General features: G+C 36.4%; 2 protein-coding genes and 1 long non-coding RNA gene across 10 annotated transcripts; 2 read left to right on the top strand and 1 right to left on the bottom strand.

Annotated features, from left to right (window-relative positions):
- The first annotated feature begins 17,999 nt into the window (after nucleotides 1–17,999).
- LOC126715694 (S-adenosylmethionine decarboxylase proenzyme-like) lies at nucleotides 18,000–20,334 on the top strand. Its single transcript, XM_050416438.1, has 3 exons — nucleotides 18,000–18,180; nucleotides 18,352–18,505; nucleotides 18,606–20,334. The coding sequence occupies exon 3, from the start codon at nucleotides 18,813–18,815 to the stop codon at nucleotides 19,968–19,970; it is 1,158 nt and encodes a 385-aa protein (XP_050272395.1). The 5' UTR covers nucleotides 18,000–18,180; nucleotides 18,352–18,505; nucleotides 18,606–18,812; the 3' UTR covers nucleotides 19,971–20,334.
- A 16,434-nt stretch (nucleotides 20,335–36,768) lies between these two features.
- LOC126715693 (GDP-L-fucose synthase 1-like) lies at nucleotides 36,769–44,497 on the top strand. Of its 6 annotated transcripts, none has more exons than XR_007651899.1 (5): nucleotides 36,769–36,969; nucleotides 38,368–38,505; nucleotides 38,849–39,807; nucleotides 40,419–40,471; nucleotides 44,191–44,497. XR_007651899.1 is itself a non-coding variant. In XM_050416436.1 (4 exons), exons 2-3 carry the CDS (start codon nucleotides 38,487–38,489, stop codon nucleotides 39,799–39,801), a joined length of 972 nt encoding a protein of 323 aa, XP_050272393.1. In that variant the 5' UTR covers nucleotides 36,769–36,969; nucleotides 38,368–38,486; the 3' UTR covers nucleotides 39,802–39,807; nucleotides 44,191–44,497. The 6 variants fall into 6 exon arrangements, 4 of the variants coding, with proteins under 4 accessions (XP_050272393.1, XP_050272394.1, XP_050272391.1 ...); XR_007651898.1 differs by having other exon boundaries at nucleotides 40,389–40,471; XM_050416436.1 differs by lacking the exon at nucleotides 40,419–40,471.
- Nucleotides 44,498–46,511: 2,014 nt separating this feature from the next.
- Nucleotides 46,512–50,056, bottom strand: LOC126715692 (uncharacterized). 3 transcript variants are annotated; one of them, XR_007651897.1, is made up of 4 exons: nucleotides 49,965–50,056; nucleotides 49,345–49,420; nucleotides 47,313–47,494; nucleotides 46,512–47,097 (listed from the first exon to the last, which is right to left on the bottom strand). It is a non-coding gene; the product is annotated as an uncharacterized LOC126715692 (long non-coding RNA). The 3 variants fall into 3 exon arrangements; XR_007651896.1 differs by having other exon boundaries at nucleotides 49,954–50,041; XR_007651895.1 differs by lacking the exon at nucleotides 49,965–50,056 and adding an exon at nucleotides 49,549–49,924.
- Nucleotides 50,057–72,089: the final 22,033 nt, after the last annotated feature.

The following is a 72,089-nucleotide window of genomic DNA, read 5'->3' as shown; positions in this document are numbered from 1 at the left end:
AAAAATAGAGTAGATATGATGTTGTACATATAAAATAAAAAAATAAATAATACTATAATAAATTTGTGTACATAAACTAATAAATAATTAACACATGCATTATTATTTGAAAAGTGTAAATTATATATCATAATTAACAACATATGCCCACTAATTAATGGCCAAAATTCACTTGAATTCAAGTTAAGCCCGCGCGTCTTCTCACTGAAGCACGCGTCTTTTGTCATTGTACACTACAAAAGGCACAACACTGATATAACTGAAAAGGCACAGGTCCACAGGAGGTTGAGAAGAGAGAGAAAACAGGAGAGTGAAGATTCTTGCACAGTGAGCTATCAACATGGCTAAGGCTAGGGCTAGCGCTAGAGCCAGGGCAAGGGGATCAACCACGTCGACGAAGACAACGTACCACATGAAGTTCACGGCGGAGATGACTGATGTTACGGACCTCGAACCTCTCGGCGGCTGGGAAGATGAGTCAATCGCATTTAACATCAAGGTATCTTTAAGTTTCGAATTACCTCACCATTAAAAGAGAAATCTCTATATTTTTGTTTTTCTCTTTTTCTGTTTCTTTTCATTGTTGTTGCGATTCTTTTTGACTGAAGAAGGTAGATTGTTGTTGCGATTCTTGATCCATATATATATTGTCATTTTTCAAAACAAGAATTGAAGTTGGTTTTGTTTTTCTTTGAGGTAAATTTTCTCTTTCTTTTCATTGTTGTTGCGATTCTTGATCCGTGTGTGTATATATATATATATATATATTGTCTCTCATCTTAGTTTTTCTCTTTCTTTTCATTGTTGTTGCGATCCTTTTTGACTGAAGAAGGTAGATTGTTGTTGCGATTCTTGATCCATATATATATTGTCATTTTTCAAAACAAGAATTGAAGTTGGTTTTGTTTTTCTTTGAGGTAAATTTTCTCTTTCTTTTCATTGTTGTTGCGATTCTTGATCCGTGTGTGTGTATATATATATATATATTGTCTCTCATCTTAGTTTTTCTCTTTCTTTTCATTGTTGTTGCGATCCTTTTTGACTGAAGAAGGTAGATTGTTGTTGCGATTCTTGATCCATATATATATTGTCATTTTTCAAAACAAGAATTGAAGTTGGTTTTGTTTTTCTTTGAGGTAAATTTTCTCTTTCTTTTCATTGTTGTTGCGATTCTTGATCCATGTGTGTGTATGTATATATTGTCATTTTCAGCTGAAGTGTGAGTACTGTGGGGCTATCAGTCCGGAATTCAGGAGGATTTGCAAAGAGGACCTTGTTCAGAATGATGCGCATTTGGTTGAGAGGGTATGCTATGTTAATTAATTTGTGGTTTTAATGTGTGTATATATATAGTGCTCCGGTTTTAATGTGTGTAACTGTGTGTATATATATATATATATGTGGTTTTAATGTGATGTTATTAACTGTTCATAGTGCTCCGACTGTGGAAAACGCACTGGTGTCGTTACTATTCTGAGACAGATAGGGGTGCCATTGAAAAATGGCATCGAAACTGTTGTGATGATTCTTGATATCAAGGAGATGACGCCCGTTCCTAATCAGTTTGATACTGAATTTCACTGGACAGCCAAAAGTCAGGTAAATCTCTCTTAATTCTTTGGACTAGGGAGCTTTGAAAAGTTAAAAAGCCTCTAAGCTGTATTATTAGAATTAAATATTCATGGGTTGCTTAATTGCTATGAAGCACGGACGCGGCACCTGAGGTGCCGCACCGACGTCGGACGCGGCCGGACGCGGCGACGCGCGAGGGACGCCGTTGCCCGCGCGTCCGGCCGCGTCCGACCGAGTCATGCCACGTGGCAGTCTCGATTTTCTAGCCGACTCGCGCCGATGCGGCTCCGATTCGGGCTGAATCGGGCCGACTCGGCCTGTATCGGCAGATATCGGCCCGTATCGGCTGATATCGGCCGAAACGGCCGAAATTAAAAAAAAAAAAAAAAAAAAAAACACACAGAACGCATCGTTTAAAGAAAACACTAAACCCTACTCACTCGTTTCTCACCTCTCTGCCTCACTCTCATTAGTTCTCTTGTTGATTATCTTTTATTTTGTTTTAGTTTCAAATTTGCAAGTTGTATTCTAATTTCCGAACATCATGAATGTTTTAGTTTCAATCTTGTGGGTTGTGTTTAATTTATGAACATCGTGTTTTAGTTATTATCTACTATTGTCTATTGCTCTTAAATTTGGTATATATTTGTATAATGTAAAAAAGTATGCTTAGCAATATATTAAAAATATAAATAAAAATATTTTTAATAATTTTTTAATCGCCGAGTCCCGCCGCACCCGCACCCACCTTTTTCAAAAATTGCCGAGTCCCGTACCCGCACCCGCACCCGCACCCGCACCCGAGTCCCGAAACGCACCCGTGCTACATAGCTTAATTGTCTGTTTTCAGGTTACTGGAGAATCTTAAGCTGATTTCAAGATTGAACCAGGACAGCCCCTACGTGTTATGTGTGATGATGGGATGAATGGATACCATGGTTCTACCAATACCCCGATGGGTACGATTGACCGCATTTCATGTTGTATTGAGAGTGTGTAATGTGTCTATCACTTGCACTATTATCTTTCATTCTGTTCAAGTTTATTTGAGTCAGTGTCATGTAAAAAAAAAAAAAAAAACTGTTGTCTTGTGGATTTTCTATATTTTGTTCCCCTTGAAATGTTCCACAGTCCGCACGTTGAATTCTGCTTTTATGATAGTTACTTACGGTGCTTTGCTAATATCTTTGCATTGCAAATGGTCTACCATCTGTTGTTGCATTTGAGATATAAACGGGGAATGCATTTGAACTTTTTGCACGTTCACATAATTTCCAGAGCACAATAGCTTCTGAAATATATTTTTGACTACTAATTTATTGAACACTTGGATTATATTAAAATATATAGTTGTAACAGTTATATATATATATATATATATATTATTTTCGTAAATTTAGTCTTAAGAATTTATATTAATTAACCACTCTATATCATCTACCACCTGAATTGCGGTTCCTATGTGGGAGACTAATGCACAGAGATTATTGTTGTTCTACAGTCAAATGTGGCCAGCTTAATAGAAATCCAAATTTGGAAGTGCATATGTAATACTAATGACCCAATTGTTGTAAGTAGAGAAAATATAATTATTAGCCTTTGCCAGCAGAGTAGGTAAGAGATCCAAAGAAGACAAAGGCAAAACTCATGTATTCCTTCAATTAACTATTAGGGGGGAAATTCACATCAAAAAAAAAAAAAAAACTATTAGGGGGGAAAAGCACTATTAGATAGAGCAAAAGATAAAAAGGACGAACAATGAATGAGTCTAGTTTTGTAAAGTGGCGGAGGCAGAATTTTAGTCTAGAGGGGGCAAAATTAAAAGATGATATTAAAAGTGAAATTAATCTAAAAAATATTAACCAACAATAATAACAAAATAAATAAACAGTTGTAAGCAAATATGAATATATTTCATATTATTAAAATAAATAAACAAAAATAACCAATTCATAGCTACTAAAAAATTTATAAATTGATGGAGTAAGAATGTGATTAGTGTTACTTAAAAAATATAATGAATAAATGTTAAAAATTATTTTTTGTGATTGGTGACATGCCAATTTATAAAATATAAGTAGTAAAATTTGTAATATCTTTAGCATCATTCAAGAATAAAATGCTATGAAAAGTATCATAAATATTAAAAATGGTGTAAATAATGATTTAAAATAAAAAATAAAAAATAGTGAAATAGGTGCAAGTTGCAGTAGGACAAGACAAAAGCAATGGTTTGGTAACTTTCAACCAAGTAGAAGTCTTTTTTTTCAATTTTTTTTTTCCTCCATGTTAGAATGTAACTTTAGACTACTATTATTAAAAATTTTTAGGAGAAGTCAGGGGGGGCAGGTGCCCCCCCTCGCCCCCCTCTGGCTCCGCCTGTATGGGTGCAAGAGTTGTTTTTATAAAATAAATTAAAATGAGAGGATATGCATGAAATTGTTGCCAATAGTTGCCATAATATGGTAATGATTTCCAATTGCTCTTCATTTCCCACCATAAATTGTTCTGTTTTCCAATTGCTCTTCATTTCACATACATTAAGTCTTCTGCTACTTTGTGATGTAGGCATGTAGCACTCTCTTCTACGAAGCATTTCCACTCTTTAATGGGAGTCGTATGAGTCACTGGTCTTCTTTAGTTCTTTGTGAAACTTGTTATTCCTAAACTAAAATGTGCGAGCATCATCATGTCGTTTTTTTCATGAGTTATTGCAAAAGCATCATCTATTGCTAGGGCGTTGGTGCTTAAGTAATATTTTTAGATGATTTTCTTTTTAATGGAGTAGTAATTTCTATTGGTATGGAGGAGAAACTATTTAGGGATGGCAATTTAGATCCGACCCGCGGATACCCAGTCCGGCCCGATCCTAATGGGCCGGATTTTACCCAGTCCGATAAAGAATAGAGTCGGGTATGGGTTTAAAAAAAAAAAAAACCTGAAGCGGATCTGGGTCGAGTCAGGGTTTTATAAAAAAACCCTAAACCCGACTCGAAACCCGACCTGGATAAGATCCGGTTATATATATATATATATAATTACTAAACTACCCTCACATATATATAGCTAAAAACCCTAAAATTTTCTATTCCTCTCCTCATTTCAGCTCACACATCCGCCTCTCCCTCTTCATCTCTCAACTCTCACACACACGCCTCCCTCAGTCCTCACTGCCTCACTTTCCTCTCCCTCTCTCCTCTGACCACCACAACCACAACCAAACCTCATTCACTCTCTTCTCTTCTCACCACGACAACCCCAACCAAGCCCAGAAAACTCATACACTAGCGATGCAGGTGCAGCATCATCCGATGGACATTTCGTACTCAACATTTCCCTCACCCTCTGATCGAAACCCCCACTGTTCCTCAACGAATTCGAAGCCTCCAAACCCCCAAACAACTTGTTGTTGAAGAATATATGTCGAACCGCTATGCTGTCTCTGTAATTTGACTGAGAAAAGAAGCTGAGAAAATGGGTTGGTTTGTTAGATCTTGTATCCGTTTGGATGGCAAGAAAATAGCCGAGAAAATGTTGTAATTATTTTTATTTAAACATGTATATTCAATGATTTCTGTGTTTATGATTTTGGGATTTTTGTGTTTGTGATTTTGGGTTTGTTAATCGTGATTTTCTGGCTCTGTTTGGTTACCGATTAAGTGTGAGAAAAAAGAGGAATATTTGGTTTTGATAGATTGCATTTTCAGGAGGAAAAAAGAGGAAAGTGTGATTAGATTTTCGTTAGACTCTGTTTAGGCTTCAATTCTCTTCTTCTTTTCTTCTTTTTTTTTTTTTTTTTGGTTGGGCCCAAATCTGGTTGGCCTAAACGGGGCCCGCGGGGCCCGTGGGGCCCGACGGGGATGGGTCCGGGCCCTGGGAAAAAAACCCATTTAGTAAACGGATCGGGTTCGGGCCACGGGTTAAGACCCGCGGGTCGGGTCCGGATATGGAAAAACCCGGCCCGAACCCGACCCGTTGCCATTCCTAAAACTATTTTTTGTTTGAAAGGAGATAGATATAATAAACAGAACTATTAGCCAAGATCGCTTGGTCTGAATACAAGCTGGAAGAAATCCAGGTTTAAGTACAAAATAATGTGGACTGGAGGAGCAGAATAAACTAGAAAGTCTATTTACATTTTTTACAACCATATCTGGCTAAAATATCGGTCCAGCAATTAGCTTTCCGGAAAACATGCTTGACACTGGAAGTTTCAAACTTGCTCGGCAACAGCCTACAGTCACACAACAGACTTGATAGAGTTTTGCTAACACAAGTATTAGAATTGAGAAGATCCACAATAACTTTTGCACTGAGTTCAAATTTCAATGTAGTATTGTAGTTGGATGAGATGGGACAAGGCAAGTAGCCAAAGATGCTTGTTGGGGTAAAGGTAGAAAATTCACTCTGATGCGGTCCCCAACTCGTTGCAATCTCTAGTACTTAGAGCATCTCCAATGGGCTCTCTATACCCGAATTTTTTTTTGGCTCATGAACAGTAGTAATGCATCAAGTCTGATGGGCAACTGTTCATTTTTCAAATGTTTTTTTCTATTATAATAATTAGGTATTGAATAAAAAAATATTAAAAAATGTGTAGTTAAAAAAAGAATAAATAATGAATGAAGAAATAATATTTAAATGAGATAGAGAATGAGATAGAGAATCTGTTGAAAAATGTATTTGAAAAGGTGGGTAGTTAAAAGGTAAAAGTCATTGTTCATTCTCCAAACAGTATAAAAATTTGCGTAATCTACTGGAAATACTTTTAGGCCATACTTTAGTTACTTATAATGTCTTCATAGTGTCACTCATACTCACTCTTGTCAGTTTTCATAAATACCCCCCACACTTACACAGAGAGGAGATGAGGGGACTTTCTATAAAGTACACACAATACAATACATATGCATAAATTCAAACGAGTTTGGAAAAATGAAGAGCTAGTACTTTGGGAAATCCTCTGTCAACTCTTGGGGTTTCTGTGCAGAAAACTCTCGAAGAAAGTTGATACCTATGGTGATACTCAAATGACTCACACAATTCAACTTAAGGTAACCTAAGATGACAAGGCTAATATATGAATAGGCAAGACTTTTGAAATTTAAGAAGTGTACGGGTAGTTTTGGTTTGGAGGGCTAATGGAAAATGGAAAGACAATCTCTTTTTTTTTTTTTTTTCCTAGGGAAGTGGGGGTGGCTGATAAGTGTAGACACCTTATTTTGTACTCATTCGTAAATTTTGGTCCCTGACCCCAATGATGAGCTTGACATATGTCAACCAAGGATGATTAAAAAGTTTACAATAATTTGGAAGTAATCACAACTCAAAAGTGTTCAAATTATTTTGAAAACGATACTAAAAAATGAGATATTGGTTATGCTTGCAATAGTTCATGCTATAAATTTCTTGTCATCAAAAGTGATATATTAGAATCATATACTATTATTGAACCCAAAAATGCCATATTCTTTGAGCATACGTTTCCTTTGAAAAATAAGGAAAATTTGTTGCATGATTCTATTGAAATTTCTAATGACCTTGTTGATGATGTGAAAGAAATAAGAAGGAACAAGTGAGTTAGAAAGGAAAAGGATTACAATAATGATTTCCTGACCTAAGTTATTGAAGATGAAATAACTCTTAAGCTACTGTTGTTTCTTCTTTCTTCTCAACCTTCTTCTCTGCACTTAAATCTTTGATAGAATCTGCAGCCTTGGTTAATTTTAGTAAGTTTAATTTAATTGGGAGTCAACAAATAATTTGTATGACCCCTTCCCCAAAAAAAAAAAAAAAAAGATGATGACATTGCTTTCTCTCTCTCACCTAAAAATGGATAATATGTACATATTATCCATTTCCCATTTTTTGATTCCATTATGTTCCGCTCTGTTCATATATGTATAGTGGATGCTTAGGAGGATGGCACGATGGATAAATTTAAGTGCGGATTAAAAGGAATACAAAATAGAATTCGCAATCTTAACTCAATCATGGATTATATAAACTTGTAATATTGAGAATGGATTTTCTCTGGGACCTCACTTGCTATTTGGGAATAGCATAAAATACAAGAAGGGTTATGTTACCAATTTTTTTTATTCACAAAAATCCAAATTTCTTTTGTATGATTAGGGTAAAATTTAATCTTTTTTCTTATCCGATAAACCAATTATATTTATAATGCTTGACAATGTGAAACCATTTTCTTGTGGTTTCTTTTTGTTTCCTGTTGCTGAAGATCAAGGAGATTCCAGTTGTGGTATTGACAAAAAAAAAGTATCAGAGCTTGTGAGAGCATTCCCATTAGGATGCTAAAAGTGGTATATGCTAAATTTTAGCACCAATACACAAAAAAAAAACCCACTCCATCAAAGATTTCAAATTTCAAAAATTTTGAGACATAGCTACAGTGAGCTTGTATTAATACCAGCTCACAGTAGCAAAAATCTTAAACCAAAAATTATTTTTTTATTCCCAATAGTAATTGCGTGTATTTCTTTTTTATTTTTCCCTTCTTTCTTCTCTCTCCTCTCTCACTTTCCTCTTCTCTCTTTCCCATAGCTTATGTTTCTTTTGGGTTCACGGTTTGAGCTCCTCCCCTCCAAGGTTCGTCAGTCAAGAACTTTAAAGCCCAAACGCCTTCAGAGTATTGTTGCCGATATGGAGGTAGAGCTTGACAACGGGGTGATTTGATTTTGTGGGTTGTGGATTTGTGATTTAGAATTGTGATTGGCATGGGTCTGGGTTGCGGATTTGTGATTTCAGATTGTGATCGGTGTGGGTTTGGGTTGTTGGTTTGTGATTTGGAATTGTGATTGACATGGGTGGTGGGGACAGTGGCAAGGGTGTGAGTCGAATCTGGTGGCAGCCGGATGGTGGGTTGTGGGTTTGGGTCATAGTGGGTCGTGGTGCAGTGGATTGGCATGATGGGTTTGCTTTTGTGGAGGTTTGCCGTGGTGGGTTTGTGTGTGTGTATGTGTTTCGCTTGCCGGTGTGATGGGTTTGCTTCTTTACCTTTCTTCTTTCTTCTCACCGATCTGGGTTTTGCGATTGTCTTCTTTCTTCCCTCCAATCTGGGTTTTGTGATTGTGATGGTGGTTGTTTTGTGATTTGGAAGAGGAAGGCAGCTGGGCCTTTTTTTTTTTTTCCTTGTGGTGGATTTTGGTTGCTATAGTGGAGATTGATGTTGGTAGTGCTGTGGTGAAGGTGGTTGTGACCATTGCAATTGGATTTTGTGGAACTTGTTTTTATATTATTTTAAAGTATTGTATATATTATTTTAAATGAAGTGATAAAAAAATAGAACTTTTGATGTATAGTGTATTGTAAAATGAAGTCTCAAAATCAATAAAGTAGGTTTTTGAGATGATAAATGCTAAATTTTTTGGAAGTTTTGATGGGAATGCTATGAGAAGTTGTTTCAAACAAGATTAACACAAGATCCGCCTTAGTCAAATTTTAATTTGTTTGACCGAATAAAGTAGCAGGTTTGATATTATTATTCCAAAATACACCGGCTTTTACTTCTATTATATATATATATATATATATATATATATAAGGGGCCAAGATTAGGGAGATCTCCCCCTATTATATGGACCTGCCACCCTTATTTTATAATTATTATAGCATATGGGCCAAGATTAATGTAGTAAGCTTTTGCTTCCAAGTGCTTGTACCAAAGTATCACAATCATGCACGAGCAACCCGGCCGGCCAATGTGACATTAGGATTTATGACCCACTTAAAAAACTTTTCAAGTTTCAACGATTCTTCCAGGAGTGAAGCAACCAAAAATTTTATATCAATAAACATTGATCTAGCCACTATTGTGCCCAAATTTTGCAACTTATCCATTACATTTTGTATGGATGGCCTTTAGATATATTATTAGGGAAATGTTAACATGCACCACATCGTGTTTGTTAAGATTTCCCTATATGGGTCTCACTTAAAAATATGAACAAAAAATTATTAAAAATTTGTCAAAAAGGATAAAAAAAAATTACTTAAAAATTGTCAAAAAAAAAGATAAAAAGATGTAAAAAGTAGATAAAAAATTATAAAAAATATTGTTGTTAACAGGCACCCATTAAAACAACCCATATTATTACTAGGTGGTAGTGCTGTGTTAAAGGCATATATAGATAGGGGAGTGGTTCTAAAATGTCTCAAAAAAAAAAAAAAAAAAAAAAAAAAAAAAAAATTGGTACAATAGCAGCAGATCGAGGTGAAAATGACTAGTGATTATATGGTAATAGGCACATGTCATGCATTGAGAAAGGTAAACTGGATCAGGAAAGGATGGTAACCTTAGCTCTTATGGGGGATAGGATTACCAAGCAATAGGTAGGGTTTGCGTTCGACTCACATTGGTTTAATTTGGGTCAATTTACCAAGAGTTTTTTCTGGTAAATGTCAAAAATATATTAATCAATTAATCAGTAAGATAGACACAAATATCTTAATTAATTGGTGATCTCTCACAAAATTAATACAGCATACAATCATTCAAGTCAAATTAACTTTGAAAAAAAAATAACAACAATAAGAAGAATGTCTGAATTAGTCACCCCCCTCCTAATTATTATTCAATCTATTAGTGCCATTATCCCAAGATTATTAAATTTTTGATAACAACCATTCAAGTTATATAAGTTCAAAACATTACAATTAAAATAAGAAAAAATTCATAAATATTTATTTGGAACATTTTCATAATTATTTTAAAAAGATTATTGTCGTCAACCGCAATGCATGGAAAATGTTGTCTTTGCAAACAGATTTCATGTAAATGATCAGGTGGAGCCAACGGGTCAAGAAATCATAATAAAGGGGGAAAAGGCAAACTAATGTAGAGCACGTGCTTATTTCAAAAAAAAAAAAAAAAAAAATGTAGAGAACGTGCTAGTGTACGTGCTAGCTACTCACATGTCTAGGATATTGAGAATTTCATCTGGAAATACCTATGCCCATCTAGACAAAAAGGATGGAAATTAGGGCAAGAGGAATCAAGAAAGGGATTTTGGTGAATTAAGACATTTAGGTTGGTGTAGACAATTGACATTGTGGGTAATCCAGAAGCAAATTGAGAAGGGATTGGGGTTGATTCCTTGATTCATTCATTGTAGGTGGTTTCTAATGTAGAATTTGTATGTGTATTTGTGCAGTAAGTTAACTAATGGTAAGTTATTACTGGTTTTAATTTGAACTTATTACTGAAATTACTTTTTTTTTCACTAGTAACAACGAGTAACAACCTATCAAATTGTTGTTAAAATATTGTGATGGACAATCTTCTCAGTTCTCTTTCGGTGTAATGAAAGGCACACCATGTGTTAGTTGTGTAAGCTTTTAACTGAGGGATTCCCTATCTCTTGGTCGCATATTGCATGACTAGATTCTCTACAAAAGTGGCTAGTACGGTGTCAAAATCTGACCTGTATAAACAAGTATGGCCCAACTCAAAGAATCATTCGGTATTACTAATTGATGGAACAATTTGACCTAATGATTTTAAAGAGGACATGGGCGGATTTTTTTTTTTTTTTTTTTTTTTGTCTAGTGATTGTTAGAATCAAAATATCTAATACAGCTTTGGTCCTACGGCATTAAATAGATTATATATGAAAGGTTGGGCTGCAAAATTTTGAAGGAAACAAATCTCAAAGCTTCTCTTCTTACAACAAGTGATCACAGGAGGGTGTTTCAAATTTTGATTAGAACTGCAATGTCTTTGACTTGTAAATATCTCACCCCTATATTATTGTCCTGAATGTCAATTGAGCCATTGCCCATTGGACATTATAGATGTGAACAGTTAGCCCCTTGAAATTACAACAAATTAAACACTTTATTAGTATTTTTTTTTTTTTGGGTTAAAACCTGAGAAACTTAATCACATCATATGCACTTGATAATGATAATATTTCAAATTTATTGATGATGGGAGAAGAATCATGTGTGCAAATCATATAATTAATCCATTATGATGCAATAGAATATTGTTTGCCCTATCCCAAACTTAATATTCAATGGGCTAATATTGTTCAAATTATAAAAATCGAAAATCCAAATTAATACTCATGTCATAGTCCAAAGTGATATTTGTAAAAACCCTATATATAGAGGGGTACGTAGCTCATATTATTATCATTTTTAAACTTGTTTAAAATGCCCATATTATAGATGCCTATATTATGTTCACGTACGTACACGCGCACTCAAAAACATACAGTCCTATATGTGCATGGGTTTACGCTATAATATTTGTGTGATTTATGATATTACATAAATTAATATTAAGCCAAGGAATTTGTAATCTAATGACATATCCGATATGGTGAGAAGTTTGACTTCGAATCCTAAAACCTCCCATCACTTGGAAGAAATTAAATAGATCAGTTAATAATTTATGAACAATATATTATATTTTGTCATTAATCTAAAGAGAAATGTTACATTTACAACATTTTCACAACATTTTTATAGCAAATCATAAGTGGTAGGTTGTTATGGGTGGGTAAAAAAGTAAATTAAATTGCGAATTCAGATTATAACTTATAACAACTTACCATCTATGAGTTATTATGAAAATATTATAGATGTGATACTTTTTAAAATCACGTAGCCACGTTTAATATCATAATTATCCTTGACTGCCATGTCTTCTATTTCAGTATCATACAATTGCATGTTGATTACTAATTTGTTATAAGCGCCAACCCTGCCAATTAAGGCCAATGTACTTAGATTAAGTGCATAAAGCTTTTTATTAAAAAAAAAATTTCTACCGACCTCAGGATCATTGCATCCAGCTAACTTTTAAATTTTTTATATATAGAGGACAGCTTTAGGTCAAAGAAGATTATTGAAAGAGAGTAAGGCAAAAAGATGGAGAGAGTTATTTTAAAATTTGAGCGTCCTATGTAGGGTTTTATTGCCCCTCTCACTAGCGGACAAAAGTAATAGAACAATATGAAAAAACAGATCTCGATCAATACGTGAATGGAGTCGAAATAACTCGAGTAAAGGGTTGAAATAATAAATAATATACAAAAATCAAAGAGGGATAGGGGTGAGAATTGAGAGGTTCATTGTCTCATTGTACTTTAATTTAGGAAAGGCAAACCATGTTTCCATGGTCAAGTTTAATCATAAAAGTGCACTCATAACATAGGACTGTCCAATATGAATTCTATATTTGGACTCGCATACTAATTCACACCAAACCTAACTTGTCGATAAGTTCCATCTCTTCTTAAAAAAAAAACCTCACTCATGGAACCGAAAGGTGGTCGGCTGATTACCATTGGATAGATCAATTATATGTTCGATCATTATAATTAAATAAACAAATAACTATAACTTTACAAATGTATTTTTCTCGTAGGCTTGTCATGGCTAGGGACTTGGGTTACTACTTAGAGCACTAGTATCAAGTATATTAAATGTTAAATTTTGTGCATTAGCATTTAGTACAGTAAACATAATAAACATTATTTCATCGGATGTGTCAAATGTCAAATAAATTTGGTATGAGCTATAATATTTGGGCAATAATTTTTTAGACTTTCTCTTTCACTTTAATAAAAAAAAAAAAAAAAAGTCATTCTCTTCTCAATTCTCTCTCATCCCATTTGGTTGTTCCTCTCCTCTCTCTTCCTCTCTTGATCATTCACTCTCACTCTCCCTCCTCTCTCCACTACACACTCCGCAAAGGATGAAGCCTTCTTTACGCCAATAGCCACCATGACTTGATGGCCACCATTGGGTTGTTTCTCTTTGCATACTTCTTCTAATTATGGTTTTGGTTAGTTTTGACCATGGGTTTTTGTTGTTGGTGGATTCAATGGGTTTCTATTGGTTTTGGCAAGTGGTGGTGGGTTTGGGGTATTTGTGGGTTTCAATCTAGTGGTGGGTTTTGGTCTCTTTCCTTTTTCGTCGTCTCTCACTTATTCTTGACTTAGTGGTGGGTGGTAGTGGTTTTGGGCTGGGTTGCGCTGTGGCCGTTAGGTCTTAGTTGGTGGGTTTGGTGAATTGTGTTGCAGCTTGTGGTTTGTTAGGTTTTTATTTGCAGCTTGGGTTGATTTTGGTGGTGGTATGGTGGTGGCCACGATGGTGGTTGGGTTGTTGGGTGTTTGTTTTTGTTTTTGTATTTGTATTTTTTTAATACTATAGGGGTTATTATTTTAAGATTTTTTAATGTGTTGTAATCTTAAAATAGAAGATGTAATGTAGGATGTATTGTAAAATAATGTGTAAAAATAGATAAAAATAACTTTTTGATGTGTCAAAATAACATTTGTTTTAACACAACTGATATTGATGCTCTTATTATTTTGAAAAATGCATTTTTACTTAAACAAATCATTAAAAAAAAATTGTGCCTCCCCCAAAAAAATTATGAGCTCCTTCCTAAGGACAAAAGTTACATTTTTTAAAATTCAAATATTAAAGAGTTTTGAACATTTAAAGAAACAAAAGTTATTTCATTATGAGAATATAGTTATAAATATATTATAGAAACAATACAAATGTTTAATTTTCATTCATGTTTTTAGTAAACAAGATTAAGTTATAAAAATCCCTAACTTTGTATGTTTCCTATTAAGATTTATACAATCATATATGAAAGAATAATATCTAATTAAAAGTCATTACGTTAAAATTTACCTATATAAAAAAAAATAAAAAATAAAAATTAAGAAGTTCAGAAGAGAAATTGAAATTCAATAATCTTCCGATGTTGTTAGTTTACTCATTTCTCAATATACATGCATGTGTGTGGATACATGTTGATATTAAACTGCCTCTCTAGCAAAAGTTTTCAATTCCATTCCTCGTTAGTTATATCATTAGTTCATCACTCACATCCTTGGGCAATTTGTCCGTAACATTGTACTACTAATTGTGCTGGAGTACTGCAAGGAAGCAATGAACATGCAGTGTATATATATATATATATATATATATATATAGTGGTTCAACATCATGACTATAGTGAAGCCAATAGATATGCAGATGTTTTGGCAGAGAAAAGCAAAGATCGGACTCAGAGGACGATAACATACCATTGGCGTGTCCTATTTTTGTTCATTAATTAGTGTTTTGTATGAATCTATTTGGGTTTGGTAAGTAATCGCCTTTGTACAATGTCATGATATAAATGCTAACGGATGACCCTTTTAATAAAATGGATTGTTAGCTAGTGAACTAACCAATTCAACGCGGTTTAGTCGAATTCAACTAAATTAAAGATGGTTCAAAGGATATGAATGGAACAAAAAAAAAAATGTTAAGACCACTTCATAATTAACTGGTTGAATCAATTAATTCGGTCCCCCCCGAAGTTAGGCCTTGTAATTTGTTTTTTTAGGGAGGGGAGGTTCTAACTTCCAAGGCAGGGATACACAATGAGGATATTCTTTTGTATATCCATGTACCCTATGAGGCTATGACCTAAAGTGAAAGCAAGTTTAGACATAAATTTTAATATAGTTCAATTAGCTAGGTTACACTTTCAATTCAAGGATGTTTAACTTATATTTCTTACGCCCTTCCTCTAAAAGAAAGAAAATAATAATAATAATAATAATAAAACCAATCTTACATTCTAACTTCAAGCTTGAAACTTTTTTTACTTTTTTAGAGAGTTTTATCTTATGACGTCCATTTTCGATGATAGTTTTTTATTATAAAACCAAGACATCAATCGGTTTTTTGTGTAGGTGAAGATTGAACTCCAAACCACTTATTCGGCCATTAGAGACTTTAACTTAAAACTTGTTAGCAATAATGACTCAAATCAGTGAGTTTATTTCTCTTTTCTCCCTTTACTTTTTCTATTTTGCTATCCATGAAATTACTTAGGATTGCAAGGCAGTGTGATGTGTTATTGAATACAATATGGTTAAAATTTAGAAAATATATTTATGACCTTATAAAAGTGAATAATAATAACTAATAAAGTAATAAGTAATAGATTTAATAATAGATAATTAGTTTGTAGTCTCATGCATATACATGAATGCAATATATATATATTTTCAAATTTTACACCATTGGGAAGAAATTCTCATAATTCTCCGAATATTCCTCCGACTCTTTTAACAAACTATTTAGGGAGGGGACAATATTATCTTAAAGGCAAAAATTAATTTGTGGCTCTAATAAGCCATTTTAATTTCTTTTGTGATTTCATTATTTGCCAAACAATGCGCATGCGTGTTAGAAATATGAACATGTTTAATTAGTATTTGTAACGAACTGATATATCTTACAAGAAACTATCTTAGGGTATGTTTGGTAACTATTTTTTTTCAAAAACAATTTTATATTTTTGAGACTAAAAAACTTGTTGGGCAACTCAAAATTGATAGAAAACAAAAACTGTTCTCAAAACTCAATTTGTGAAGGAAACTGAAAACATGTAAAAGACTATTTTCAATTCTTAATTTTCAAAAGTTAATGAAAATATGCATTTAATTTAATGAATCTATCTCATTTAATAAGTTAGCATTAAAGTTCAAATCCTAGTAACAACATATTTTAGTATTTTCTATTTTTTTCTTCAAAAAATTATCTTTTAATTTCAACTAAGCAAACATGTTTTTTTTTTTTTTTCAAAAATACAAGAAAATTGTTTTTTCTTTATATTCCCAAAAACAAGTTTTTGAAAATAGAAAATAAAAACTGTTACCAAACATAACCTTAGAGTGGCTAAAGTTTTCTTTTTCTTTTTAAAATTTAAAAAAAAAAAAAAGACAGTCCTCATGTGTTGCCTAAGTTTTTTTTTTTTTTTTTTTTTTTTTTTTTTTTTTTTTTTTTTTTTTTTTTGGATAGAGGGTTAAAACAAGTTTATCATTTTTTAGGAGTATCAGTTCTGAACGTGTGTAACAAGGCTCTACCAGTTTTAATTTAATTTTTTCGAGAATCTTACTAATTCCTAACTAATATAATACTTATTTTTTTTAATTAATTTATAGGAATATAATACTTGTTGAAAAGCATAAGGTTGGCTTTTGGTATTCAGAAACAGAAATACTCTAATCTCGAAGTTATTTGTTTGCCACCATCATCAGATTTTTTACCACAAAAAAAATAAAAATAAAATAAAATCAGTCTTCACGTTTAATGCAATTTATTCACGGTTAATGCAATTGATTCACGTGGGTGGATTCATGAACCTGATCGTATTTCCAAAATTATTTAAAGGAAAAAGTTAACTAATGCTCTATGGTATTAATCTATAAACTAATTTGGGTAAATTATAAATTACATTCCTAAAATTTGGAGGTGATTGGACTTTACACCCTGAAATTTCAAAATTTGGATTTTACCTCCTGAAATTTGGTGATGTTTAGATTTTACACCATGACGTTTCAGAATTTGGATTTTACCCCTTGAAGTTTGGTGGTGTTTGGATTTTACACTCTGATGTTTTAGAATTTAGATTTTATCCCCTATATCTTAGGAGTGTTTGAATTTTACTCCTTAAAGTTTTGGAGTATTTGGATTTTACACCTTAAAGTTTTAGAATTTGAAAGTGTAAAATTCAAACAACCCTAAACTTTAGTGGGTAAAATTCAAATTCTGAAACGTCAGAATGTAAAATCCAAACACCCCAAATTTCAGGAAGTGAAGTCCAAATTCTGAAAATTTAGGATGTAAAATCCAATCATCCCAAAACTTTAAGGGTGTAATTTGCAATTTATCCAACTAATTTTAGAAATATTTTATTCGAAAATGATAAGATAATTAATTTTTTTGACAATTTATTAATATTTTTCATGAAAAATTATGTCAAAACTTTTTAAAAATAATTGATTAAAAATTATTTTTAAAGCACACACAACATAACGTAACGAATAGTAACTTCAAAAGTGTAACGAATAACAAATTAAATCAAAATTTCAAAAAGTAACAAATTAAACTTTAGCCTATACTAAACTTCCAAGGCAATCTGAATCCACTAAATCAATTGAGTTTTTTTAATTAATTATTAGAGACATATTAAGAAGTTTCAATCAATTAAGTTGAAAAATTATCGCCAAATTGGTTAAAGAGTATTTGTTCTTAGAGTTTAATTAGTTACTTTTTAAAAACTAGTGGTTTAATTTTATTATTTTTTTGGTAAATACTAGTGGTTTAATTTATTTCTTTAAAAACTATTTTAGTTAATTTGCTACCATAAAGGTTTAGATGTAATTTTCCTAAAATTTAATTTTTTTAAAATAACATCAGATTTCTAATTTGCTCTAAAAAAAAAAAAGAAAAAAGAAAAAAAAAAAGAGAGAGATAAGATTAGACTGGTTTTACTACAAGCACTTTTTATATTATTAAACAATCCTACCTTTTTTTTTTCACTAGGTCCACTCCAATAGCCCAGGGTACCCTTTTTGCTCCTCTATAAATACTCTCTTTCCGCTATCTTCTCTTCTTCACAAAACACAAAGCCTCGTGTCTCTTTGTGTAACCTTCTAATCATTTAAAAGCCTGCCCATCTTTCACTTTCCCTTGGATCTCTAATCTCATTTTGGTTTTCTTCATCATACCTAAAGTATCTCTGATATTCCCATCCGCAGATTAATTTTCCAAGGAAAAGTAAGTCTTTTCACTCTCTGCATATACGGTTTTTTCTTTGAATATTCAATATTTATTCCCTCTGTTGTTAAAGTTATAATCTTTTTTGTGTGAAATTTTGATGGGGTTGTTTGGATATTCAAGATTCATTCTTTGAAATTGAAACAGTAATAAGGGTATTTTGAATTTCAGAAGCGTGAATGTTGTAATGGAGACCAAAGGTGGTAAAAAGAAGTCTAGCAGTAGTAGTGGCTCTAAACAGTACGAAGTTCCTCTCGGTTACATCATTGAAGACGTTAGACCCAACGGTGGCATCGAAAAGTTCAGATCTGCTGCTTACTCCAACGTAAGAATCAAACTCATAAACACCAAAAGCCCTTTTCATTTTTGTGTTATGAAAATTGATTTTTGTAACGCTTTTGTTGTTTTTGTTGTTGTGGTTGCAGTGTGTGAGGAAGCCATCCTGATATTCGATACAAGAGATGACTTGTTTGGTAGAATAGGATTTCCCTTTCGTTATTTCGATTTCGTTAGAACAATAATCTGAATTCTCTTTGGCCAAACAAAACCCAGAAAACAAAAAAAAAAAAAAAAAAAACCACAAAAAAAGACACTCTTTTGCATTAAACAAAATATTTCTCTTTTTTTAAGCAATGGGCATTTTCAACGATCCTCCACCACCTTCCCCAATAGGGTTTGAAGGCTTCGAAAAACGCTTGGAAATCTCATTTTCTGAGCCATCCATTTTCATTGACCCACAGGGACTCGGTCTCCGAGCTCTGACTCGGGCCCAACTCGACTCCATTCTCGAGCCAGCTCAGTGCACCATCGTTTCCAACCTCTCAAACTCCGAGTTCGACTCATACGTTCTGTCAGAGTCAAGCCTATTTGTCTACCCATTCAAAATAGTCCTCAAAACCTGTGGGACCACTAAGCTTCTCTTGTCGATCCAACCGATTCTCCAACTCGCTGACTCACTCTCACTCACCGTGTCCTCGGTCAAATACTCTCGCGGCAGTTTCATTTTCCCAAATTACCAACCTGCCCCTCACCGTAACTTCACTGAGGAAGTCGCTGTTTTGAACGGGTACTTTGGGCACATGAACGCACAGGCTTACGTCATCGGCGATCCCAATGTTCCGAACCGTAACTGGCACATTTACTCGGCGGCGAGTAAAGACATTGAGAACAATAAAAATACCCAAATTACCCTTGAGATGTGCATGACTAAGTTGGACCGCGACAACGCGGCCGTGTTTTTCAAAAAATGGGGAAGCAATGGGGCAGGTGAAATGACAAAAAAGTCCGGGATTAATGAAATTATTCCAACTCACGTGATTTGTGACTTTGAATTTGACCCGTGTGGGTACTCAATGAATGGAATCGAGGGGTCTAGCTACTCTACCGTGCACGTGACCCCAGAGGATGGTTTCAGCTACGCAAGCTACGAGGCCATGGGGTTCGACCTCGAGACTATTGGGTTCGAGCCACTGGTCAAGAGGGCGCTCAAGTGTTTTGGCCCGGCTGAGTTTTCTGTGGCGGTCACGTGTTCTAATGGGGCCCGGTTCTTTTCTGCTGACGTGGAGGGGTACACGTGTGAGAACGTGGTGAAGCAGGAATTGCCTGGTGGGTGTTTCCTGGTGTACTTGACTTATGCGGAGAAAAAAGCTGAGGCTGAGGCTAAAGCTACAGAGGAGTGCACAGTGGTGCGCACACCTATCAAAGCAAAAGTGAAAGCTGTCATGCACTGCTGGAAGGAGTTTGTGGTGGAGGAGGAAGAGGAGCTGGTGACGTGTCATTACGTGTCGTGAGCTTTTTTTTGGGCCACAGCCAAGAAGCCAATCAGAGTGTCAGTTGTCAGTCAGTCAATGCCAATCAGTCTGTTGAGTGGCATTTTGGTAATTTATGTTGTTGGGTCTGTCGTGTTTGTCTTTTCTGTTGAATTTCTATGGTCTTTATGTTATGTTTTGTTCTATGTTTTTTTTTTTTTTTTTTTTTTTTTTTTCCAAGTCCAATGTATTGGGTCTTTGGTGTTTAGTCTATATTATTACTTGCAATAAAAGAGCATTGCCCAGTGGTCATATTGTTGCTGTAGCAATAGTGTTGCTTGGTACTATTTTCAAATGTATGGGTGAAAATTATTAATGATTTAAAGGATATGGGTATAGTGATGAATGTTTGGTTTGTTGTGGAATAAAATTGCACTAATCGGTATACAAATTTGACTTGCCCAATTGTCCTTTTCTAAGAGAGAAGGAAAATGGAAATTCTTGCACAATATTCCTAACGGCTCCAACGTATTCACACTTCTTATTTTAACTCTTAAACTCTTCCTTCATATTTGATTATGAAAAATGTATTTAGATGTCCAATCGGTCTCTTTGTTCTCTTAATTTATAGAAATTAGGACGGCTAGGGTTGAAAAATATTAGTTTTATATATTTATTAAACTTTGGTCAATTGAGGTCTTGATTAGCTAATGAAATTTCAATCTAAACATATGATGATTGTTTACACTAGTTTTTTGTTAATTTGTTGAAAGTGGGCAAATGTACTATTTTGCCTAAAAAGAAGAAAAGATTAGATACTTTAAAAAAATAAAGTATAAATTAATTAATTAAAAACTTTAAAGCTAATCCAAATGGCCATTTAAAAAGAACCCAGGCCATGGTGTACGTGCTTGACAAGGTTGCCTGCTAGATTCCCTTTAGGCTTAGTTGGAAAAGCTCTTTCTCTTCAGATGTGAAACGACCATTAATGGTCTTTCTCGTGACTTCTTCGAAATCTCTCTAAAGTTTGGAAATATATTGAATCTTTTAGTCAAAAACTGAAAAAAGTAAAAAAAAAATTCATTGAGATTGGTACTTTGGTGCTTTGAATCTTTTCTAAGGTCTAGATTTAAACGTATAGTATATTAGTACTCTCTCTTTCGGAAGCATCGAAGAAATGAGCAAATAGTTATGAGAGATGCACCTTTATTCCTTGCTGAATTGGACAAGTTGAAATTGCAATACCAAATCAAATAGTTTATGCAAAGCCAATCCAAAGTGTTTCTAATGCAAGCAATATTTTAATGAATGAATACACCCGCTGCTTAGATAGAGATTGAGTCACAAAAAATGGAGTGATATCAGGAAAATATTTTTATTTTATTCAATTGTCAATTTTAAAGGCTATAAATGAAAATAAGCTACACTAGTTTGGGCCTCAACCAGTACATTGAATCCAACTTCGGTATTCTTTTCATTATGCTACATTTTAAGCTATTGTACCATATTTCTCCCCTTTATTATTGATTTTTATATGGATTTTGTTTATAATGTTTAAACTAAAGGATGAAATATGTATGTGTGGTGATACTAATCATATTTTGCAATTTTTTCGAAGAAATTTAACCATTTAAATTCAAAGTTTTAAACATATTATTAGATTTTTGTCAATATTGATAATATTGGATTGTTGAAATGTTCATTTTCTTATTTTCTTTTTTCCATAATCCAGTTATTTACTTGTTTTTTTGTTTAGATTAAGCGAGTTTACACTTAGCATGTCCTACAAATTTGGCTGTGCACAAAATCACAGTCAGAATATCTTGTGGTCGAGATGTGAATAGGTATTAGGTATTGAAGATGATAAAATATTGGGCATGATGGGCTTACCTTAATGGGCCTGACGGATTGGGTCTCTTGGGCCTGCGTAAGTATGGTCCCAGCTTTGAAGACCCATCACTGCTGACGCAGCGAGGGCCCATGATCCGGAAATGGGAATCCTTGCTCACCACGTTTGGAAGAATTGGGAATAGAGTCCCACATTGAAAAGATGTGGAAACCAAAAAGGGAAAGTCAACCCCTTATCACTATAAAAAGGCGTAATACCCACAGAAACCGAGGTATGCTTTTATGAACCCTCTCTAACGCACTAAGTAAAACAAAGGAATTCTAACTTGACCGTCGGAGAGCCTTCGGCCGGCACCACACCGGTGCTTCTCTGAAGGATTCTTTTGTTTGTTTCGTCGTGCAGGTTCGATTCGAGTCGCGAGTACGGTGTGACCCATTGGTGACGGTTTTCGACGTCATCAGTTGGCGCCGTCTGTGGGAAGACGACCGGGTACGGTAACATTTCCTAGATAAAGGAGTTACATGGTACTCACGCGCTCGATGGCAACCACAAATGACGTCCAAGAAGAAGCCCCTACGACTGCCCTTGAGAGACAGGTCAAGACGCTCGCCGCAGCCGTGGAGCGCCTCACCAAACAAAACCACGACCTGACGGAGCAGCTGAATCAAAAGAGTGCAGCCGTGAATAGCCAAGGAGAAGATCAAGAAGGGAACAGTGAGGAAAGGAGAAATAATGACGGACCACAGGAGAGTAACGCCCCGAGCAAACAAGTGCGACGGGACGCTAGCATCCCCTCAGTGACGGACACAGCTCCACAACCCATCATCGCGGAGATGCAGGCGATGAAGGAACAGATGGAAGTCCTGATGAACGCTCTCAAGGGGCGAGTGTCCAGCGATCTTGACGACCTTGTCAACCGGACTGACTCGCCATTTACGGCGTCCGTCAACTCCTTCCCCCTGCCGAGTAAGTTCCGCATGCCAAGCATGGACAGTTATGACGGAATCAAGGACCCCCTCGATCACCTAGAGACCTTCAAGACCCTGATGCACCTTCAGGGAGTGGCGGACGCAATTATGTGTAGGGCATTCCCTACAACCCTGAAGGGCGCGGCAAGGATTTGGTTCAGCCGGCTGACACCAAACTCCATCGGCACCTTCAGGGAGCTGAGCGCTCAGTTCACTACGCACTTCATCGGAGGACATCGGTATAAGAAGTCCACAGCTTGTTTAATGAATATCAAGCAGAGAGAGGAGGAGACGTTACGGGCCTACATATCACGCTTCAATAAAGAAGCGCTCACGATCGACGAAGCCGACGACAAGATATTGGTGGCAGCATTCACGAACGGGCTGAAGGGGGGTAAGTTTTTGTTCTCCCTATACAAAAACGACCCAAAGACCATGTCAGAGGTGCTTTACAGGGCCACCAAGTACATGAACGCTGAAGACGCATTGTTAGCCCGAGAAGACAGACCCAAGAAAAGGGACAGACAAGAGGACCCCCGACAGGACCAGGGGCAAAAGAGAGGACGGATGGGAGATCGAAGGGAGGAGAGACGCCCAAAACCAATGGGCGGAAGGTTCACAAGTTTCACTCCGTTGACCGCCCCGATAGACCAAGTCCTAATGCAGATTAAGGACGAAGGATCCCTGACGTTTCCGGGAAAGCTGAAGAGTGATCCCAACAAAAGGTCCAGAGACAAATACTGCCGCTTCCACCGTGACCATGGTCACGACACGGCCGACTGCTATGATTTGAAGCAACAAATCGAAACCCTTATCCGACAAGGGAAATTGAAGAAGTTCGTCAGTAAGGAGAGAACGGATCAACCCCCACAAGAACAACACCCCCGCCGAGAGAACGAGCGACCAAGGCCCCCATTGGGGGACATAAGGATGATAATTGGAGGAACAGGTGCGGCCGGATCGTCAAAAAAGGCTCGCAAAACATATCTTCGGATGGTACAGAATGTCCAATTAGCAGGCACAGTGCCAAAGATGGCAAGAAGGGAAGGCCCTATTATCGGGTTCTCGGAAGAGGATGCAAGGCGCCTACACCATCCACACGACGATGCCCTCGTCGTCACCTTGCGGGCAGGCGATTACAACATCCACCGAGTGTTGGTCGACAACGGTAGTTCGGCCGACATCTTGTATTATCCGGCGTTCCAACAAATGAGGATTGATAGGGAGCTGCTGATACCAACAAACGCCCCGCTCGTTGGTTTCGGAGGGAGTAGAATATTCCCTTTGGGCGCGGTCACGTTATCGGTGACGGTAGGAGATTACCCACAACAAATCACCAAGGACGTAACATTCTTGGTGGTCGATTGCTCGTCAGCCTACAATGCTATTATTGGGCGACCCACGCTCAACTCGTGGAAGGCGGCAACATCAACTTACCACCTGATGATCAAGTTCCCAACAGAGTATGGGGTAGGAGAGCTACGCGGAAGTCAAATTGCCGCACGAGAATGCTACGTAGCTATGATGGAGGTGGAAGACCAGATCCAGGCTTTGAACATAGAAGAACACCGAACGACGACAGAACCTACAGAGAAGCTAGAGGAGATAACTCTCGACGGTTCCAATCCAGACCGAACCACCAGGATCGGAACGCTTGCAAAACCCGCAATCCGTCAAGAGCTCGTGGCTTTCTTGAGAAGCAATAAGGATGTGTTCGCCTGGAGCCATGACGATATGCCAGGAATCGATCCCTCGGTCATGGTACATAAGTTGAACGTGTTGCCCTCGTTTCCACCCGTCCGACAAAAGAAGAGAGTATTCGCCCCGAAACGAGACCAAGCAATAGCGGAAGAGGTCCGCAAACTCCAAGATGCAAGCTTCATCAGGGAAGTCTACTACCCCGATTGGCTGGCGAATGTGGTAATGGTGAAGAAAACGAGTGGCAAATGGCGGATGTGCGTGGACTTCACCGATCTTAACAAAGCATGCCCCAAAGATAGCTATCCCCTTCCAAGGGTCGACATCCTAGTGGACTCGACGGCTCAACACCAATTGCTAAGCTTCATGGATGCTTTCTCGGGTTATAACCAGATCCGCATGCACGAGGACGACCAGGAGAAGACTTCGTTTGTAACCAGTCAAGGTCTCTTCTGTTACAAAGTAATGCCATTCGGTCTAAAGAATGCAGGGGCAACATACCAGAGACTAATGAACAAGATGTTCGCACAGCAAATCGGGAGGAACGTCCAAGTTTATGTCGACGACATGCTGGTGAAGAGCCGGAAGGAGGAAGACCATTTGGAAGATCTCAAGGAAACATTCGGCACACTTCGATCCTACAACATGAAGCTCAATCCAGGAAAGTGCGCGTTTGGTGTAACGGCAGGAAAATTCCTAGGATTCATGGTATCTCAAAGGGGGATTGAAGCTAACCCGGACAAAATCCGAGCCATAATGGAGATGGCCCCCCCGAGAAACGTGAAGGAAGTACAGAGCCTTAACGGCAAGGTAGCGGCATTGAATAGATTCGTGTCGAGAGCGACGGACAAATGTTTACCTTTCTTCCGAACATTGAAAAAGTCATTCGAGTGGACGGACGAGTGTCAACGAGCATTCGAGGAGTTAAAAACCTATCTATCTTCACCACCTCTACTGAGCCCCTCGCAACCAGGTGAAGAGCTCTTCCTCTATTTGGCCGTCTCCACTGTGGCCGTCAGCGCGGCCTTAATCAGAGAGGAGGACAGGGCACAGAAGCCCGTGTACTACGCCAGCCGGGCGCTCCGCGGTGCCGAGGAAAGATACCAACCTATGGAGAAACTCGCTTTTGCGTTGGTCACGGCGGCTCGCAAGCTCAAGCCCTACTTTCAAGCCCATACCGTGAACGTAATGACCGACAAGCCCTTGCGAAGGGCACTAAGTAATCCTGAGGCCGCAGGTCGACTGACGCTGTGGGCAATAGAATTGAGTGAGTTTGACATCAAATACCGCCCACGTGTGGCCATTAAAGGACAAGCTGTAGCCGACTTCATAGCAGAGTTTACGCATGACGCGGACAAGGGGGCAGAAGAACCCCCCCAGTGGAACATCTACACCGACGGATCATCCAATAAGCGAGTTGGAGGAGCCGGCATAATATTGCTGTCACCTGAAGGAGACGAGATTGAATCTATGGTCCGTCTCGACTTCCCCATTACCAACAACGAAGCAGAATACGAAGCGGTAGCAACAGGACTCGACCTAGTCAAAGCCGCCGGAGCTGAAAGTGTGGTCGTGCATTGCGACTCTCAAGTCGTGACCAATCAAGTAAACGGAGATTATGAATGCAAAGGGGAAAGGTTGAAGAGATATCTTGATCAAGTGAGGGCTAGAGTCGACGGGCTAAAAGCAATATTCGTCCAGATCCCCAGGGGAGACAATGAGCCCGCTGATCGGCTAGCCAAAGCCGCTTCAGCAGAACATATGATAACACCGAGTAATGTGCTTTCCTTTGTTCAAATCTTTCCGCTAATAGACCCCGACAACATGCAGGAGATACGCTCCGAAAGAAACTGGACTACGCAGATAACTTCATACCTAAAGGACGGGATATTGCCTGAAGAGAAGGAGGCAGCGAGAAAGTTAAAAGTCCGAGCGGCAAGGTTCGTCTTGATAAAAGACATTCTTTACAAGAGAGGTTTCTCCCGTCCTTACCTAAGATGTCTCGGGGTTGAAGAGGCAGACTACGTGATGAGGGAAGTACACGAAGGAATATGCGGGAATCATTCTGGATCGCGGTCGTTGGTGCACAAACTGCTACGAGCTGGGTATTACTGGCCGACCATGCAAAAGGATGCTGAGTCCTACGTTAAAAGATGCGACAAATGCCAGAGGTTCAGCAATTTTATCGGACAGCCAGCTGAAGAGCTAACCCCCATAACGGCTCCATGGCCGTTCGCTCAGTGGGGACTGGACATCATGGGACCTTTCCCAACGGCGATAAGGCAGTTAAAGTTCTTGGTAGTGGGTATTGACTACTTCACGAAATGGGTAGTAGCAGAAGCCTTGGCCACCATTACAGAAAAGAACATTAGAAGTTTTGTCTGGCGGAACATAGTATGTAGGTTTGGTATTCCTAGAGTCCTTGTCTCAGATAACGGGAGGCAGTTCGATAACGGCCCCTTCCGTGATTTCTGCACACAGCTAGGAATAAAAAACCACTACTCATCACCCGCCCATCCTCAGGCTAACGGTCAGGTTGAGGTCACAAACCGATCCCTGCTAAAGATTATCAAGACTCGGCTCGAGGGGGCAAAGGGCATATGGCCAGAAGAATTGCCAAGCATACTGTGGGCGTATAGGACAACGGCGAGGACTCCGACAGGAGAGACACCGTTTCGACTGACATACGGGAGCGAGGCAGTCATCCCAGCAGAAGTTGGGCTCACAAGCTACAGGGTTCACAACCACGACGAGGGCAGGAATGACGAATCCACGAGGCTACAGCTGGACCTTATAGATGAGGTCAGGTCGGCTGCAGAGCAGAGGATCGCTAGATACCAGGATCGCATGTCCAGGCATTTCAACTCCCGGGTCCGACAAAGAAGCTTCCAAGTAGGAGACCTCGTACTCAGGAGGGTCATGGGTGCAACAAGAGACCCTACACAGGGAAAACTCGGCCCCAACTGGGAAGGACCTTACAGAGTGGCGTCGTGGAAAAGGAAGGGAACATACCACCTGGAGACAGTAGACGGAGAAAAGCTGCCGCATCCGTGGAATGCTGAGCACTTGAGGAAATACTACCAGTGATAGCGACACGACAACCAGTTTTTCCTTTAAGACTTTTTGACATTATTAACTTTTCCATCAACTGTTTAACTATTTTTGCTACAATCTTGTCGTGCCTTTTTAAGCCCGGGGGGGCAGGCACTTTTCCTTTACACATTTCTATCAACTTAGATTTTCTACTTGAATGTCGCCCACAAAGTAACTGAGTTCCACCAAATATACGGATGCAAAATAAAGTCCGCAAGATGGACGGATCCTTCAAATGGATGATCACTTGATGTCCGCAGGATGGACAGACAAGTCCGCAGGATGGACGGATAAGCCTACAAGGATTATCACTTCCACAAAGTGGACGGATCACTAAGGTGAAGAAACGTAAGTCCACAAAGTGGACGGATCACTAAGGTGATGAAACGTAAGTCCACAAAGTGGACGGATCACTAAGGTGATGAAACATAAGTCCACAAAGTGGACGGATCACTAAGGTGATGAAACGAAAGTCCACAAAGTGGACGGATCACTAAGGTGATGAAACGTAAGTCCACAAAGTGGAAGAATCACTAAGGTGATGAAACGTAAGTCCACAAAGTGGACGGATCACTAAGGTGATGAAACATAAGTCCACAAAGTGGACGGATCACTAAGGTGATGAAACGAAAGTCCACAAAGTGGACGGATCACTAAGGTGATGAAACGAAAGTCCACAAAGTGGACGGATCACTAAGGTGATGAAACGTAAGTCCACAAAGTGGACGGATCACTAAGGTGATGAAACATAAGTCCACAAAGTGGACGGATCACTAAGGTGATGAAACGAAAGTCCACAAAGTGGACGGATCACTAAGGTGATGAAACGTAAGTCCACAAAGTGGACGGATCACTAAGGTGATGAAACATAAGTCCACAAAGTGGACGGATCACTAAGGTGATGAAACGAAAGTCCACAAAGTGGACGGATCACTAAGGTGAAGAAACATAAGTCCACAAAGTGGACGGAACACTAAGGTGAAGAAACATAAGTCCACAAAGTGGACGAATCACTATGGTGATTAAAAATACAAGGCCACAAAGTGGACGGATCACTTAGTTGAACATAATCCCACACAGTGGACGGATCACTAATGCGATGAAACATACACAATGGACGGACTACCAAGGTGATTACACAGAAGTCCACAGTGGACGGATCACTAAGGTGAAAATAATTCCACACAGTGGACGGACTATCCCACAAGGATAATAAAAGAGCATGTACGCAAAGTGGACGGACCACTAGCAACGTTAATTTTTATAAGTCCGTTCAAAAGTGTCATACAACACCACAGAATGAACGGATCCCCAATTGTAAGTGCTCAATAAAAAAAAAAAAAAGTCCTCAATATGGACGGACAAACAAAATATTCTCACAAAAATACTCCCTCAAGAAGGTAGACGGAGCTTTAAACAGTACCAAACAATTATAAAAAGCATATGTGAACTTTAAGCCAAAAGCCCCAAAGGCAAATGTTTAATACAATTAAAAAGCACGGATTGTCTTAAAAAATGAATAAAAAAGAGGGACGGATTGTTCACAAAATAAAGTACATAGGCATCAATCTTTCTTTTCTTCAGCAACTGGGACATCCTTCGACGGGGCGGACTCTCCGTCTCCTTGAGCAGCACCGTCGCCAAAAAGGTCCTCCGTGTTTTCGGAGGCGACGGGGAGGGCAGAAGTCTGGGCTTGGTCCTCAAGTTTGACCATTGTCAAGTCCAGCTCTGGATAAGCCTTCTTGACTTGACGGAGGGAATCATCGAAGCCTTGGAGGAAGGAATCCGACAGCTCGCTCAAACAGGACTCCGAGCATCGGTATTCCTCGACGGCTGCCACTTTAGCCTGACGGAGATCTTCTTTGAGTTGTTTGATCTCAGCCTCTTTATTCTCTATGACCGTCAGCGAAGTGGCCGTCTTCTCCTCCAGCTCCTTCCTCGCCTGCTCAGAAAGCTCCAGCTTCTTCTCCATCTTGGACCTTCATCTCTGAAGTTGTCCGAGCTCTTCCTCCGTCTGCTGTGCCTTCGCACGCACCCGGTCCAAGGTACTCTCACGGTTGAGACACCGGTCAAGTAGTCCCTTCATCATGACCAAGGACTGCAAATAGACAAGAGACCGTCACATAATGTAGGTAACAAGAAGAAAGAAAAATAAAAACTTATTTGACAAACATAACCAACCTGAGCGACGGAGAAGAGGCCCGTCTCCCCCATGGCCTCTGTCGAATGGTTTCCCAGGTCTTCATAGTCTTCTGCCGTGATGATGGACGACAGCTTCTCCAATGCATACTTGGAGTCATCACGGAGAAGGGAAGGAGGTCTCTCTTGCTTACCCTCTGGGGCCGTCATCAGTCCTTTACCCGTCCCCTTCTTAGCTGGGGTGACGGTCTTGACACCCTCTGCCATCAAACCAACCACGGGCTCAAGTGAGACTTTTGGTTGCTTAAACGGACGGTCAGATTTTGATGTTGGTTTCCTCTTAGGTGCTGAAGCCGACACCTTAGGAACCACCTCGCCGGATTCCCTCTTCTTGACGGCTTGGGATTTGATCAAAGCTCTCCTTTTTGCGTCATCCATCTCTGCAAATAATGACGGATGAAATTAAAACTACGTAAGGGCAGTTAGATGACAAAGTGAAGTTGACGGGCTTACGTTTATGAACTCGTTCGTCGTATCTAATTGCTTCTTGGGTGGGCTCAGGACCGTCACAGTACCAATGTATGGTCCTTGGGTTCACCAACTTAGCCCAAGTCCTTTCCTCCGGCGTAGTTTTCCTGCAAATCTTTTCAAGGAAACTAAACTCCTCAAGGCTGACTTGTGGGCGCCGTCTACCTGCAGAGAAAGGTGATCAAGATATAGACGAATATGAATAGCAGTATAAAATTAAGACGGATGCATACGTGTCTGATTTATTACTGCCCAAGTTGTGTCGACGGGCATGTACTCCGTCTCCCCTGGATGGTTCATCCATCTGTCACCCTCCAGGAAGAAGTACCGACTCTTCCAGTCTCTATTTGAGTCTGGGGTCTCAAAAATCACCTTCAACAAGGAGCTCCGACTAGCAAAACTGTACATCCCCCTTGATCCGGAAATCTCGTCTGGACGGTAACAGTGAAGAAATTCACGGACCGTCAATTTCCTTTCCCCGTTCGACATTGCACCGTAAAGAATCTCCATGGCTATGAAGACCCTCCAGGCGTTAGGGGATATCTGGGTGACGGACAACCCCAGATACTGTAAGAGTTCCCTATGAAGTGTAGAAAGCGGGAATCGAAGTCCAGCCTTCAACGCCTGCTCGTACACTCCGACACCGTCTACCCCCTCATAGTAACACTTCTCCGACACATGTGGTAGACGGATGGAAACATAGTCAGGGATTTGAAAGTTGGTTCTGAAGGTGCTGAAGTGTTTTTCTCTAATGACGGATGTAAACCTATGCACCGTCCACTCTGGTAACATAATGAACTGCCTTAGTCCATCAGCACCTACGACGGACTCCAGTGCTCGATCCCCGTCATCGTCGGAACCATCTACTTCAACTATCTCCACATCCTCATCTGTTGAGGATGAAGAGGAGGCAGACGGACTCCTACTTTCGCCGGGGCTCTCTTGGTCTTTATGACCGGACGGGTATACATCCTCGTATTCCGTCCCATCACGAACCACCGACTGGTTACTTGACGCACTAGACATTTCCTACAATTGACAATAAAACCTAAGACTGACGGGTTTGAAAGTGTTGACGGGTATGGAAAGCCTAACAACAATGCATGGACGAAAATGTAACTTGACTATAGTAAATTAGAAGCACTTACCGAACTTAGCAGAGGATAGGTGACGGTTGGTGTAATTAGCAAATATTCGTCCTCGACGGATTTCTCTGACAAGGTTGACGGCTTCGCTCTGACAAATGTTTTCTGAGTGAAAATTGAAAAATGAAAGAGTGAGGCGCCTTATATATATAGGAAGTGCACGGAAGACGAAGCGACGCTTCGATCCTATACAACGACCATTCAGAGAGTGACACGTGGCATGCTTAATAAATGCTGACAACCTGTCAGTACGTACCAACAGATTTGTACCCGTCATGTAACCGTCAACTTGATGATTCTTCCTTTGACGAGTTGATCCATCTGGGACCGTCATCCTATTCTGCATGAATCCGTCATAGCCATACATAAGGACCGTCACCCCATTGATCCTTTGTCCTTAAAGATGACGGATCATTGGGGTGAAGGGGGCAACTGAAGATGATAAAATATTGGGCATGATGGGCTTACCTTAATGGGCCTGACGGATTGGGTCTCTTGGGCCTGCGTAAGTATGGTCCCAGCTTTGAAGGCCCATCACTGCTGACGCAGCGAGGGCCCATGATCCGGAAATGGGAATCCTTGCTCACCACGTTTGGAAGAATTGGGAATAGAGTCCCACATTGAAAAGATGTGGAAACCAAAAAGGGAAAGTCAACCCCTTATCACTATAAAAAGGCGTAATACCCACAGAAACCGAGGTATGCTTTTATGAACCCTCTCTAACGCACTAAGTAAAACAAAGGAATTCTAACTTGACCGTCGGAGAGCCTTCGGCCGGCACCACACCGGTGCTTCTCTGAAGGATTCTTTTGTTTGTTTCGTCGTGCAGGTTCGATTCGAGTCGCGAGTACGGTGTGACCCATTGGTGACGGTTTTCGACGTCATCAGGTATATTAGTTAAAGAAATGCTAGAGATGGCACATTTCGTTCATTTCATTCGAGCCAAAAGTTGAAGATGTTGCATCAAATTAACGTAGGATAAAAAACAAACCAAATCTCTTTGATAAAATGATTGATTGATGACAAGTGATATGGGCCGACAGCCCCCTCAAATTGTATATGATGGCATGCTGCTTTGTTGTTGTCATAGGTCTTGGCAAGAGTGGGGGATGTGAGAAAGAAAGTAATTAAAAAAAAAAAAAGAGAGGTTCTTTTGGCAAACTTTTTTTTTTTTTTCTATTTTTTTACTACCATTCTTTCTGAAATGGGACAAACAATTTTCTTTTTCAATGTTTTTTTATTATTATTTTTTATGATAAACTTTGCTTTTTCAATGTTATCTGTACATGAATCTCTTTCTTTTATCTCTGCCTCACATTTCAAATCTCTTTGCATAAAGCTAACAATGATGTTATTATTAGCTCCCTTACTTTTGCTTTTGCATATAAAGATGTACTATAACAAATCATACAGAACTATCACCCATTTATTTGTCTCTCTTTAAAAGATTGAGAATAATAATTTTCCTAACACTACTCAACATTACATATAGATCATTGCCATCGTTGTTGGTTTCCAACAAATGAAAGATAATTGGGTAAGTTAATTCTCAAAACTTAGACTTTTAATTAGATATGTTTTTTTTTTTTTTTTTTTAAACATTAAACGTTGAAATTGTTCTATTAAAATGTTTTAAAACAATTCATTTAAACCATTTGTCACATATATGTTAACTACTCGTTAAACATCAACTGCAAGCTAGTTTAAATAAAATTTATTTCAAACTCTAAGGCATACATAACGCACTGTGAAAATTTAAGGTTAAAATAAGACATATTTTAAAAACTAAATTTTAAATAAAACAATTCGCAACTATAAGGTTTAAATAAAACTATTTGATACTACCAAGTTTAAATTTAATATATCCAAAATGATGACATTTAAATGAAAGTGATCTAAAATTGCGTAATAGAAAATAATTGGATTATTACAGTGTGATGTTTTATGTTTTGTTACCAAAAAAATTATTTTGTTGAAAGCATGGTGTGCTAAATATGTTACACGGATATACTCTATAGTTTTTTTTTTTTTTTTTCAAATATACTCTATAGTTTGTTATAGGGAGAATGCTTTATACTTATAAATCACTGTTTTGTTCTTTAATTGGGATAAATCATACTTTCTTATCATTTTTCTTCCCTAATACTTATTTTTAAGTATTGCCCTCATAATGTAAATGAAAAATTGTTGAGATGAAAAATTTGAGAAAGAAAAGATGCTCATAAATTATAGAAGGTTGTAATATCATATAGTAACCGTCCAACTACTTTTTAATATTCATATATGTTTTAGGAAATATTCATTTAAACCTTACAGTTTTGATAAGTTCTATTCAAAGTTCAAACCTTATAGTTGCAAATAATTTTATTTAAACCTATAGTCTTGGATAGCTATTTAAACTTTAGATTTTTTAGTATTTTTTATTTAAACCTCAAAGTTTGAAATTATTTCATTTAAAGCCAGGTTGACACGAGATGTTTAACGTGAGATTAACAAATTTGTGATAGAAGGTTTAAATGAAACATGGTAAAAACTTAAAATTTTAAATGAATCATTCTAAAATTTTATATCCAAAATAATATTATTCGTAGTTCCCTCAATTTGAACATCCATTTGTGGTTTGGATTTACTTTTGGACTTTTGCAAGCTATACATGTAATTAGATACAAGCATGCACACAAATTTGGTTAAATCATTTGATAAATGATGTGAAGTTACTAAGATAATCCCAAAAGGTGATTTGGGGTGCACTAATGCATGACAAAATTTACAAAGTAATTGTGATGGATTGGAATTTATAAATCACTTTATTAGGAATCAAAGAATCCGCAAGGAATGAAAGACATTACAAGGACAGCTGCTATGATTGATGTTTCCATGCTGTTTTTTTTTTTTTTTTTTTTTTTTTTTTTTTTTTTTTTTTTTTTCTGAGAACCCGTTTCCATGCTGTTTGATTAAATGATTTTAACAATTAATTTCCAAAAGGTCAGGCTAAAAATAATTATAAAGGGGCTAAAAATAATTATAAAGGGGCTGCTGCATGAGGGAACATCTTAATTAGGTGAACTACTAATCTGTAAGATTAGGGCAATGATGCGACTTCAAGATGGGTTGGGTTTGTATGCATCATGATTAGCATATGTTTATGCATGACTGGATTTAAACGAAAACTGTCACAGTTTATGCATGACTGTATTTCTATATTGTTTTGTTTGTTAATCTGTTGAATTTCATCCTTTTTGTGCCAAATTATATGAAACACGTACACACGTTTCTTTGTGCATGTGCGTATGTATAAGCCAGTAATGTGAATTTCTTTTCCTTTTCATTCAGAGAGAGAGAGAGAGAGAGAGAATTTTGTTAGTGGATGACTTAAAAGCATTTGTTTAGAAAATACTTTTAGAAACTTTTTTGAAAAAAAAAAAATTAATAATAATTTTTTGATAGCTCTTGATGAAGGCTCTTTATCATCAGATCAAGACAATCGGTTTTTGATGTAGACAAAGATTTAATCCTAGATTTCTTCTTCAACCATCAAAGACTTTACTAATTGAGTTAACTGAAACTCATGCATGCTAATTAATCCTAAGTTAATAAAAGTAAACAAAAATTTATGCATATAAACAATACTTTTAGTGGAAGCTGAGTTTTTGATTTGTCAAAAGTTTGTAATTCCTGATAATAAAAAATAGTAATTCAATGGTATAAGTGTTCAATCTCAATGTCCCATTGTTGTACATATATATATATATATATATATATTATTGCACATTTGATTTGACCATGGCAAGGTTTCAAAAAAAAAAAAAAAAGAAGATTTGACCATGGCAAGCAAATCAAAGGTGGATCCTAGGCACCACCGCACACCCTTGGTGCAATAGTCACTCCACAAGGTGTGAGGGGCAAGGGTCGAGGTTCAAATCTCTAGAAAAGAGCTTCATATACATATACACTTAGATTATTCTAGAATAGAATTCTATTCTGTAAAAAAGTAAAATAAAATAAAAGAGGTGGATCCTAGGCCTCTACGGGCTGGATATTTTGATCCGCGGCTTTTTGAATGTTGGGCTGATCAATAAAAAAGACAAGCCTAATTCCAAATACTCAAGTTATTCGGTTGGGTCGAGATTAAAGATAGCCCAAGCCCAACATCAAGATCCCAATAATTCAATTGTTTTATGATTGTTGAATTGACAAAGGAAGTTTCTAAAGGTTTCAAACAACTTGGGTCTTGGGAGTGTTTACAAATAGTCCAATGTAAGGAAAGTCACCATTCGGTTGAGAGACTTGCAAGAGCGATTCCAAGAAATATTCGGACACAATAAGCACAAAACTAGCTTAGAAGAACTATGAAAGCAAACAATTCCAGTGTTTCTCAAAAAATTTAAGGCATAATGTAGGCCAGATGTATGGTTTAAGGCCTAACCGCCTAATTCAGATAAATTCAAGTGAATTTCATGAATTTTTAAATATCAAATGAATAATATTTATTTAATTATTTATATTCTAACATTTTTGTTTAAAAAACATTCTTCTTACTTTTTGAGATACAAATTTACTAATTAGGTTTTTATATATATATTTTTTTAAACATGGAAGGGTTTTGGAGTCCTATTTTTCTAGGGTTTTTATTGGATCAAATTGCTTGACTTGAATATTCTTTTTGAAATTTTCATATTTTGTACTCAAAATTCATAGATCATTAGAATATGGTTTATTTACTTCCCATGAAAATTTGTTTGAATGATAGTTTCAATATCAGGCTAGTTATGTCTGTTTGTTTTAAGAATAAGTTAATAGGTGCTTGATTGCACTCGTTAAAGTCTCGTTGTATTGGAAAGTAGTAAAAGCAAATATACAACCTTTTAATTTAATATTATGCTACTCCATAAAAAAATAATTGATTGCAATAAAAATTTCAACTTTAATAAATGCACTTAAGACTTTTGATAATTAGACCCCTTTTTTTAAGAGTGGCCATTTATTTTAACATAAAATATTCTTATTTATAAAATATTTTTCAATTTTCAAGTTTTTTCTCTAAAGTTGTGGTTAAATAAAAAATATTTTAGAAAAAAAAAGGAAATAACAATTTACTTTCCTCTAGTTGGAAATTAGGCCTATATCCACGGATTTTCAATTTTTAGATTTTTTTTTTAGACTTGAGACTATTTGACAAATAAGGTTATTATATAGAAGAATTCATTAAGAGTGGCCCAAAATGCTAGCATGAGATTTCAATTTTTAAATTTAGCTTTCAAAAGTTTTGATTAATTTTTTTTTTAATTTTTTTCCAAATGAACAAAATTTTATATAATCCAATCCCATAAATTTTTATTTGATACCAATCCCATAAAAAATTTTAGCTGTTAGCCTGTTTAGTTGTTACATTTTAATTCTTGAAAATTTAGATTAAAATCAAATTGTTAAAAAGATTGTACTTATTTAGACATTTTCAGACTATTCTCTTTCATTCAGAGACACAGAAACCCCCTCCTCTCTCAACGTCTCTCTCGCTGCTTTCCCCGGCGGTGTCTCCACAGTCTCGCAAACCCTGCCCACCGACTTGCTGGTTTCGCAAAGCCCGCACCACAGCCCACAGCAGAACACACTTCTCTCTCGTATGCACCATTCTTGTATTTCCACTTTTTTTTTTCTTTCCTTCTTGCTAATTTGATGAAGGATTTTAGCTGAGATCTAAGATTCCTAGCCTGCATTAGTTTATTTCATATGGGTTTCTTCTCTTTTTATGATTTAGTGGTTTTGGAGTGTTCTTTGTTGTACATTTGCTGAATTTCGATCTGGGTCTATTTTTTTTTTCTTGTTGGTTTCTATTTCCTGATTTGTCAGTTTTTTAAGCTACATTGAATTCATTAGCTAACTGCTAATCTGGGTCTGCTTCATTTCGTCCCCAGAGCTGAGATTCTTTGATGTGTGGACAATTCGTTTACATTGCATATTTGTTTATGTTTCTGAGTTAGTTGCTTCAATTGTCTTGGACTTAAATTATCAAATAATGTTTTCATTCATAGGCACAAAAAATAAAGTCTTTAATTTTTCAATTGCTGTCTGGATCATCTTAGTTTGGACCTAGAAGATAAGAATTTTGTTATTTTTTATTAGTTTCTACTGCATGATTTATTGGTTTTTTGAGTTACAGTTTTTAGAATTGTTACAAACTAATTTCATCGGTCTGGTGTGTGCATGTTTGACTGGTGGAATCATTTGAAATCTGGGTTTTCCCACTTGTTAAAGAAACCCAACTCTCCAGTGGATCTTATTTGACTAAAGGATTCTTTTGATGATGGTAAAGCTGTCTAATTCTGGGCTATATCAACTAACTTGCATTGTGTTGAATGGAAAATCCATTCTTGTTTATATGACACAGTAAAGGACTTTCATCAAAGCTTGCACTAAAAAACTCTACTTTCATAAACCACTCTACTTGCTCCTTCAATGATAGTTAAATAAAATAATGTAATGTGTTTTTGGCTCAGTGTTTATCATTTTTATTTATTGTTAGCCTGCAATTGCATTAATTTGTTGGAGTTTATTATGTTTGGGCATATTGCCTATACAGATATGAAGTATATATACAGATCGATAATGGTTCTCATTCAAAAATAGTTGGCAAATAATTGAGACACGGTGACTTGAGCAGATCATCTTGTTTTAGGTTTGTGGTTAAGTTGATTTTATTTTTTATTTTTTTAAAGATAGGAATTGGTCATTTGTGTCTTGAATAGTAAGTACTTAGTTGAAAGCAAAAGAGAGATGCTTTTAGCTGTGGGTTTTGTTGTTTATTAGGGGTATGACGATGATTTTGTTGTTTTAATTTTGGGGTACAAATGTAAATGTTGGGTTGTTGTTGATATATTGAAATCAACTTTGCTGTTTTATAATGCTTGTAAAGTAGTATTTACTTGAACTGTTATACTCCCACAATCCTGCTATAATTTGTCTTTGGGGTTTTTGTAATTTTTTGTTGCTGATTTACTTGTACTCTACTTATTTTGCAGGGTATTTTCTTTCACTCAGCATAGACTGGGTAAGGCTCAGTTTTCCTCAAAAGAACTATCATATTTGTCACTCTAATTGGCCAGCATAGACAAGGCAGCGACATAGCTTTAGTGTGAACATGGGTGACCCTTCCAACGGTACTCTCTCTCTCTCTCTCTCTCTCTCTCTCTCTCTCTCTCTCTCTCTCTCTCTCTCTCTCTCTCTCTCTATGTTTGTATGCGCATTTGATAACTGAGAAATTGTAAGGTAAGAAAAGAAATGAAGAATTGGAATAATATCTCATAAAAACCTAAACTTTTGATAAACCATAACAACCTAAACTTCAACTTACTAAGATATGAAACTCACAATTTGTTTCCTCACATTTTCTCTCCATCCAAATACTCCCTATCCCCCAAATCATCAAAACTCTAACCCTAATCCCCCCCCCCCCCCCCCCCTTCTTTGTCCATAAAACACTAACCTCAAAATTTTGTGCAGGATCTGCCTTGTCCTTTTTCTCTGACAAATCGGCAAAGATCTTTGTAGCAGGCCACCGCGGACTTGTGGGCTCTGCCATAGTCCACAAGCTTCACCACCTGGGCTTCACAAACCTTGTCCTTCGCACCCATTTGGAACTTGACCTCACCCACCAAAATGACGTCGAATCTTTCTTTGCCACCGAGAAGCCTCAATTTGTCATCCTAGCAGCTGCCAAAGTTGGTGGCATCCATGCCAACAACACGTACCCGGCCGACTTCATCAGCATTAACCTCCAGATCCAAACCAATGTCATTGAATCCTCTTACCGCCATGGCGTCTCCAAGCTCCTTTTCCTTGGCTCCTCTTGCATTTACCCCAAATTTGCACCCCAACCTATCCCTGAAGATGCGCTCTTAACTGGCCCATTAGAGCCCACCAACGAGTGGTATGCTGTGGCTAAGATCGCTGGCATCAAAATGTGCCAAGCCTATCGTATTCAATACAATTGGGATGCGATTTCGGGTATGCCCACCAATCTGTATGGCCCCAACGACAATTTCCACCCTGAGAACTCCCATGTCTTGCCTGCATTAATGAGGAGGTTTCACGAGGCGAAGGTGACAGGTTTGAAGGAGGTGGTGGTGTGGGGGACTGGGAGTCCCTTGAGGGAGTTCCTCCATGTGGATGATCTGGCTGACGCAGTGGTGTTCATGATGGAGAGCTATAGTGGCTTAGGGCACATGAATGTCGGGAGTGGGAAGGAGGTCAGTATCAAGGAGTTGGCTGAGCTGGTGAAGGATGTGGTGGGGTTCGAGGGGAAGCTTGTTTGGGACAAGTCCAAGCCTGACGGGACTCCTAGGAAGCTCATGGATAGCTCGAAGCTTGCTGCATTGGGTTGGACCCCTAAGATTTCGCTTAGGGATGGCCTTATTGATACCTATAAGTGGTACTTGCAGAATGTGGAGCAGTGATTTCAGGTGATTTAAGCCAAATGTGATTTCAGTATTGACTATTTGTTGTTGTTATTTCATTGTTATTTATCTTTCTTAGATAATGTATACACACACTATACATGTGGGGATTATGGATATTCGATTTTGTACCAATAATGTGGGATAATTAATTAAGATGCTTTGTTACTTAAGATTCATCTCTAGAGGGTTACTGTTACTATGAGAACTGAGTGAGCCGCAGAGCTATTGTTATGAACTTTGCAAAAAGTGCTATTTTGTATTAGTGAAATTGATACTGTACTGAGTTTGTGGATTATAGTTACGGTTTCACTATTGTTTGATTGTTATATATTATAATTGGAGTAGGAATTTTAATAAATTTTGCCACTTAATTGGTCTCTCGGCCTAATTTCATCATTTCCACCAATGAATGATGGGCGGAGGTAAAGCCGTAAGTTTAGTTCTGTATGGGTGCAAAAGCTGTACTTACAAAAAAAAAAAAATTAAAAAATTAAAAAATAAAAGATGATATGCATGAATTGTTGCCATTGTATGTTAATGATTGTTTCAGAATGCCTACATGAATTGTCTAAGATTGTGTGCAGATGTGATTCTTAAACAATTTTTGGATCTAGTGGCGCATGGTGGGGTGTTGGCTGCAGTTGTTGTTGCCATGCGAGACATCTGGGTAAATTGGTGTACACTTAAAAAATCTTGCATTAAATATGACTCATTTGAATTAGTTGAAAGTATTGTAATCTTCCTTGACCTTGACATTCAAGCTTCTCCCCTCTATTTGCTTCTTTTGCCATGGTTTACTTTTAAGTCAACCAGCTCACAGTTGTTTAACTCTGTGTCCTAGCACTAATTTTCCCATTTCTCTTCTTCATTTTCCAACTTATTGTTCTGTTTTCCATCCTCTGTTATATTCACACATGGCAAGTCTTCTGCTACTTTGTGATGGGGAAACTTATGAGATACATTTCTTTATACTTCTGCTATCTATGCACTGCATTGCCCTATTGATTTCAATTTTGATTACCTAGTGATGAAGTGTCTTGTGAGCTGCTTGACTTCCTCACCTATAATATACAGTCAAATTCTCAGATGAAATGTAAAAATGGTGATTTTTCTGAGTTGGTTTTTCTCAGATGAAATGCACTGCATTACTCCCATGAGTACTTTTAATAACATTGAAATCAATATCACTGAGTTGGTTTTTCTGTTACCTCTTATAAAGCATTTTCACTCAATAATGGGAGTAATATGGGTCAGGTCTACTTTAGTCCTTCGTGTAACTTGTTATTTTTCTCACTGAAATGTGTTCGCTAGAAAGTAAACAGTCTACACATCGGTTACAACCATAGTTGGCTAAAACATCAACACAGCAATTAGCTTCCTGGACACTGAAAGATTCAACAATTGTTGACAACAGCATTAAACTTGAGAAGATCCATAACTTTTGCACCGGGTTCAACTTCTATTTGTTTAATCAAGTTGATTTGCTAGAACCAGTTTATCCCTTAAACCCCATCACTCTTAGAATACCTTGAGGTTTCTGTGCATAACAGCTCTTTAAGGAAGTCAATGCCTATGATGATACTCAGTTGACTCACAATTCAACTCAAGGCAACCTAAGATGTCAAGCCTAAAAGGATGAGCAAGCAAGACTTATACCTAACCTGGTCCAAAAAAGATTAGCAAAACTACACTTCTTGAATGTGCGACTGATGGATTTATATAAAGCTCTCTGGAAAATTACATTTTTAAAAGAATTAAACTCCAGAAACCATATAAAGTCTAAAATCAAATGTGTATCAATCACTAGTCCCAAGAGTGCAATCACTCCGACAATGATATCAAAAACATGGATTTCAGCTCATGCAACAAAATATGCACATGCAAGATAAGTCTACCAATAAAATTGTAACCTGCCAAATTTTAGAGCCTTGTTACACCATATACTCTTACAAGGAAACTCAATGTTTTGTGCTGAGAGATTTTCTAATGGTTGTTCCTATCACATGTATTCCTCCTGTTTTCCTTTCCCTTGCTGCTGATTAACTGTATGCTGGCTCAAAAGCCTCAAATGTTTGTGCCTTTACAATTGCCTCTCAAGTATATTTTGGATGCTTTATTTCAAGCTCCAATGTAACTTCTTGAATTCTTGAGTGCATTTCTACTTAGAGCTTATAAGACTATATTTATTGGGTGGCCTCTATATTATTATAGACATTCTCTTTCATTTGGAAATTAGGATTTTTAACGTTTAATGCCTTTCGAGATTCTGAAGAAACTGGGCCTGACCTTCCTTCTAGTTCAGATTTTTATCCTTTGTCTGATTTGCTAGAGTTATATAGGGTAGGTTAATTCTACCCTATAGAATAGGTACTAGGCATGCATTCCCCAATTTGGATTTAGATCTTGTGCAATTATTTGTAATTACTGTGTGTTTTTGAGATGTAAGTTAGGAAGGTGAAAAAATCAAAAAATTTCTGATTCAAGTGTTGAGATTAAAAGTGATTTTTTAAGTTTCAATCTCAGTTATTAGTTCACTATTGCATGGCACCAGATTTGAAACAACACCACCCCCCCCCCCCCCCCCACCCCCCAACTCCCCAAAAAAAATCAATGAACATTTTCCCACTCGTTTCAAGCGTTTGCACCAATCTATGATAATTGCATCTTAGAGCAGAATCTTATTGTTTTTAACTTTATATGAGGAGCTTAAACGTAATTTTAGGCTCCTTGAGGAGTGCTAAAATATTTTTCCTGTGATTGATTATTGATGTTGGCCACTGTAAAAAGCATGAACTAAACTATGATATGTAAGCTGTCTCTCCCTATCGGAGATGAAGTCCTAGCTGATGCAAGTGACAAGGCAGATGTATAAGCATGTATTTGAGTGAATGTTTCCTTTTATATGTGGCATGGGACTTCTTAGATAGTTAATTTTTGGAGCTGAATTGAAATATACATCAGAATACGATTGTTGTCTTGGTAGCTAGTAGTCATATCATGTGTTTGTGGCCATGCATTCTTTCTGGCTTTTGTGTTGGTGAAAGATAGAGTTGATTTAATCAATCTTACAATCAATCAATTGTAAGAGTATTTACATCTGCTTTTCTATCCTTGACTAAATTACCTGTTCAAAAACTCTCTTTTTCTACAAAACACTCTACATCCTTCTTTTTATTTTATAATTTATCCTCTAACTATATTTTAGTATTGATTCATTCTTTCGTTTTTTTTTTTTGGCATGGTGTATTTTCTGTAGAGCAGTAGGCCAATTACCTCTTGCAAGCTTAAGTTGCTTGACATTAATTTACTTTGAGCTTTGTGGCTAAATTCAGCATGATTCTTATCGTTTGTGTAGTATCATTTTTTTTATACTCGTTTACCTATTGTTTCTGAGTAATAGGAATAGTGCTTTTGATTTTTTGTTCTTGAAAGAAAATGTTGAAATTTTTTTTTTTCCCTTCCTTCTACTTGTCATGAGGTTCTGTCCAGTATTATTGTTGATTGGAAATTTGCATATCCAAAATGAAGATTTAATTTCACTTGTCTATGACTGGCAAGTGTATGGTGGTGATTTTTGTTTTCCCTTATTTGTACTTTGAAGCAGACTCTTGGACACAGCAGGAATGGTTTTCACTCTCTTATATTAGATGTTTCCAAAGGCTTTTTTTTTTTTTTTAATTAAAGATTATTGATTTATTGATTTATCTCTTTCCCTTGTTTTTATCTCCTGGTTTTGGCCTTACTGTATTTCCTTTTTCTGTTTAGGTGTAAGCCTCACTTTATATCAGTAGCTAAAGTTTTGCAATTTCTAGAATTACAATTGAAGTAGACAAGCTACCTTAACTGTAACTGGCTTCTGTTTCTGACTGGTGCATGACATGCAAATATCTGCTGTTTTAGGTTTATATTATCATTCTGGAGATGGTTAGTCTATTTACTGAAAAGAAAATATGGCTTTTATTAACATAAAAGATAGGTCTAAAATTACTGACAACAGTAGCACGAAAAGACATGTGAAAACTTGTCATTAAGTTCTGAGATGGACTAGACGACTGAATTAAATTAAGATCTAAAATTTGCAAATAAGAGGAAATACACGAACCAGTGGACAAAAGTTGGGAATTTTGCTAGGTGAAAAATGCCACATTTTCATGTAAACAAAAACTTGGAAAACAATTCCCTATCCAAAGAAGTGGACGTTTGTGAGAGCCTTTATGTTCACATATTTGGTGGTGGAGCAACTATTATGTTGTTTAGCTGTGTTTTCCTTTTAGGGAATAGTTATTCTTTACAAGTGAGTAATAACTATTTCTTACTAAATGATCTCTAACAATTTTCCTCAATGGTTCAATCAATTTAATAGTTTTTTTTTTCAATCACTTATAGCCTCGAGCGATGGGCTACCTTGGCGTGGTCGATTTGGAACGCTCGTAACAAGTTTTACTTTGGGCACAGACAAGTTCACCCCAAATCAATTTTAAGTGGGGCATATGGACTGTTGGCGTACCAGAGGTTGATGTTGTCACAAGTATAGGCTGCTCTAAGTCCTTTAACTGCATTTTGTGTAGGGTCTTGCTTAAGTTATTTTCCTGCACTATTGTGAAATTTGTTTCCTTGGCTAACTTAGGCCTTGGGTTATACTTTGTATAATAATTATTATTATTATTCTTTAAAAAGTTATTCTATTACGACTTCTTACATTCTTTATAGTACTAATTTCTATTCTCATATGTTTATCATCATTGGAAACTAGGTTACCAAACTTTTAATCTTAAAAGAGACTCGAAGTAGAACTTTGAGGAGGCCAAAATAGTGGCCAGAATGGTGAGGTACGAATCATTTCTTCTCCACCGCTATATAAACTAGTTTATTTTACAATCTAATATGTTATCTATTAAAACATACAACCAAGAAAGTATTTAAGGCGCTTGTTTCAACTTAAAGGTATTTTTCAATTTTTGGAGCCGACTAGAAAACTTGGTCAAACTAAAATCATTTTCTGATGACTAAAGTTAAACACTCTTCAAGGTTGAAAATGCTTTATGTCCTCAAAACACCACCATGAAATGTTTTTGAAAATTTTTTTAGACCACAACTAATCACCAAAAAAATAAGTAGTTTTCCTTGAAAATGTTTTTAACAAAAATAAAGGAAGCAAGGCTACGAGAAAAACAGAAAAATTCCAAAGAATATAAATTGGAAAATTCTGTGCAGTGTGTGTACATGCTTGTTAGGTATCACCTATGCAATGGATGAGAGGTTTAATAATTGTGGTAGGGTCGAGGTGGAATTACACGTATCCACCATTTCATGTATTGGATCATGATAGGTTCTCAATGGAGTGAGAATGGAACTTGACAAGAGTTTGTTATCTGAAAACGTGGGCATTCTCCAACAAATCTTTAGAGCAAAGTATGAAATACTCTTAAGATTCATCTCATGTGAAAGGGTAAATACACATCTCATACATGACTGAAATACTCTAGGATTTACCCCATGTGAGAGGGTGAATATACCTGAAATACTCTAGGATTTACCCCATGTGAGAGGGTGAATATACATCGGATACATGATAAATTTTCTCGGTAGAGTGAGGGTGGTTCTTGACAAGAGGTAGAGTGAGGGTGGTTCTTGACAAGAGTTTGTTACTCGAAAACGTAGGCATACGTGGCCATTCCCATACAAATATTTGGAGAAAAATATCAGACTGATACTCCAGTGAGAGCTGAAGAGTATCACATTGCAACTTTATTTATCTAAAAAAAAAAAAAAAACCTCATACATTTTGGGACGAAAATGTGCAGAATCCACGAAAATAAAGGTATAGACTATGGTATACGAATATCAATTACGACTTACGAGCTCCACAATCCTTGGAACAAAAAAAAAAAAAAAAACGAAAACACAATCCAGACACACTGGAGCTCTGGCTGAAAGAAAACTTGTCCAACTTTTTAGAGCCACAATATCAAAGAAGAAAAAGGGTGGAAATGAAATTTCACCAAATGGTAATTGAATTTCCATCACAAATCACAAATGCCAAATCTAAGGATTATCCTTGTATTCACCCAAACTCCACTTTCCTCGAAATTAGTATCATTTCCAGGACCCACAAAAGATATATATCAGAACTTTTGAAAATAATAGTCTGTATATAAGCTGCTAAAATAAACAAAAAGCCAGGTTTTCACATGCATACAAAAACCAAAAGCAGAAGGAGAGAAGCCAGATTGCAGTGCACACAATTGATAGGACACTTCCATGGACTATGAGGGCCTTCCATCACTCAAACCCTCAACTTTCTTTGTCTTTGCTTCTGTTTTCTTACTCGGTCTTTTTTGCTATTCTATCCAAAATGCCTCTCTCTATGTTAGTGCGCAAACTCTAGGACACCTAGACCGGCAGTTTCAGTGTTAATAACTGGACCCTATGGTTCTTGCATTGTCACCTCAAATACGCCCACTAGTCAATACCCCAAAATCATAGATCTAAAAGAACATTACAAACCAGTTCAAATTGAAACCAAAATTAAGAATAGAATTCAACATCTTATTCTTATCGTTGAAAAGGAAATCCTCAAGGATAACTTTTTTGCTTCACAAGTATGATACATAATGACAATGAAAGTACCTAGTAGAATTTAATGCTAGCTATCAATTCCAAGAGACAACAAAAAAATACATTGTAAAGAGACAGAAGCAAAAGACTGACAGAAAATTTTGTAATTGATAATGAAACAGTGCTGTAACATTGAATGCTCTGCAGATTAATGGACCCCAAAAAATTAAAAGCTTTACTCAGTACTCACCAACTCCTAAACAGAGTTGTCTGCCCCATATTTACTGCATAAAATCTATCATCTGCTGCTTTTTCTTTCTTTGCTTTATGAAGGAATATTGGGGTTTTCTTCAAGAAGCAGTAAGGCACAAATGCAAAACCAAAGGGGCAAGTTAGTGTCATTAGAAAGAGCATTTGCATAAACTTTCAATATGGACAACATCATGATAAAAAGAAAAAGAAAAAGAAATAAAAATTATATCATAAAATTAAGAGATTGAGCCGTCCCGCCAATATCACCACCACCAACACCATCATCAAAAGGCAAAGCAGAAGAGAAAGAGCAGAGCGAGTTGCAAAGATTGGACTTTGAAAATGGGGTTTATTCCATAATCAGCCCAACCTTCACATAAGCCAAAGAAACCCATTTGCTTCACAAGCATTCTCCAAGTTGTGACAACCACAGCCTTCTCCATTCTTCACAGCTCCTGTTGCCACTGATCTTCACCACAAAGCCTAGCGATACAAATGCACACACACATACAAAATGAGATAAATAAAAAAGTTGGGTTTTTTTTTTCAAAATCTTTCAAAAGAAGCTTGAAATAGAACATTGTGAGTGAGAGTAGCCACATATTTTGGTCAAAAAAACTCAAAATGAACATGAATTGTAAAGCGTAAAGGACTAGTGAAACATGGGATATAAGATATTGGTGGGAATAGAATTGTACGTTTTTTTCTTCTAGTTTCTGCTTTCCTTTGTGAAACAGACCCCCCCTTTGAGTGATGGGTTCTATTGTCCTATCATAAGAAAGCAAAATTTGTAGAAGAAATAGTTGTGTGTTGTAAGAAGCTGAGGCCATGAAGGATTGCCTTGTGGGAGTGTCTTCTGACCCACGCTGGGACTGTCTGTCTAAACATAATGAGGCCAAGTAAATGAGTATGTACGGTTTGGAAATGGCTTTGCTTGGTTTCACTTAACCCCTCATATCTCGAACCCACTTTCACTTTGCTTGACCAAGAAGCCCAGATTAGCTTTAGCTAGATTTGCGCAAGCAATCACTGTCCAATTCTTGTTTCCTTGCCTACCCTTTATCAACTTTTTAAATTCCCACTTACACCCTCTCTCTCCAATTTGGGGTCCTACTAGTGATATACTGTGATTGTGACAAACTTTTTCTATGTTCAAAATTTTCAAATTCTTACTTCAAAAATGAAAAAAAAAAACCCAATATTTTATATAAAAAACAAAAAAAAGTCATTATTTTAATAGCAGTTTAAAATACTGAGGCCTGACTCTTCCTGACCAAACAGGCACAGTAGCCGAGGTTAAATTCATCGAGACCGCCACCAAACCCTACATTAACAGTGGTTCTTGGCCTAACATTCGTTTGTGGATTCTAGGGGGGGTGAGGACCAAGCAAAGCAGTATAAATATTAAAACCATACAAAAATTAAAATTAAAAAAAAAAAAAAAAAGCCCCTTTGTTCAAGAAATGTGTTCGACACTATAGTCAAATATAATAACTAGCAAGCACTATAATATTGTGGGTCCCATACAAGGACTTTGGAAACAAATGGGGGCATTTAGGTCATTTGGTAATCAATGGTAAAAGTACCCCGGATTTCACGTATCCAATTTAACAGAAAAGTGGCTTCAGCCTATAACAAGTGACGTGAATTTCCCTTTATGGGTCTCTTCATTTTACTTGCATGGATGAACAAGTGTGCCTCGTCCAAGAGAAGTTAAAAAAAAAAAAAGTTGCCAACAAAAGTGAGTCGGTAAAGTTTTTAAAAAGGTCCCAGGCACAATCCTTGGCCGCAATAAAAAATAATTGTTATTTTAATTTGATGACAAAGAATAATTGAATTCAACTTTAAAGATTTGAAATATTGTTGTATTTTTAAAAAAAGAAAACGTGAAGCTAACAAATAATAAATAATAAAAGAAAGTTGACAACAATGTCCTTTAAAGAATAATTGAGTCGGTAAAGTTTTTAAAAAGATTACAGGTACAATTCTTGCCGCAATAAAAAATAATTGTTGTTTTGATTTGATGAAAAAGAATAATTGAATCCAACCAAAATGATTTGAAATATTGTTGTATTTATAAAAAAGAAAACGTGAAGCTAACAAATAATAAATAATAAAAGGAAGTTGACAACAATGTCCTTTAAAGATGTTATGCTGATTGAATATAAGCGAGGGGCATTGTGGTCAATCTAATAAGTGATGTGCAAACTTGCACAATGACACTGCACATGATTGCTTTTTTTTTTTTGGTTAAAACTGCACATGATTGCTATGCTTTCATTAAAAAGATTGTGTATCTCATTCTAAACATATAAAGGTAGTTTCTCAAAAAAAAAAAAAAAAACATATAAAGGTATAATAATTTGATTACAAAACTAATATATATATATATATATAAAGGTCTAAAGGTAAATGGCGGACTCCACAAGTGCGGAACTCATCTTACACGTGTGATTACATTTGCCAGCTACACCGCACCATATAACTAATCAAGATTGTTTGCCACGTGTACGGCTGAGGGAGTAAGGTGAATATTATATGCTATGTAACATGATTTTTTGAGCTCAAAATACAGGTTATAGAGACTAAACACAACAGAGAATGATTTTATCATAGAAAAAAAAAAAAAAAAACCAACAGAAAACAGAATGTCGGAGGAAAAGTCAAAGAAAGAGCAATGAATTTTTACAGTAAAAAAAAAAGAAAAAAAAAGGAGTAAAGTTTGAGAACCTGAAGAGAAAGTTGGGCAGCTCACCCAAGACAAAGATCGAATCAAGCCAAGGGTCCTGATTAAAGCTCTTTTTATCTGTAAAATAAAACACACACCAAAAGAATTTTACTACCATATCACAAACTTAAGAAGAGAGAGAGAGAGAGAGAGAGAGAGAAAATAATAAAGAATGTAAAGGGATGTGAAAGTCCGAGATATCTCACGCAAGAATGATGGGTGTCATGGTGTCTCTAGCAAAGGAGCTTTTGTTGTGTTCCAAATTTAAACAAAAAGAAGCACTGGAGAGGGAAAGGCTAAGAAGACGAATTTAGAAATGTCTCAGTTTATAGAGAAGAAAAAAGGGTGCAAAGATATCAAATCGTTTTCGACCCAGATCTTCAGAATATGAAAGTTCTGCTTTTGTTGGTGTGACTGAAACATTGGCAGTTTTAGAAGATAAATGTGTACAATACTCATCTACAAGATAGTACTGTGTATGAACAAACTCGTGCTCTTGTTAGAGGAAGAGAGAGATACTTTTTTTCTCTTATGCTAAGCACAGAGAGAGAGAGAGAGAGAGAGAGAGAGAGAAAGTACTAAGTTAGCTACTTAATCAACCCGTAACTTACTGTTGTGTTACCTAGCTAGATGAAAACTGAAGCTTGTGCATTAAGCTTTGCAGATTGATGTTTAGAAGTTTCATTAGTGACTAACTGAGAATGAAGTGCTAGCTAGCGAGAGAGAGAGTCTTATAACTAAAACAAATCCATGCCTTAAATTGTTAGTTAAAATGTCATATTTAATATTTTCACATGGAAAATCAAATTTCACTCTTTTTTTTTTGGGGGGGGGGGGGGGGGGGGGGGGAGAGGGGGGTGTTTGTGTTAATTAAAGAATTTCTCCTAAAGAAAATCACATCAAAAGCTTTTGAATATGATGGGAAGCATGATAATAGAATCACAAAGAAGGTGAGGTTTTCAATTCATAGCCTTTAATGAGAAAAGCAGGTCAGGATTAGATTTGTCACTTTATCCACCCACATTTATGTATATCTCACTTTTCAAAAAAAAAAAAATGTAAATCTCAGAACATTGATTGAATAAACATGAATTAACCCCCATATTTGCCAAAACTACAAGGAGTGCCACACACCATTCAGTGCTAGTGATACATTTGACAGTCCACCATAATATCAACAAGTGTCTCCAATAAACCTGTGCCCAGTTTCAACGGACGGGCCCAAAAGGCTTGGCTAGATTCAGTTTCTCAAACTCCATCTACGGCAAGGCTTGGCTGTGAATCAATGCGCTACAAAAGCTACACTATACGCAGGAACGCCCAACAAAATTATAACAAATTTTACTAAAAAAATCTTTCAAACCATGTAGAAATGAATGTGATTAATGACACCTCAAGAAGATAATAAACAAGCATTTGAATGAATGATGTTAGGGATATTATAAATTTTATAACATGAGACTTATAAAGATGTATTACTAATCACAAAAAAATAATTCAAAAATGCATTTAATAGTTATTGATGTCCACATATCATATTAATTGTCACATTAATTTGTAAAGTTTTCAAGTAAAATTAATAATATTTCTAACATTTTTCTATTTGAATTATTTCTTATGATTAGTGAAATATATATTTGTAAGAGGAAAATGCTAGAGATACAAATTATTTTACAAAATTTTTTACAAATTGATAATGTGAGGCCTGAGAATTCATGGCCCAAGCCCGCTCTACATCGGGGCCCAAGGCCTAAGCCGAGGAGACTTGTTGCCGAGAACGCATAGTGAAAGCCTCAAAAAAGACCCAAGGGCCCAGCCCAAGGAAGAACTCCTCCTCGGACGGGCCAGGCCGAGGAGAAAGGAGACGGTCAGTCATCAGAAAGTGACGCATCGGACCACTCCACGAAAGAGGATAAGTATTAAGAAAGAAAATGACAAAAAGAAGCATGAAAATATCTAAGAAAAAGCTGCTGCCAATGCATTAAATGTTCTGCAACTAACTGAACCCTACTTTCTAGCCTTTACAACCACTCCCAACGACTTTAGGGAGGGGCTGATGGGACAAGTATCAGCACCATAAATCTAAATCTACACGTGGACCCTAAAGAGGGGGAGGAATACGAGTATAAAAGGAAACTAAAGCCAAAGAAAAGGGGGGGAGGCGGAAAAAGAGGGGAAGAATGGGAAGAACTTGATGCTCCTCAGACTGAGTCCGAGGAGTCAAACCCTTCAGGTTACATCGTTGTAGGGCTTGGATGTTCAGGCCAAACCCACTTCTACATGAACCCCCCCCCCTACGCTAAAATCAGGACTAGACCGTTACCCAGTGATCAAAGGCAAGCCTTTTAAGCCCACTCTCTACAAATCATATTGTGAGGGATCTTTTATGTATGAGTCCAACGTTATTCTTGGGCCGTTAAATAATCGTGTCCCTACAGATAATGTGGTAAATGATTATAGATAAATAAAAAAGTGATGTTATCAGTGGGTCTAGAAGAGAATCAGTAAGAAGTTGGCTATTAACAACAATTTGTAACTGTAGCATTACTTTATTTTGTAAGACCCATGTATTTAAAATTGTGTTATCTCTAACATTACTCAATTATCTGGGATTTCTTAAAAGTAGAGGAAAAATATAAAACTTTTTTTTTTTTAATTTATAAATATATCAAATTTTCCCCTAAAATTTGGCCTTCCTCTAGTAGGGACCTAGGCGGTGGCCTAAGTGGCCTAGGGCTGGCCCTGACTATATGTTACGAACTTAGGATAAGGTTTGTGATGCTGAATGTTCATTACAAAAATGACCAAAATAAGAAACATGTACATTAGCTAGCTAGTAGCCAAAATGGAGAAAGAACACTTTTAAAACTAGTGTGCGGACTGATAGTGGCACCAGACCCAGTCCAAAAATAGCCAAGTTGATGACAGCTCAAATGCATGTTATGTTATACTAGTGTGTCGCTTTTATATAGCCTGTTTTGGATTGCATAATTCTTTTGGTTTTAGGGTAAATTACTGTAAGGACAAAGGCTGTTGTGGAGATTTAGCTAATTAAATCCTAGTTGTGCAAGAGATTTGAAATTTAAATTTGAATCTCGCCTACACTAAAAATACAACAGTTTAAGAGAGGGAGACTTTTCCCAGTAAAATTGACGATTCCTTTTTTCAATCTAAATTGTCGCTAAGTATTACCTTTCATAAATGGTTTGATTATGTGCAACACTTAATTTTTGGCTAGTTGAAACTTGAAACTGGGTTTGGGTTTGGGTTTCACACAAATAATGCCTAGCCTATTTGGGCCCATTTAATAGATCAGCAAATAGAAGTTAGTTCACAAACCTCAGCCCACCCATATATCAATCAGAGCCATCATGCACAGAGTTCATCTGGACTGTTTGATCAACATTTTGCTACCATACGACGTGTGAGTATCATGATGGGCTATCTCATATTCTCGTTCATCCTAAAAATACTACAATCAAATTTCCTTCTTTGTTGCCAAAAAAAAAAAAATTATATATATATATATATATATATATATATCTCTTATACCTATTAGGCAAGAAGGTGGGGCAAATAAAAGAATTGTTGTGCGAGGGGGACCAAAAGGCTATTATACCAATAACCAATGCCAACTACTACTTTTATCTTTTTGACCACCAACCTTCGTAGTAAAAATGTAAAATTTAATGTGTTTTTTCTGACTGATGGAAGGAAAAAAAGAAAAAAGAAAATAAAAGTTGAAGGAAAAAGATGATTAGTTAAAAAAGAAAAGGAAAGAATAAAGAGATGATTTTGTTATGATGGGACCACGTTGTATGGGAAAATCTTTTCCAATACTTTACTTTTAATACCATATTGTGTGTCACATGTACATTTGTCCACGTCCTTTTGCAGAAACCTAAACCTTAAGAGCCTATCCTACTTGTGAGTGATAGGCACATGAATAAATGGTTCTAATATTAACTTTTGAATAAGGCTCCACCTTTCTCGTGATCTCTTTTTTCATATCTTCTTTGGAATGGAAGAAATAGTTTCTTCACATTCGGGTCGATGCCTTCACTTGTTATTTGAGGTTTATGCTATGTTTGGATGGAGTGATTTTTGGAATAAATTAATGTAAGTGAGAAATAAGAGGAAAATTTGATGGAATAGGGTGTTTAGTTGGAAGAGGGAGACAAAAAAAAAAAAAAAAAAAAAAATAGTAGGGCTTGACTGTTTTCTTTCTGAAGTGAACCTACCAAAACTTCATCTCTCCAAAATGTGGAAAAAATGAGAAGAGGAGCACAAGTTTTAGGCATTTTTGATAAAATTGCCCCTTTATTTTGAACAAATTTTTGTCCTTTCTTCTTTGCTATTCACCTAGCTATGTTTAAGAAGTTGGCCTCTTTTTTTAAAGAAAATAGTTTTGGTTCTTGAACTTCTTGTGTCTTTTTTTTTAATGAAGTATTCATTCATTCACAAATTTTTAATAGAAATATAATATGTTACCTTTTGTTTGATATAATAGGGACATAATAGTAAATTTCTACAAATTTTATTTTCTATAATTTTATTTTTCTTTTCAACTAAATAAAAGAGTTTTCAATTCCTACACTTTTCCATCCTCTCAACCAAACACAATTAGAGGAAATTTAAATATTTTATATCTTTCAATTTTTCCATTCCCCTCTCCATTTTCTATCATTCCATTTTTTCATATCTCCAAGCAAACAGATCCTTAGAGAATGCGTAATTACGATTGGAAAACCTCTACTTAATTGACCATTTGGATCAAGTGAACAATGAATAATTGACATCTCTTTGTTACTTTAAAATTGGTGAAGACTTTAATTCTAAAGAAAAATCATTCAAACGTCTATGCAATAAAAACAACTAAAAAGAAGAAGAAGAGTACTTCAGATTTTTATTGATGAAAATAGTATATACAAGGGATATAATAAATTAGGTGAGAACTTGATGGGTTGATCAAACCAACTATGCTTTGACTTAGTGTCCGTTTGACATGATTAATTTTGCAAATTTATTTTACTATTTAAATTATTTTTGCTACTATTCATGACTTCTATTGCACTTTTCAGTTTCAGCAAAATAAGCGAATTCCAAACAAACCCTTACGGATAAAAACTATAAATAACAAAATAACCAATGATTTTAGCAACAAATTAACAGATAAAACAAAACTGAGAGAGAAAAGGCAAGTACAGAGAAAATTTATATCAGTTTACGAAAATGGAGAAACGGCAACAATTGATGCTATATAAACAGATGGAGATGGACCATCATCCTCCTTCGTAGCTCAACAACATCATACAAAAAGTCTCTAACATAGTTACAGTGAATTATTTGAATAGAAACAACTTATCACCAGTTCTAGGTTGTCTCTAACCCTAAGTATTATTTAATGCTAAAAGGTAGAATTGTTTTTGCAAATTCACCACATACCTTACTTAAATATTTAAAAATGTTACAAATGCGAAAAGTATTGTTTCAACATCTCCTTTTCTCTCGTGCTGTTCCAAGGAGAGTGACTGTAAAGTCTATATTATTCAGTATCTCACCTCCCTAGATGTCACTATTCCATGGACATGGAGATTGGCTAATTTAGTATTGGATATTAAATTTAAAGCAAGCTTAATCCTGATTTCATCCCTCATCTTCGCCTTCTATTCTGCTTGATGTAATTTTCGAAGAGACTCTTTGTATTGCCTAGCTTTTGTTGTTAAGTAAACATTTTTCTATTCAGAAAAAAAGGAAAAATAAAAAAGAAAAAAGAAATAGCAGACCAAGAAATATCATTTCAAGTGAAATGGGGTGTGAAAACAATAATTTTTGTTGTTGAAATATCATCTGCTTAAATAAAAAAGTATAACACTACTAAATGCTGATTAAGGGGTGGATCCAACATCAACCGCGATAAAGTATTTGCTAGTTGTAACCTTGCTTATGCAAGGAAACATTAAACAGTAGCGATGATTTGTGATCTTACTGCGGTATTCATATTCTGGATTTTACTACGAGTATTATGAATTGATTATTTGACATTAAAATTAATGTATAAAAGATGAGTTTATAGATTATATGGTAAATAATATTCAATTAACATGAATATTAAGAATATATAGAACATATAATTCAAATGTGGGATTTTCAAAATATGAATTCTATTACAAGTTATTGGGTAGTGTAATATTGCTTAAAATTATACCAGGTGTAATTTGAACCCTACCCTTATTATTATATATATTATTATGAGCAAGACTTAAGTACAGTATTTAGATATTGTTCCTTAGGTTTGTCTCTTAAGATTCTGCCATGTAGTTTTTTTTCTCATAGATGAAAGTGTATTTTTTAAGTTAAGTAGCCATTTGGCAAAATCTTAAGAGGAAAACTTAAGATAATTTTTGTCCAATTATTATTATACAATAGAATTTGAACATACATTCCTTTGTTTGTTATTATTGTTCTTTATTGTCTAATCAAGATAATAATAAATTTTTTTAGTTTAGGGGAGACTGAATGATGTGTCCCTTATCTGACAAAAATACCCAATACTACCTGAACTCCCAAATGTATAGTTGGTAACCACGAAGGTGTGTAGCGCTATTAGCCAGCTCAGGTAGCCTTGACTCTTCTCAAAAAAAAAAAAAAAAAAAAAAAAAAAAAAAAAAAAAAAAACGGCAGCCTTGGCCCTTGAGCCCCTGACTCATCCATTAGATATATAATAATAAGAATGTTGCTGTAAACGGCCCATGCAGATCTGTACTCTGTTGAATATGCGAGGTTGGGCCTATGAATTGTAATAAGACATATTTTTTAAACTCTTGAGGTCCAAGAATTATCAGCCCAATTTGATTTTCACTTCTGCAGCCCATAACTTGGCTACTTATTGGGCCTATTAATGTCACTTTTGGAGCCTCAGCCCTTGCATATGGTTAAAATGTTCTGCTGGTTTGTTTGTGTTTTGGTTTCTTAATTTGTCATTTGCTCAATTTTTAATTTTTATTTCTTAACAAAAAAAAAAACTCTTGTATAACACAGAATTTGGCATTATTGCCAAAGATTCTTCGACAAATGAGAGAAATCACTATTCCTTTTGGTTAGTGATGATATAATTGGTGTTTTTAGTTAATTCAACTGGTAAAATTTTTTCACATCGAACAAGATAAATGAGAACTAACAATTTATCCATGTGGGCAAACAAAAATATAATGGATAAATATTTTTTAGTATGGGCAAAATTTAGGTACAGTATCTTATATTAGGTTCCCAATTACATAACAACACGTGAACAATTTATACACAATCACCAAACGGCATTAGGTCCATTTTTCATCATTTGTAGGATTAGAAAAAAGACCCAAACCAACCACTGTCAAATCTCACACTTCAACCTTCATTCCTCCTCTCCTTCCCTCACTACTTCTCCAAGCTCCACCACATAACCAACGAAATCCTCTCTCCCTCGTTGGAAACGTCTACAGTGTCCCCTTGAAGACCAAAACCCTTTTAACCCAAAATTTCCAACACTACTAAATTCAATCCAAAAAAAAAAAAAAAAAAAAAAAACCAAAAACCAATCTAAATCCAAATCACCCATGACAAAGCAACTACCTCACCCACCACGGAAATCATCACACCCACAGCACGAATCAAACCAAAAATCAACAAAAACTCAGCAATTACCACACCCATTGGACAAATCAAACCAAATATCAACCTAAGCAAATGAGAGAGAGAGAGAGAGAGAGAGAGAGAAGAGGAGGACTGGCAGCCACCTATGGTGGCATTGCCGATGTGCTTTGTTGCTTTTAATGGTGATGGAGCTTAGGGTTTTGGCCTTGAGTTGGAGTTGAGCAAGAAGTGACTAGCCCAAAAAAGCAAATGTGATGGTGGGTTGTAGTGGCTTGCTATGGCTGCCCTTGATGACAGCCATGGGAATTTGGCAATGCAGAATTTAGGGTCTAGTGGGGTGGAAAAGTAGGGGGATAGAAAATGGGAAGATAATAGAAAATTTTTTAGTTTTATCTTATGGTGTTTGGTTTGAAAGTAGAAAAGTGGAGAGATAAAAAATATAGTTTGTATAAATTTACTTTCATGACTTTAATAAATAAATAAAAAGTAACAAGTTAGAAAAAAAAATACAGATTAACCAAAAAAAAAAAAAAAAAACACCAACTGAATGAAAAGTGTAGAAAAGGACAAAAAAACTAAAGAAGGAAATTCAAAAAAAAAAATAAAATAAAAGGAAAAGGAAAAGGATAAAAAAACCAAAGAAGGAAATTAAAAAAAAAAAAAAGAGGAAATAGTTGACATGTAACAAAAAAAGAATGACAAAATGTGTATAAAAAAACTGACAAAGCGGAAAAGAAAGCAAAGGAAAGAAAAAAAAAATGCAGAAACTATGAACAATAGAGAAAACCTAGCATGTTCGTAGAGGGGTGTTTTTGGTCCAAACATTTTCTCTCCTGTTTTCTCCCCAATGCGGGTAGAAAACATTTTGGTGAGCCTGGGAAGAAAACACTCGGACCCCACCAAACTTTTCTCTCTCCTCCTTCCAACCAAACACCCACTAAAAACATATCTTTCCACTTTTCTCTCCTTTTTTCTCTATCCTTCCTATTCTACCTCCAACCAAATGGACCCTTTAGCTAAGGTAATTTGAATCTTTTGGAATATTTAGAGAAGCAAGGGATTTTGAATCTTTTGGAAAGGCAGCAAAGTTTTTATAAGGTAATTTGCACGGGCTTTGAGTTGTTTGGTTGCAAGGTTATTAAATATGTCCCAATTAGCCTGGCCGACATTAGTACCCAATCTATTACAAAGAATGGGATTTCTTGGCCGAGTCCATGATATATCTCCTTGGTCTTTCATCTAGGCCTTAGATTAATCATTAATGCAGACATATTATTATTTATTGCTAACAAATTGGCCTCATATCAAGTTGGGATTGGCAAATGTTTGATGAAATGTCCAGTAGAAATAATAGTGTTAGTTTTGGAGAAACTTTTTTTTTTTGGGTAATTAAATTGGTTTTGAACTCAGACTAAGAAGGAAGAACCAATAATGAGCTAGACATTGAATGTGTTTTTATAAAACAAGAATTTCTTGAATTCAAATCTATTAAAAAAAGGGCAAAGAAACAATTACATTCGACCAACATTTTTGTTGCCATAAAGTATAATAATAAAAGTAAGGGAATTCTAAATCTAACGTAAAAAAAAGAAAAAGAAAAAAAAGGTTAAATGATATTATTTCACACTATTTTACACATTTATTCTTAATTGATGTAGTTATGTCACATTTTAATACATAAAAGTAAATGTGAAAAAGATAATGTGAAATAGTGTGCGACAATAAAACCTTGAAGCGTAATACTCAAAAGTGGAAAAAAACATATTTCTATAGAAAATCCTCAAGACCATGGTATTTTTTTTAGTACATGTGAGAGAATCAAAACCCTAAAGTTTAATAATAATTAAAGTGGAACAAAATATAGAAAATCCACAAGGCAACAGTTTTTTTATTTTTATTTTGAGTACACCTAAAAAGGACAATTTTGTTTTTTGGCCAGGAAAATTAAAAAAACTGCAATTACCATATTCCCCCCTTACAACAATTTTTTTTTTTCTTTCTAAAATGTAGAAAATAGACTGCAAGATAAAAGCATACTATAAAACATTTTTAGAACATTAATAAATAGAAGAATGTAAAGAAAATAAATAAGAGAGAGATATATTTAAACCCACTCATTTAGCAAAACCCAACTACTTCATAGTCAAAGACTAATATAAACTTCAACATATAATATTTCAGTAAACTAATCAAGTAGTAGAACAATAATTCCACTACATAGTAAAAGACTCAAACAAACTTGAACAAAAAGAAAGATAATAATGCAGTATACCAATCAAGTGGTAGAACAGCAATTGAAAGGACATTGACTGAAAAAGGTAGACATATTACACATTCTCGTAACTACAAGAAATGCGGTGAATCCTACCCATTCATACTATGTAGAAAGATGGTATCCATGCATCCCCTATTGGCTTAGATTCTCATCATCACCTTCCTCACCATCATGCTGTTGCATCACATCTTTTGGCTGTCTTGGTTCAATCTTGAAAGGAATTGAAGATATGCCAGTAACTTGAAAACAGACAATGAAGAAAACTAAATAACTTTGTTAAGCTTGCTAGTCTAGAAGAATCAATAGAGATTTACATGTTCAGGAAAATTCATTATCAAATTGATTAGCAACGAGCACCATCCCCTTGATTTCAAGAACCATGACAACAGTCTCAATACCATTTTTTAGCGGCACCCCTATCTGTCTCAGAATGGTAACCACACCAGTGCATTTTCCATAGTTGGAACACTATAAACAATTAATAACATCACATTAATAAGAATCAAATATATATACACACACGTTAAAACCACATCTACTGTTCGATTTTGTTTAAAATTGATTTATATAACATACCCTTTCAATCAAATGCACATGATTCTGAACGGGGTCCTCTTTACAAATCCTCTTGAATTTTGGACTGACACCCCCACAAAACTCACACAATAGCTGGATTATATCCAAACAATAAATGAGAATATATTCCATACAAGAAATAGCTGATTATCAAATATGTACATTTGGAAAAACACAATAATCAAGCCATAAACAAAGCACAAAAATTGAGTTTATTACCTCAAGTATTAATACAACAAAATAAGTGTAGTAGTATTAGACAAAATATCGCATCTACAAGTTATAATTGTTGCAATAGTAACTTAAAAGTGTTAAATTATTGCATCAAAAATAATAAGTTGCAATAACTTATATTTTCGATTGCTTAGAAAAAATTGTTGCAATAACTTATAATGAAGAAATTGTTACAATAAATTGATACCAATTAACATTCTATGACATCCTTCTAAGTGTTAAACAGAACCTTAGTCATGCCTGGCTCTTCGGACCACATGCTTTGGGTAAATTAACACTCTATGACATCTTTCTAAGTATTAAACAACACCTTAGTCATGTCTAGCTCCCCAAACCACATGCTTTGGGTAAATTAATACTTAACGACATCTTTCTAAGTGTTAAATAAAACCTTAGTCATGCCTGACTCCTCGGACCACATGCTTTGGGTAAATTAACACTCTATGACATCTTTCTAAGTATTAAACAGAATTTTAGTCATGTCTGGCTCCCTAGACCACATGCTTTGGGTAAATTAACATTGTATGACATCTTTCTAAGTGTTAAACAGAACCTTAGTCATGTCTGACTCCCCAGACCACATACTTTGAATAAATTAATACTTAATGATATTTTCCTAAATGTTAAACAGAACCTTAGTCATGCTTGGCTCCTCGGACCTTATGCTTTGGGTAAATTAACACTCAGTGACATCCACTTATTTTCCTAAGTGTTAAACAAATCCCAGGTTATACCCAACTCCTCAGATCACTGGCTTTAAGTAAGTTAAGGTTCTTGGATTTTTATCTAAGTCTTGAGCAGAATGAGAGTTGCCTCCCTTGTTTATTTCTTATAAGGTATGTTATTCATCTCTATAAGATTCTGCCTTCCCTGTAGAAGGTTCAATTTTCAGTATAAGTATGTGATAATTCTCTTTATTGCTGATACTTGTCCAATTTATTTAAGTTATTAATAATGTATTACTATTTGCTTTTATTAAAAGAATAGCAGTAGTTCACTGTTGTCTGCAACATTAAAATTAAAAGCACTTAAAGTTAAAGACATATAAAGTAAAGGCACATAGAATAAAAAGAAAAGTATTTTCATTGAATAAAAGAGGAAGTACATTATGCTTAACGGCAGAATGTCACTACAAAAAAGAAAATATACAAAGAAAACTACAAAAGAAAATCCTAATTACTAAGTCTTGGCCTTTGGAAGAGGAGGGTCTTCTTTCTGGCTTGGCTGGGAGGCAGAAATGTCTTTGGCCTTAGGATCAATCTCTTTGGTTTTGGTGTCGGTCTCCTTTGCCTTAATTGTAGCTTCCTTAGCCTTGGCAGCAACCTCGGCCTTTGAGGGGGGCTTGGTCTCCTTACCCTTGCCTTTGTCTTTGGCCACCTCAACCCTTTGGCCTTGATCACTAGCTTGGCTGAATCCTTTTGAAGCCTCAGGGAGGGGGAGAGTAGCCTGAGCAGTCAAAGGCTACCCTGAAGACTTTGGAGTAAGGGCAGAGGGAGGTGGGATGGCAGTTGGGACTTCACGAATCTTTGGGTGCCTCCACTTCGAGTTTGCAGGGACTCCTGTAAGGTTGAGGGCCTCCTTCCATGTTACCTGACAGTAATCCCTGCATACCTTGGCCAGCTCCTTAGTTAGCCTAATCTTAGTTTCCTCGATGCCGAGGAGGTAGGACGCTTGCTTTGATGCTCTGCTGCTTCTTTATCTACTTGAGCTACTTCCTTGGCCTTTTATAAGTTTGCCTTTAGCTCCAGGACCAGCTGCCTTTGGGTTACAAACTCTAACTCAGTTTGATAGAGCAGCTTGCGTTGGTTTTCAGCTTGATCCTGGGCGTTTTTTAGTCCGGCCTCAGCACTCCTTTCCCTCTCCTCAACAGTCAATTTAAAGGCCAGCTCCTTGCACTCTTGCTTTGCGGCCCCCAAGGACTTTTTAGCCTAGACGCGGAGGTGGGCCTCTTTCTTAGCATCATTTTGGGCCTCCTTGACCCATTCCTCAGCCATAAAGACCTCCTGGGTAATTTGCGCAAAGATGATAAAGCGGTCATATGAAAAAAGAAAAAAGAAAAAGAAGAAGAAGGCATATTAATACTTAATTAAAAGATGTGGTTATGAACTTACCATGGCAATGTCTATTTTTAAGGACAAGAAGAGGTCTGACTGCCTCACGCGCCTCAAAGCATCCATGTCCTTAGGCTCCAAGGCCTCAGTAATGTGGGCAGAATGCCCTCTCTGGAACTCCCTGATGGAGGAGTTCCAGAGGATGGCAGCGCCATCCACCTCTAGCTGAGGAAATCATGTGCATTGTTCAATGCGCACCTCGGCCCCACTAGGCTCCTCCATACTATCCATGGAGGTGGCCTGTCTGTCTTTGGGGCCCTCGGCAGTTTTTTGCTGTTTAGCCCCCTTCTGAGAGACCAGCTCCCCTTCTTCTAACTCCTGATCTTTTCTCTTTTTCTTAAGATTAGGAATAGGGAGCAGGCTGAGGTCAGTTGTGGGAGGAGGGGGAGGAGGGGGAAGATTGGGAGGAATATGGGACTTGGGAACTTCCTTCAATATGGACCCCTTGTTCTTCCCAGCCATAAGGTACCTTGGACCTTTCCTCTGGTTCAAAGCCATTTCTTCCTCCTCTTCCTTAGATGAGCTATCCGGACGAGCTACCACAAGGATTGGGGCATGAACACCTGAGAGCTTGTCAGGTTTGTCCTCAGCGTCCGATATGGGAATTATTTGGGCCTTTGGTCCTCCTTCTCTTCTTCAAGGTAAAACTTGTCAATTTCCTCCTTAAGTGATAGGCGCAAAGAGGCAGTTCCTTCCCTTGGAGGTGCTACTTCAGGGAGAGTGGGGACAAGAGGAATCCCAGCAGGCATGATGTCCTCTCAGGCTAGAAATCCGGGAATGGAGACGTCTATTCTACGGAGTTTAGGGTCGCCTATGCTGATTGCATGACCCACTTCCTGGAAAATGTCCAAGATGGGTTGGAAGTCCAAAATCAAGTGCACTGCCCTCAGCTACCTATCCTCACTTACGAACACCTCAGATTTGAGGACTCTGTTGAGGTCGTTGATGTTGACTAAGCTGAGGCGGGGCGCTACGTGCCCTTTATCTGCAAAAATAGTCGAGGAGTAGATAATGGTTAGACTACTAAAATCCATCATCAAAAGAGAACATAATATATATATATATATAAAGAATAGTAAGGCTAAAAGATCTAAATTTCATACTAAGGGACCTAATCCTAGGGTATCCCACCTGGCTCTCTCTCTCGGATTGGGCAGTGAAGATCATCATGCCATGCCCCTGAGGCTATCAGGAAGTTGTCCTTTGCTTGCTCACTCCCAAGTGCAGGAGATCGTAGCAATATAATTCTCGGAGTACCAAGGCCGAACAACAAGGAACAGGGTAAATTCAAAGACAATATAATTAAATAAAAATTTGGATGAAGAAGGAAAATACTTTTGCTTAGTGATTGTTAACAAGAATAATAATAAAAATTGATTTAAATCAATAATGTAAATACTAGGGCATCGGGGTGTTTCCCTATATCGATATGAAATTCTTTGTGATCTAAGAAAATATCTATTTCATAATTGATTGTTCTTATACAATTAAAAACTTATGATTCAGTTGAACTGAGACAATTCAAGAACGCATGATAATCTCGATTTATAATGCGGTTAGAACAGTTTTCAGAAAAACTCATTCACTTTAAAACCTGATTTCTATTTGAAACTATTAGAAATTCATCTAAATTATAAGAAAAACATGATTGAACTTATTGAAAGTATGGAAGAACTAATACATCAAAAGAAATCTAATTGAACAATCAAATATGTTATTGATAAAATCCTAGAAAGAATCACATTGAATATTCATACTGTATAGAAGAAACATAACCTCTAGCCCTAGCAAAGAGTTTAGGCTGCCATTAGAGAAAGAAAAATACAAGATTTTCTCTCCAAAATTCGTTCTGCTGACCTCCCTTCAAAACCCTAATGTCTAAGTGTCCAAAGAAAATAAAAACATGTACTATTTTAATTTCCGTCCAGGTTTACAGCGATAACTTGTGAGTTAATTTCGGCCTTCAAAAATTGAGAATTTCGAAAAACTCAAAACTGGAAAGTTGTAGATATTTAAGCCACGGTTCCAATCCATCTGGTTTTGTGTCAATTGGATTTTTGAGGAGAGAGATATGCCCAAAATACTGATCAGTGCTCAAATCAGATTTTTCCTTTTCAGATTTTGCTTCTTTGATTTCTTTCCTTATTTGAAGCTTCCAATCATGGTAGACGATCCAAGCACTACAGCTGCACCTCCTTAGACATTTAAGCATGGTCCTTTAGCTCCACTTTAATTCTAGTTTGGCCTCCATTCTCTCACAAATTCCTGTAAACTCATCTTTCTCACATAATTTCCTGAAAGTAGAAAATTACACACAATGAATAGCATTTTATTCAAGAAATTATGTAAAGATAAATAATAGGGACTAATGTAAATCATGGCTTAATTATACAAATTAAGCATAATAATAAGGAGATAATGCCCATATAAATATATAACAAGTACATTTTAAGGCGTTATCATCCTTCATACCCTTATTGGATTTGGGGAGGCACGAGATGAGTCTAACAACGGGCGATCTAGATTTGAGGTAATACCCCGAGTTAGCAAGTGAGTGACACTCGTACATGTGGACAACATCATGCCAGGTGAGTCCTAAACTCATATGCTCATTAAGAGCATCAACGCAACCTAAAATTCTAAACAGGTTGGAAGCGCACTGGTGGGGACACAACCTATGGTTAATTAGGTAGTTTCGACTCACCTTACCCATGGGAAGTGTCATTCCTCCTTCTATAAAAGCGATCATAGGAATGACAACCTCTCCTTCTCTCCTATCAAAGTCTATCCGGTCTAAGGGACAATACTATAGGGCTACTCCTTGCGGAATGTGGTACTTAGCCCTGAAGCCCTCCATATCGGCCGAAGAATCTACAAGGTGCTTGAACCTACCCATCTAGGTGAACTAAAGGGATGCGAAAGAAATTTTCAAAGGAAAGAAACAAAGAATAGAAGGCCGAGGAGACCGGTCAAGAAGAAAATAACCTAGAAAAGAGGAAACTTACGAGAATGAGTACGTTAGTTAATTCTGGTACTTCTTAAGGGTTTGAATTTTCCAGAGAAAAAGACTTAGATACTTTGGAAATTTGGGAAGCTTTGAAGGTTTAGGAGTTATAAATTTCTTGAGAGCTCGAAGATTTGTAAAATAAGGAGAAAATAAACCCTCCAGGCGCTTTATATAGAGGGTGGAATTGAGTGAGAGTAATCCCGCTCAAAATTCTAGAAAAAATGCCTACCGTAGATCTACATCTTACAGTAGGATGCGGGGAACAAAGCACCGCCTGGAACAATTAATGATGCATTAGGTTCTGAAGCGTTAGGAACAGTTATAAGGCACGCAAAACGGTGTTCTCATGTGTGCCAATCAAATAAATAAACAGTCTTAACTCTTGAAAATCAAAACCCCATTTTTTCTCCTCGGATAGGAGGAAAAAAAACCGGAGTTTTAAGGGGCTATTGTAGGGATAAGGGCTTAAAATTGTATATTGGGCCTTGGACCCTGTTTGAGGACGTGGTTGGTCTGAGGACGAGTAAACAGTGGTGAAGATTTTAAGCTTAGAGTCCCATGAGTAGGTTGTAAATGCAAAGGTCGAAGAAGATGAGTCGAGGAGGAGTATCTTCTCAGATAAACAAAGTATAGATCAAATGTATATCCTATCATTTAAGGTGACCTTCTAGGAAATTCCACTGATAAGGACGTGCATTATGAACGTATAGGAGGGATGGAAGCCCAGAAATATCTAAGGAAAGGCTGTTGTCACCGCATTAAATGCTCTGCAACTAACTTTCTGGCTGCATTAATGTGGAGAAGACCCTTGAACAATGCTGCCTTGGCTACCCCAACTTACAGAGGGCCTAGGAGGGTGTCTGATGGGACAAGCACTCAAGTAGTGGCTTAGATGATTAACAAGTGTAGAGTCAAGATCGTTCAAAGAGAACTATATAATGTAAGAGACCCTCCATGGAGAAAGAGGGAGAGAAATCAAGAGAAAAACACTGTAGCCACCTAGAACTGACTTTGTAATCACACTTGAAAGAAATATATTGAAGGATTGATCTCCTTGGACTGTGCCAATGATGATTTTCTTTAGCTCAGATTAGTTTATCTTCCTTTTCTTGTCTTCTGAATCCATTATACTGGTTGTCCAACTCATTAAAGCCCAGTTTTCCAATCAACTCTCTACAAATTTATTGTTTTGAGCTTGAGTCCACCTATCTTTAGGGCTTAGGTGCCTCAAATCGGGTCCTTACAGATTTGATTTTTATCCTACATTTAATTGATAATCAATCACCTTTAATCAATAATGAATTAGACGCTAGATAAGTACAAAAAATATAACAATAATACTGTTAGGTTCTAAAAGTTTAGAGCAATTAGCAAATCGTGAACACAAACTTGTCTAGATATAGATCTTAGAATCTATAGGTATTATTAGACAATGCTCAAGGTAATTTAAGTCAAGATTCAAGAACATATAAGCTGCAGGAAGAAGATTTCATAATCTGTCTGGTTCGATCAATCGAAAGACAGGCTCGATTGATCGAAAGTCGTATCTGCAGAATTTTAATTAAGCCCAAACAGCAGTTCAAGCTTATTAAGGATTAGGGTTTCAGATCTACTTCTCCTAGTATATAAAGGAAACCCTAAACACGTTTTTATAAGGCTTTTTAGAGAGAAAAGAGAGTGCCTCTTTTGTATTTAGGGTTTTGTTCCTAAAAAGCTCTCTCATATCTTCTACCGGTGTTATTACTTGAAGAATCTCAAAATTTGGTATTGTAGAAGTTGCTGCCTTCTCTAGTCATCAAAGGTGCTAATAATCTAAACCTTCAAGGGTGGTCTTGGAGTCACAAACAGGAGAGTTTGTGCTACTAAACCTTTGAGTGGGATCTCAAAGTCACAAACATGAGTGTTTGTGTTTTGCAAAGGCCAAAGAAAGAAGGAGTCCATGGTCTTGGAGCTTGCATGTGGTCGTGTCAGTAAGTTTTTATTGATGGGTAGCAATAGGATGTTAGTGGTCTAAGTCGCTATTGTAAAACTTCGATTTTTTCTAGTGGATTTGCTTTTTACTTTGAGGATAGCTAGATTAAATCCTCCCCAGGTTTTTTATGTTTGGTTTTCCTGAGTCATCATATCATCGTGTTATTTATATTTCCACTGCTTTGCATGATATGATTATATGATTGTGTTAACCTAGATCTGAAATTTGGACTAAGTAATCACTTGGCTAATTAACTAGGTTAATCCAATTGTGTTTTAAGGGGTTTAAAAACTAATAAGTGGTATCAGAGCAAGTAGCTCTTTTGTTTTAGATTTTTTGATCTAAGAGCTGATCCTTGACCCCTGTTGTCATGGATAGTTTGAAGTGTCTTTTTGATCATGTTTCTACTCATGCCTTTGTTGATTTTATTCATACTTGTGAAACTCTTTGTAAGGAATTATTGAAATCTATGAAAATTGCTAAGAAATTCAAGGAAAAGTTAAAATTGGCTAATCTTGAAAAAGAGGAATTGGTTGTTAGATTAGATAAATCTAGTAAAAAGAATGAATTTTTGAGAAATCAAATTTCCTCTCAAGATGAGAAGATGAAAAGCTTGGAACAAGAGTTAGTTGTATCTAAAGCTAAAATTGAAAATTTGACTAGTACCAAGCATGCTGTTGATAACAGAAGTGTTTCTGTATCTCTTAAGCCTAAAACTGAGAAAGTTTATATCCCTCATTTCAAGAGGAATAATAAAGAAAATGCTTATTTTGCTAGGTTAGACAAAGGTAAAAGTTCTGATGTAGACGCTAAAGTTTCTAAACCTAAGTCTAAACCTACGGTTAGAGAGCATAATAAATCTGTTTTTGTGCCTACCTGTCACCTTTGTGGTGTTGTTGGTCATATTAGACCAAATTGTTCTTTGTTGAGACAAAAACCAAAATCTGAGACTAAATTTGTTGTTAGGAATACTAATGTTCCTAAATTTGTTCATGTTTGTCACTTTTGTGGTGTCTCCGGTCACATTCGTCCTAATTGTCATAAATTGAAATTTAAGCATTCTGTGTTTCAATCTAGGATATGTGATGATATTTCTCCTGCCATAAGTCCATATAAATTATTTCATATTGTTTTGAAAAATATAAGCTTGTTGGCTTGTGAAAGGAATTTGCAGGATTTCAGTCTTTCTCAGAAGATTGGTGTAATCCCTCAAATACACTCTGCTTCACATGAATTTTCACCTACAAAGTCGAAGACTCGTGCTAGATGGGTGAGAAAAGATTCTCTAAGGCAAGTGTTGCTAACTTGTCCTTGATTTAATTCTTTCAATTATTTGTGGATATGTTTTGTTTCTGTTTTTGGTTGTTTTATTTTTCTTGAGGATTACGTGAATTATGATATCTTTCTCTGGATTTAGAACATGCTTGAAATTGTGGAGAAACTTGAATAGAATGTGTTATATATGTGCTAAGTTATTTTTGATTTTGTATGAGTATGTACTAGTTTGTACATGTACTCATGGGTTAATTAAGAAATTGATGTTTCTTGTTTGTATACCCTTTATAACTTAGTTAAGCACTATTATGCATTGCATTTGCATTGTTCATTTAGCAGAATGTGTGTTTTTTGTTTTTTGTCATAAATTTTTTTTAAACCAAAAAGATTTTTGTGTTTTGTATTTCACATCTTGGATTTAAAATCAAGGATTGACCATATTATCTTTACATAACATGTTTATGTACTTTGTTTAGCTTGGATGAGCTTCTTTTATTGCACTTTACTAGTTTGGGCTTTGTAGTGCATGTTGTGTGGGAGATGTTTATAGTTTTTGATCACTTTGTCTTGATCTTGAAGTCACATGTCTTTAATTGTTGGACTTGAACCTTTTGAGAAAGGCATAAATAACCATCTCACCACTGTTTATTAGCCAATCATGAACACCTTAGTGTATATCGTAAGATTTTGTACTCGAGAAAGTGTAGCACATGCACAAAAAGAATATAAGGTGAGATCTCGGTTTAAATGTTAAAATTGGTGTGTACATTATTGGACTTAATGTTAAATCAATAAAATAAAATTGGTGTGTACATTATCCTCGCTATTTTAATAAGTTATTGCTTAAATAAAATTAGTGTGTATATTATGAGGCAAATCAAGAAACTTACATGATTGCAAGCTTGTTTTCTAGGAGATGTGGGAGTTATATGATGTAACTCTTTTGGTGATAGTCTCTTTCAAATTCTATGTGATGAATTTTGTAGAAATTGTAATTGATTTCTATTTACATATCACCTCACATGTTTTTCAAGTTTTTGCTAGTTGCATATACTACACAATTCTATGTGATGAATTTTGTAGAAATTGTAATTGATTTCTATTTACATATCACCTCACATGTTTTTCAAGTTTTTGCTAGTTGCATACACTACACAAGTTACTCTTTGCTAAACTTGGTACGTTATATTGTGTGTGATCTTGTTGTAGCCATCCAAGATTACATGCTCCTGGATTTTGATGCAAAATGCCTTTAATGTTTGAGTTTTGGAGACAAATTGGTTGAAAAACTTGTTTTTGGAAGATCTAGGTTGAATTCAAGTGTTTTCAAAAACGTTTAATCTCATACTCATGCATTTCATTCATGAAATATTGTGTTTTGAGAAGTTTCTGCATTAAATTGCTCTGTTTTTCAAAATTTTGATTTTTCCAGATTTTCGATCGATCGAATCTGTCTCTCGACCGATCGAAATTGCGATTAAAAATTTTGGTTTGAATCTGCTTGACTCGATTGGCATTCAATCGATGCTTGATCGATCGAAACTGAAAAATTTTCAGTTTTTAAGTTTTTGACCAAATCTCTTTTCATGCATCATTTATGTTTAGGATTCACATGCATTGCATTAATTTTTTGTATCCATCTTGCAGTTTTGCAGTCATTTTTCTCATTGTTTTTACACATAACATGCATACACTTTGCTAATTTGGGTACTCAACATGATTTACAAATTGATTAATTAATTTTTAAGTCTTTTGTACATTTTAGTATATGCTATTTTTTATGTGTGAACTGCAGAAAATATTTTTCTTAAGAGATATGATGGATAATCAATGTGCAAATATTTTCTCTACTCATGCAACTGTTTATGGGTCACATAGTGTCATGTTTGCATTTATTGAAAGAGAGAATATTTTTCTTCATGTGTATCCTCAACTTAGCTTTTAAGTTTGGTTTGTGCGTTTTTTTTTATCCCTACCTCCTAAATTTTCCTCTAAACTATTTTTCCCAAAACTTGTTTTGTTTTTCCTATTTTTATAGGGGGAGAAGCTTGTCTTTAATCTTTGTTGTTCATAGGGGGAATTGTTGCTCTTCATAGGGGGAGTTGCCTCTAATTTTTATAGAGTTGAACTATTTTGTGTTCCTTTATTTCTCTATTTTCTCTTATTCTCTGTTGCGTATGTTTTCTGTCGACCTTCTGATTGGGTTGTTTTTGTCAATACGTGACAAAAAGGGGAAGAGAGATTTAGATGAGAATCTGTGGGAATCCTGTTTGTTTTGTTTAGGGGGAGTTGAAATTATTTTTTGAAAGGGGGAGAATATAAATTTTTTTTGATGTATCTAACTTAGGGGGAGAGTTAGAATTTACTTTTGTTTTTTATATTCTGTTTCATATTATTGTTTATAAGTCTTTCTTTCCACACATGCGGTGATGTGTTTGTTGAGTGTTTCAGAAAAGACAGGTACATTCTGATATTGCTTCGAATCAGTAAGGTGGAATGGCCTGGCTTCGGTGGGCTGTTCAAACGATTGATGGCCTGCAAGGAAGAAAATGCGATCAAAGAGGAGACCGGAGAAGACAGGTTGAACCCCCTCCGATGGAGAAGTTAGACTCGTAGAGAAAGAAGTTCCAAGTGTTTTGGAAATGTGTCTGAGAGAAAATCTTACCTCTGTCGGGTTCAGACCGGTCCCTTATATAGGGAGCCTGGGGCGGTTATTTGTCCAATAACCTCCCCAGGATTTGTGGAAACCAACAACTCCGGAGTTAACTACCTCAACGGATATAAAATGGTAATTGCTAATGGAAGTTAACTTATTCGAAGGGTTTGTTGAGATAGTTGAGGGTTGCCGAAAGTTTAAGTGTTGAGGTTTCGTCCGTCTGGTGTAGGGTGGTTTAGTCGTCCAAGGATATTTAACGATTTCTCATGGACGAACCTCATGGACGATACTCATGGACGATCCTGTCCTTCATGGGAGACTTAAACTTATGGAGTGGTGCTATTATTCTTGAACGTTTCTCCTTCTTCTGGATAAACCCCTGGATCAACCTGCGCTGTATGCTCTGGACGATCCATTTGGACGATCTGGAGATGGATTGTTTTCCACTTCTCTATCAGTTGCCCCTTTGTTCAAAGGGTCGTCTAGGACATTGTCGTGATTTTAACAAAATTTCGCTTTTTCGTACGCCACGTGTCGCGAAGCTGTTGGTTGGCCAGTCATGTCGATCTCGTTTCCCAAAAGGATCGCCACGTGTCAATTTCTGAGTAGCGAGTGTCATTTCGTTGACCCTGTTGCTGGGGCCTATAAATAGCGCATTCTCTTTCATGCCCTTCACTGTTTTCCTCATTCTCTCTTCTCCCAACTCGTCCAAGATTCTCGTCTAGCTCTCGTCCTAGTTTCATCAGGTATTTCCTCTTTTCTTTTTTTTTCTTTTTAGGCTCTCATTTTAAGTCCTCTACATTTCAAACATGTCTTCATCTTCTAGTTTTGAGAGAGAGATAGACGACTACCAGGACGGCTCTGAGAGTGAGGGTAGTGTAGATAGTTCGTCCTATAGTGATTCCTCAGACGAGCATTACTCGTTTGGGGTTCCTGGCATTCCCTTAGAGGAATTTCAGGAACAACGACGTAGGGCGGCTTCTGGATCTGGGGCTAGTTCGTCCAG

The sequence above is a fragment of the Quercus robur genome, chromosome 2 (assembly GCF_932294415.1).
Source record: "Quercus robur chromosome 2, dhQueRobu3.1, whole genome shotgun sequence".
Classification (NCBI taxonomy): Eukaryota; Viridiplantae; Streptophyta; class Magnoliopsida; order Fagales; family Fagaceae; genus Quercus; species Quercus robur.
Note: the sequence above shows the minus strand (reverse complement) of the source record. Positions and strands in the feature narration are given on the sequence as shown.

Excerpts from the sequence above, each read along its gene's own strand:
- LOC126715694 (XM_050416438.1), top strand. The coding sequence starts at position 18,813 with ATGGGCATTTTCAACGATCCTCCACCACCTTCCCCAATAGGGTTTGAA.